The sequence below is a fragment of the Hyperolius riggenbachi genome, chromosome 3, assembly GCF_040937935.1.
Source record: "Hyperolius riggenbachi isolate aHypRig1 chromosome 3, aHypRig1.pri, whole genome shotgun sequence".
Taxonomy (NCBI): Eukaryota; Metazoa; Chordata; class Amphibia; order Anura; family Hyperoliidae; genus Hyperolius; species Hyperolius riggenbachi.
This window is the reverse complement of record NC_090648.1, coordinates 464,368,880-464,440,968: the sequence shown is the minus strand read 5'-3', so window position 1 is coordinate 464,440,968 and position 72,089 is coordinate 464,368,880.

Genomic DNA, 72,089 nt, shown 5'->3' with positions numbered 1-72,089 from the left:
GCTATACTGAAGCAACTATACCTGGCTAACCGATACTGGGGAACCTATACCTAGCTAACCTATACTGGGGGCACCTATACCTGGCTAACCTATACTGGGGCACCTATACCTAGCTAGCCTATACTGGGGGCACCTATACCTGGCTAACCTATACTGGGGCACCTATACCTGGATAACCGATACTGGGGAACCTATACCTAGCTAACCTATACTGGGGGCACCTATATACTGCGGCACCTGTACCTAGCTAACCTATACCTGGCAAGCATCGCCGCCTCTCCCCCGCCCCTCTCAGTGAAGGAAGACTGAGAGGGGCGGGGGAGAGGCGGAGATACGCGCTGACAGACGCGCGTGAGGCAGGGCTGTGGCCATTAGCCCTGCCTGAATGCGGAAGTGATCCCCCACTGCACGGAGGGGATTTAGGAGGTAAGGGACCCCCATTTAGCGGCGCGATAGCGGCGGTTTAGCAGGGCACACGTGCCCCTGCTGAATATAAGCGCTGAAGCGAGATTTATTCTCGCTTCAGTGTCTCTTTAAATGCAAGCCTCCAGTTGTGTACACTGTAATGGGCTCACATAGGGTTATACTGTACCATAAGTCCCCTCCACTGGACCCACACTCTCCCTCCACCTGGGTGCCGCAATTACTAGTGCAGATTATCACACCCATATGTTTCCACTCTCACCTGGGCTGCCCTCCACAGCAGTATCAAATCCACAGTGGCCCCATCCCCTCCATTTAATTAATCCCGGTATACTCCACCTCCATATTTAGAATTAATATTGAACCTCTAGGCAAGGACAGGGACTATGCTTCCATAGAGTTAAACTGGGCAATCCCAAGGCCCCAAGCTTTCTAGGGGCCCCACAAGTCAGGGACTGTAGAGATCAAAAATTTACAATCAGTACAGTATGAAAATATTATGGGTCCCACATTTCTTTTTGCTCAGTGCCCCATTTTACCTAAATCTGTATGTAGATAGAGATACAAGAGCATTGGCACTACCATGTGGGGATCCCAGTGTACTATTCCGCCATGTGTGAGGACTTACTGGTCTGTAGCATGTTCAGCACTCAAAATGCTAAACCGATACAAAGTGGAAAAATATGGAGAGTCCAGCATTGCTGTTCAGGCCTTAATCACATAAAACATGTGCGGCATACGACACGCTTGTCCCTTCTGGTACCTTAACATGGATGGTGGTGGGTGAAGGGCACTGACCTTGCTTGACGGCCGTTTTGTTCTGCTGGAGCTTCTTCCGAGGCATCCAGTGGTTCATTGCCTCGGAAGAAGCTTCGGTGAAGCGAAACGGCCATCAGGCAAGGTCAGTGCACTGCATCCACCGCCAACCATGTGAAGGTACCAGAAGGTACAAATGTGTCTTATGTCGCACCTGTTTTATGTGATTAAAGGGGCACTACAGCGAACAAACCTGTCGCTTCTGTCAGATTTCTACCACCTACTGTAAGTGACAGCAACATAGGAGAAAAGTAATTTATGGCTCATTTTACTCTGGAAAAAAACGTACTTCTTATTTGTATACGTTTGCACATATTTTAAATTTTACAGTTTTTCACTGTAGTACAGTAAGCCTGTACAGTAGTGCCAGACCCTCCTCTTTTTTCTACTTTTACCTAAAACTGTCCATGTGCAAGAGCAAACTTTCATAGAGTAATCTGTTTCTTATTAAAAAATATCTCCAAAGTATTGTACCTGCTAGACACCAGACTTGTCAGGCATATTGTAATGGATTGCGGAGACATCGCTGCGCAGTCTGACAGCGAGGCAGCTGGTTCCACGTTCAGATCGGCGGTTTCTCCGCAGCAGCATGCGTCTGGTTTGTCTGAGCCTAGTAGTGCACACAGATGGAGAGCTACGCGCGCACGCGCTAACAGGCAGGCCCTTTATGCCAATAGGAGAGGGATCAGCTGATCAGGACGATCAGCTGATCCCAGCGCAGCAGGTGATTGGCTGAATGGGACTGGGCGGCGCTGAGGAGCGCTCTACTATATATACTTCTTGCCTGCTAGTTGCTGGTTGTCTGCCGTTGCGAATGCTTATGTGTTCGCACTCAGACCATTGTCAGATCCCTCAGTGTGTTAGAACCAGGTGGACCTGGGAATTCACACTTAGCCAGATTACTGTGTTATTACTGTGTTATTACTGTGTTATACTTTAGACCAGTTCCTGGGTGTTGAGACCACGGACCTCACACCCAAGATTAGGGATACTGTGTCATGGCTGTTATTCTTTAGACCAGTTCCAGGGTGTTGAGACCACGGACCTCACACCCAAGATTAGGGATACTGTGTCATTGCTGTGTTATTCTTTAGACCAGTTCCTGAGTGTTGAGACCACGGACCTCACACTCTAGACTAGGCCTCTGCTTGATATCTGTTATGACCTATTGCTCTCTTGACCCTTCTCCTGCTCTCTGATTCGGTACCTTCACATATCTGATTACCTGTTGCCAACCCTGCCTGTCCCTGGTTACCGAATCAGCCTTCTGTCTCTGTACCTTATCTGCTTGTGTTGCCGACCCGGCCTGGCCGACCCTTCTACCTGTGACACCCCCCGGAGGGGTGTCCAGTAGCTTCAGGGACTCCCTGTCCCTCAGAGGGACCTCTCTGCAATCCAGTCAGGGACTCTATCTCATAGGAGTCCTTTGACTGCAGTAGAGTCTGACTTCCAGCAGTTCAGGAAATCACTGGTTCTCTGGTTATCTCCAACCCTGACTAGGAGATACTCGTTATACGGTCTTGGGCTACCTGCTCCTCAGGTGGTCCAGGCTCATATACTGTTGCACCAAACACTTACACTTTATCAGGTGTCCAGAGGTTAGTTATACTTGTATTATTGGTGATTCTGCAGATCATCAATAATTGGGTATATATCTGTATTGTTGGTGATACTGCAGATCACCAATAATCAGATTCTCTCTGTGTGCTGACACCGTTCGTTACACATATCACATGAACTTGAACTAATGTGCTCCCGGGAGTGCCTTTACTCGGAGACAATCAAAACACCCACCTCAGTGTCTGGCGCTGTGCAATAACAACTCACACCATGTGGGGGTGTGTTTAATTAAAAAAAATCACTTATGTCCTCCAAGTATCTTGAGCTTTGGAAAACCTTTATAAATGTAGTCTTAAAGTACACCTGACCAAAGGCAAAGTTACCTAACTTAATCACAGCGTAAAGGAGAACAGAGGCACCAAAAGAATAAAATCAATCTATTAAAAGGTTAAAAATTGCTTAGGAGGCAGTGGCTGACTTACCTCCTGCAAACAGACACAATAAGCTGCGTATTCAAACACAAAGAAGATTTATTGGTACACTCCAGGGGAAATTCGCAATGCGTTTCGTAGGCTTCAACCCGCTTCCTCAGGCAATAGTAAGGAGTACACAACAGCAGTCTGATCGGGTAGCACCTGGCGCCTCATTAACTTAATCACAGGGGTATGTTCTGGATGGATCCACATACCTCTGTGCATTGTCCATTCCCCTCCCAGTTCCCCCTGGTCCCCATTATCATTCATTGAAAAATTTGACTTGGCTAAAGTCACATTTTCAGACAGGAAGAGTGATACATTCTGTGATGTTCCCTCTTATCAGCCTCCCGTATCATCCTCTTCCCTGTCCTATCCACTCCTCTTCTGAGGAGGAAATGGGAGGGTGATAGGAGGGAACATCCCAGCAAGCCTGCCTCTTCCTTTATCCAAAAGTAAAATTGTTTAAGGAATGATTAAAGGGAACACACAGAAGTATGTGGATCCAGCATGACTATTTCTCTGTGCTTACCTTAGGGAGCTTTGTCTTCTGGCCATGTGTCCTTTAAGGGTAAATATTTAGAGATAATTTTTCACAAAGCAGTATGGAAGAGCACCTCAAAATGGGAGTCAATAGACCTCACCCCTGTGTCCCAAGGGGCATGCGCAATCCAAACACTGAAGATGGTCGGCAGACTCGGCACCATGCAGCTAAATGTATAAAGCTCTTTTATTACACAGAATAAAAATGCAGCAGTGACAGACCGCTGTTTCAGGCTACAGAGCCCTTTTTTCAAACAGTTTGAAAAAAGGCTCTATAGCCCGAAACAGCTGTCTGTCATTGCTGCCTTTTTATTCAGTGTTCAGATTATTTCTCACTCAAATATCCGGATGGTGTTATGCGTATTGATATCCGCATAACACCTAATTTTTTTTTATCAACATAATACTTTTAAAATAATAAATTTTGTAATCTTTTCATATGCACATTGTATCTTACAATTTGCTTTTTATGGAACTGTTTTCATCATCTTATTTCAATTTATCTGGTTTTGGACTTTTAGGATCCTTTACATGTCCTTTACATACAGTACTTTTATTAAAGCTTACTTGGGTTGAAAAATAAAGTTAGCCGTTGTAAAAATTGTAAGACGTACTGGGCAGACATAGTCTTGCAGCCTAACTTTAGCTTTCAGACCTGTTTCGTGATCTGCAGCTGCTGCTGAAATTCAATATTGAAATAAGTTCTAAAATCTTTTCATCCAGAGTAAATGTAGATGACACAATAACAGAAAAGTCAGTGGTGAAATAAACGATAGAACGCTAACAGGATAGAAGAGTGTGAAATCAATGCAGAGGGACAGAGAATGGCCGCTAATGCAGGCCTTTATTTAATACACATGGATTGTAGACCATTTGACTCTGGCCCCATTCAGATGGTCAGCTGGAGCCCTTTCTAAACCTGAATGGACATGTATTTGGAAAACAGAGGGCTGCAGAAAAAAACACACATACGGCAGGAGATAGCCAGAGAAGGGAAAACACATTAAATGACTGATTAGCACCACAACCAAACTCTGTGCTTGTTCCACTATGCCAAAATGTTGTGCTTTGATACTTATAGTTGGACAGCATTTTCATTTCGGTCTGTCTACATTACTTTTAAGGTTTTATTTAAATGAAAAGAATGGTAAATGTGAAAAGAATGGAAGGGCACAATCAGGATTTCTCTTGGGCCCTTGTTCACCAAAAATTCCAATCAGCATTGCAAACGTGCTATGATCACGATATGCTCTATTTACACTGAGCGCATTTCAAGCTGCCATTTCCAACAGATAATTAAAAAGTAATTACCGTATAGGCCAATCACAAATTTAATAAAAATGCAGCATGCAGTGCATTTGCGTTTGGTCAAAAGTTGAAGCATGCTGGTCGAAAAAGGGCACCGCAATCGGCAAATTGCATTAAATCTGAAAATCACAGCTAAGTTTTAAAAAGTCCTTAATTCGGGTTTGTTAGAATCCTAAAATAATAATAAAAAGTGTTGAAGTGAAGACTAGGAGATCAGTTACAATTGTGTAAAATGTAATATAATTTGGGGCTACAAGCCCCCAGCTGTCACATTATTTTGCTGGGTAGAAATCTCCTTCTCCTTTATCACAACTATGATGCAAAATGTTATATAATTAATATAATAACAAAAAAATTAGATTTTTAATAACCTTGGGCTTCTTCTATCCCTCCGTAGTCTTTTGTTACCCTCCGGGGCTGTAGTTACAAATATATGAACTGCACATTTATAGAATGCTCCTGGCCATGAGAGTGCAAATGAGGAAGCGTGAGGATGGGACCGCATATGCGCAGAGTTCCAATCACACTTTAGGAGGAGGCAACGGCACAATGGAGGGAACCTGGGGGACACAGAGAGACCTTAAAGCAATACTAAAGTAAAAAATAAATTAAAAAATGGATACTTACCTATGGGGAGGCAAGGCTCTGTGTCCTATAGAGCCTTCCCATTCCTCTCACGATCTGCTCGTTCCAACTCCATCACCTCATTAGCAGTAGCTGCCTATGTTTTGACGTTCAGTCCCTGAACACCTGTTGACCCCAGAGAGCAAAACTATTGGGTAGAAGATGGGCGGCACCTTTACCTCTACCCTACTTGAGTTTTTTTACACATCAAGCATGTTCTTAAATCAAACTCATTTTTGACGGGACTCCTATGTAAATGTTTTATACTTCTGAATCTGTGTTTGGAAGTTGGAACTTTTTAATTTGCATTTACCGATTCTTTTGAATAAAATGCAGTCTGAGCTTACAGCTGCTTTTGTCCTTTTTTCATTTATTCATCTATCCAGGGATGAAACCTATTGGATTGATGGATTACTACTGAGAACTTGAAGATCTGGGAATCTGAGCGTGAGGCTGATTGCGCTATACCAGGTGGAGCCTTAGGACCACATGTACTTCTAACTACCGTATTTACAACCTTATAGTTTGAGTGCGGAGCAGTTCTTTGAAATAATAGACTCACTTAATTTGCACTGATTTTATTGGGTGATTCGGGATGAAGGTTCAGAATGAACCGGTTAGTGCTGGGATTGTGGGTCACAAACCCATGTCCACAAATGCCAAACCACACTGCAAGAAGTTTGCCCATCACAATGCTGGGCCTCCCATTCCCTAGCCAGCACCTCTCTGACCCTTCTTATGCCCACTCATTTACTTTACAAGGGAGATGATCAGTTGAAGTCACTGCAGAGGAAACAGCGAGAGCTGATTGGGTAGATCAGAGGTGTATAGGAGAGCAGCTATGTGTTTGCCTGTGTGCTCAGTGAACTCAGCCAAACTACTCTTCTACACACCACCCATTCAAGCCACCAATATAACTCTCACTACAGTGCTGTGTCCCAAGTGATGATGTCAGCACATCCCCCGTGGATGCTGAGTGACCAGGCAGAGGAACAGGCAGGGGAACAGGCAGAGGGATGCTGACTGGGGAGCAGGAGGCTAAGCACCGGTGGGTGAACCTATTGTGGTACAGTTCAGTGGGTGAACAGCAAACCCATGATCACTTGCGAGTTTGCCATTTTGCCAGCGAAACGCACCACAAGAAATTCGGCAACTAATAATTTTGAATTATCTCACTTTACTTAAAGAGGAACTGTTAGGCATAAGGTCTCAGAGAAAATAAACACATATATCAGTAGCTAAATATTGGCTGTACTTACATTACATATGCATTTCACTGTCCACGTTTGGATTTCACAGAATTTTTATACAGTATTTGCAGAGAATGATGCTCCTGACAGCTCATGGCAGGTTCCATGTTTGTCTGTCTCCTATGAAGCCAAATGTGTCGTCATGTCCTCCCTGCTTCCTCTCACAAAAAAGATCGTAATGAATAACACTACTGTGCAGTGAATATTAATTAGCCATGTGGCTAGGAACAATAGCGGACTCCTGCAGTGTACTCTGCCCTGAGATTTATCAGTGCTGTGGCTGGACTATGTTACATGCTTTTGTAACTTGAGACTGTAACTTCTCACTAGCAGCCGAGGGGAGGGCCCCAGAATGCTTTGCTGTATGGTATGCGGCCTCTCGTCCTTTTTTAAGGGCTTGGAAATACAGAGCCTTGCTGTCAGCACACATCAAAGTAAGAGAGATTTTTAACTTCAGTATTGCCTTTTTGGCTTCCTTCTAAACTGTTTAACACAGGAGAATAGAGGTTTAAATTAGCTTTTGCAGCCTGACAGTTACTCTTTAAGGTGGCCATACATTGTCAAATGACCACTAAATTCACCCATGTGATAGATCCATAGGATAGTAAAAGTCCCTCAAAAGAGGACCCACGGCACAGTGTTGTGGAGTGTTAGATGGTGCTCTAAATTTTTGAGTGATTATACTCACAAAGGTGGGTGCAGCCCCTGGGTGGGATGCAGACTATAGAGGCGCACAAGTTCCATACGGCACAGGCACTTGTTGTTTTACTGACCTGAGGAAGAAGGCAGAGATCCGTGAAATGCATTGTCTTTTTATAATTATGCTTGAATAAATCTTTCTAAAAAAAACCCTTCGTGCTTTGGTTTTTTTTTACCAGGATAATTTAATATTATTATTTAAAAAACCAATTTTTAACCCAATTTTGAATTTTTGGGCACCCCCAAATCCCCCCCTGTATCTGATAGATCCCTCTCTAAACAAATCTATTATATATCTATTACCTGCCACACACTGCAATCAGATTTCCAATAGATTTCAGCATGAAATCTATTGGAAATCTGTACATCAGCTTCCTCCTGCTGGGCCACCAAGGTCATATGTAATATGTAACCCCCCCCCCCCCGGGCTATGCAGAGTATTACAGGCTCACCTCTCTGCCATGACTCTCTCAATTGCCACCTGTACCCCGTGACCGAGCCTCATGTACTGGCGCCACTTACATGCAGTGGGGTCACAGAGTGCCCCTGGTGGCAATGGAGAAAGATGCGGGACACAGTAGGAGGTGTGTTTGTGGATAGGTGAGCCTGTAACACTTACCGCAGGCCCAGGGGGTACATATTTTACATAGGGAGACGTCAGGGGTCCATCGGTCATCTGGAAATCAAAACTCGCTACCACTGCACACTGGATTAAAGAGAGTCTGAAGCGAGAACAAATCTCGCTTCAGCTCTTATATATAGCAGTGGCATGTGTGCCCCTGCTAAAACGCCGCTATCCTGCGGCTAAACGGGGGTCCCTTCACCCCCAAATCCCCCTCCGTGCAGCGCATCCCCTCTTCCGCATAGAGGCAGGGCTAGCCGCCGCAGCCCTGCCTCACGCGTGTCTGTCAGCGCGTATCTCCGCCTCTCCCCCACCCCTCTCAGTCTTCCTTCGCTGAGAGGGGCGGGGGAGAGGCGGCGATGCACCGCTGATTGACGGCGCTGTGAGGCAGGGCTGCAGCCGTTAGCCCTGCCTCCAGCAGCAGCAAAATCTACGACCAAGTTGGTCGTTGATTTTGCAGTGGGGGTTTGGGGGTGAAGGGACCCCCGTTTAGCCGCGGGATAGCGGCGTTTTAGCAGGGGCACACATGCCCCTGCTATATATAAGCACTGAAGCGAGATTTATTCTCACTTCAGTGTCTCTTTAAGCCCTTTAACTGAGACCTTTCCAGCATGCCGAAGCAATCAGTTTGATTGATTTCAGCTAGAAATGAGAATGTGGCAGCCATTTTATAGCATCGTTCTCTGCCGGATTGAATGAACAAATAACGAAAGCTTGTTTGTGTGATAAACAGATGAGCAGAGTTACATGAGCTAAGACAAGGATAAACAGGACTGGATTCCTGGAGAGGCCAACAAGGCCTAGGCCTTGGAAGGCTGCAGCCCAACGGGGCACCTGGACATCAAATAGGGGTTGCTACATATGAAGGAAAAGGCTGCAAATGGGGAGCAACACATGTAAAGGGAAGCTGATGTCCAAGAGAGCTGTGCATGAGAGAGAGGGTCTGCAGTACATGGATGATACACATGGAAGAGGGGGCGGCACATGGAATGGGAGGGGTGCTGCTGCACTTGGAAGGGGAAACCCAATATACTTGGCCTAGGGGCAAAAAAAAGTATAAAACTGGCCCTGAGGATAAAAAGAGATGAATTGCCAGTTGGTCAGATGAATTGTCAGTTGGCCAGGTGAGATCACTCAAGTTTTATGAATCCTCTGTGAGATGACAGAGATATTCTGATCTAAAAAAATAAAAAGTGTTGTGCAATGCATTATAAATGCAGATTTCATTATTATTTTTTTCACCATCATTAATGACTACAACATTTGGCTAATATATCTGCTAACCGTATATACACCGAACCAATTATTTTTCTGCTTTTGATTTTGGTGTTAAAATTGCAACTTTTAATCAACCTGATTACAGATCTCTTTAAACTGGGACTTTTTTTCTATTTTAACTCAGTGCCCAGTTGTGGCTGAGGACCTGAAAAGCAGCAATGCTTGGGTAGTCGCGTAAACGCTTGAGCTGCCTTGACAATGAGTGCACGGCTCAGATAGACCCCTCAATTGCTTTAATGCTCTGATAATCATTTTGTTCGTTTAAATGCTCCAGTACACACTTGAGTGGTCTAATAGCTGTTTCGATAGCTGCCCTGATAACTTCGAGCCGCGATAGTTCTATCTGGGCAGCCATCAGTCGTATCAAGTAGAAGCGTCGCATTATTCTACCGCTGAAACCGCTTCTGTAAAACAATGTCATTTGATGAAGGTTGTAATGGCTCTCCTTACCCCCAGCTTCATTACAACCCAGCTTGACCAGTGGCCACCCTTAGAGCTGAGCTGCCTATAGTCTTCTCAGTAGGAGACAATGGCTACTCAAATCCCCTTTTTATTTTTTTCTTTGTTGCTAGCGAGCCAAGGGTATCACATTAATTGTTGCCCTGTCATCTTGTTATTATAATAATAGCTTAATCTCATGCAGTCTCATTCCCCGACCATGTGCCTGCTTTATTAATTTCATTCAACAGGACAACAAAAAAGAAGAAAGGCTTACTGGAAGAAAAAAAAAGCTATTTTGGGATTTTTTAAATACTTTTTTTGTCACCTGATTAAGCTATAATGGCAATTAAATTGTATTTATTGCCTGCGAAAATATGGAAATATATGACGTGTTTCTAAAGCCTAAACCACTTGAAAATTAAATCATAGACAAAAAGTATAAACTGTGGGATGGTAGTTATTGGACCAGAAAAATACCAATATCATTGAATTGCCATCTGAAATAATTAAAAAAAAAAAAAAAATAGGCAAAAAGAGGGATGTTTTTTGTTAAAGTGGAAATGTAGTCAAAATAATATAATGAATATTTTTTTTAATCAATATTAATGTATGCATTATTTCGTCAGTGTTTTTTCATTGTAAAAATCTTTCCTCTCCTTGATTTACTTTCTGAAATATATCTTAGGAGGCAACATCTTTAGTCATGGCAGGTGATCTCTGCAGTAATTTTTCTGAGAATTCTAAAGCCAGTAGAAAAGGTCGGGGGGGGAGGGGGAATTTGGCATAACTAAGCAGCCTAGGCTAAACATCAATGGGAAGGCGGGGCTGCATACCAATATACAGAAAGATATAGCTGTTTGTTGAAATCAGGATATTTAACGTAAAAGTGGGTCTCCTGAATAATTTACTGCGTTCTACTATATGTTGTTATGGATACTCTTTAAAAGGGGGCCCTGGGTAAAAGTGAATTGTGGGAACCCTTATGTATTCATGCAGTAATAACAAAAAAACCTGTGGCCTTTACAGTCTCTGATTTGTGGGGCTCCTATGTAGCTTTGGGGCCATGAGCAATTGCCCAGTTTGACCCTATGGAAGTGCTGGTCCTGACTTATATATTGCGGGGTATCTACAATGTCACCATCTGGGATAAATGTAAGAATGTGAAGTGGAGTGAGGAAAGATTTTACAATGAGCATACACGGGGCGAAATCCCTGGGCCCCCCTGCAAAAAAAATCCGGGCCCCCCTCCCCCTAGGGCCCGCTCAGGGACTTTTGTGGGGCAGGAGGGGTCGCAGCATAAGAGGAGAGCGTGGCCGCAGATCGGTGGGGAGTGGGGACATTCCCCCCCTTCCTCACCTCGGACTCTCCTCTCAGCACTCCCCTCCTGCAATCATTGGTGGCAGCGGGCAGGCAGCGGCGGCGGCGGCAGGCTGAACACATTACCTCCTTCTCGCCTGAGGTCTTCCGATCTCTAAGAGCTTAATGCAACTTCCTGTGTAAACAGGAAGTTGCTCTTAGAGATCGGAAGACCTCCAGCGAGAAGGAGGTAATGTGTTCAACCTGCCGCCGCCGCTGCCTGCCCGCTGCCACCAATGAGTGCAGGAGTGGAGCGCTGAGAGGAGAGCCCGAGGTGAGGGAGGGGGGGGTATGCCCCCACCGATCTGCGGCCACGCTCTCCTCTTATGCTGCGACCCCTCCTCCCCACAAAAGTCCCTCGGCGTGCCCTAGGGGGGCCCCCCGCGGCGGCAGGGGTCGCATCCCCTATTGTTATGCCAGTGAGCATACATAGGCTAAATTATTTGTGGATATAGTAAAAAAATATATACATATTATTCATTATTATATTTAGTTAAATTCCTCTTAAGCTAATTGATGATAAAAATGCTATGTTTTGAACTGACTTTGGGCTTGAATCACTAAGACAAATAGCATGCCTTATCAGAGTGAATGCGCCTAATTTTGACTGTATACAATGTGATTGTCGGACCACACCTCGAATATAAAGTTCACCTGGGCACGTGTTTTAAAATGGACATTCTGGAACAGGAAAAGATTTAAAGAATAGCCACTAACTTAATAGGGGCAATGGAGGACCTTAGTTAGAAGGTATATGGAACTTGCCTGCCCTTGAAGTGATGGATTCCGCCCAGGTTTCGGCGGAATCCATCACTTCTGGGTCTCGACGCTTGTTCCCCACTGATGATGTCACTGCCGAGACACAAACCGCACATGTTGATAGGCGGAGGGCGCGTTCGCAATACGCCCTCTGCAAATGTTAGCAATAGACAGCTTGCTCCGGTCAGCTGACAGCATGGTGTCAGCTGACATTACAGCTGATACCTAGGTAGTCTGAGCGCTGTGTGATTGGTTGTGCGGAGTGTGGCCAGCCACTGATTGGTTGAAAGTTGCAATTAAACCTGCAGAGTGCTCCCAGTCATCACCCGTGATAAGCATAGCTTTGGCTAGCTGCTTGGGTGCGCACTCACTTATTGATATTTCTGGATCTTGACCTTTGGCTTGTATTGATGATTCCAGTCTGCTGTGTTCAACCCTTGCATTGCTACCTGGATAACCCTTGCCTGCTGCCTGGACTGACCTCTGCCTTTTTTCCTGGATAACCCTTGCTTGCAGCCTGGACTTACCTCTACCTTGTTTCATGGATAACCCTTGACTGCTGCCTGGACTGACCTCTGCTTGTTTCCTGGATATCCTTGTCTGCTGCCTGGACCAACCTCTGCTTTGTTTCTTGGATAACCCTTGCTTGCTGCCTGGACTGATCTTTGCTGAGTTACTGGACACTCTAAGTAGCCTGAACTAACCCTTGCATATTGAATACCTTTCATGTGATCGTTGCATGAACTCTCTCCTTGCCTGGAGTCTTTACTGCCTGTTGAATAACGTTGCATGTGGACTTGCGTGAACTCTCCTAAATCTGCCTGGATCCCTCACTGCCTGATCCTCATCCATCTGTCATAACTGGCAATCGACGCGGAGGGCCTCATCCTCCGGAATCCAGGTAATTGCCCTGTGTGATACTTATGAACTATCTGAACTGTATTACTAGCCTTAGTGGAGTCCTAGCAGGTTGTTGCTCTCGCTACATGAGTTTGTATGCCTTGCACGTTAAGACCTGGGTGGGGGTAACCGAAGTCAGGAGACATTTAGTGTCCTGTTCAAGCAGGGAATTGTCTGTAAGTGAAGACCGTGGGTCGAGCTCAGAGCTGTGGAACTAGATTGGGGCACAGAGACTGATTGGGAACATAACCTGTCAGGCCATACAGTATCACAGGCCAACATCCGCAAAATCCTCTGTGAACTAGTTGCTCAATTATATATTTTTGTGGAAGAAGCCCAGAAAAAATATACTCAGATTCAGCAACAGTTCAGTAATCCTGTTCCTGCTCTTGTTGATGCAAATAATATTCAACCTGAAGAGACTTTTCCAGTTCCTAATCATGTTCCCAGTGAACCTGTTCCTGAACCTAAACTTCCATTGCCAGGAAGATTCTCTGGAGATAGAGCTAAAATCAGATTGTTTCGAAATGCTTGTTACTTACACTTTTCCTTATTGTTTAGGACATTTTCTAATGAAAATATTCAAGTTGGAGCAATTATCTCTTTGTTACAAGGTGAACCTCAAGCTTGGGCTCTACGTTTATTATACAACACCATGCCCTTGTCAATAATACTACTTTCTTTGAGGCCTTGTCTGACTTCTATGAAGATAAGAGTCAAGGGGCTTATGCAGAAAATGCACTCCAAAATTTACGTCAAGGAAAAAGACCCGTTGAAGAGTGTGCTATTGAATTCAGACAATGGGCTGGAGATACCTTGTGGAATGCTGCTGCTTTAAAACATCAGTTTAAACTAGGTTTATCTGAACAGTTAAAATATGAATTAGCCAGAGTGGGAGTACCTAATACACTCAAAGAGTTAGCTGCCGGCTCCCGCTGTCCTCCCTGCCTGCCTCACCCATGGGTGCACCAGGCACCAAGTGCCAGGCTAGGTGAGGGTGACAGGTGAGAAGGTGAGAGGACAGCGGGAGGCAGCGGCTATCCATCCTAAAGGACGCATTCTCAACTATACTAATTAGTATAGCTGCGTGAGGGGCGTCGTGTGTGGCGTCGGGGTGGCAGAGATCTTCAATCAAGTTAACGAAGATCGAAAGATTAGAGGATATTGGCGTGGGACTTTTCCAGATAAACACAGACTCAGGAGCACCAATATTGGCTTCAAGGTAGAGTGTGCCTCGGTCGCACCCCAGTTCCAAGGGGCCACAGCAATGAATATCCTCAAAGGCCGGCACCACAAGAGAGTATTATAGCTCAGTTACTTTATTCTGTCAATGGGATATTGGTGTGGGACTTTTCCAAGAATATTGGGGTGGGAACTTTTTATTAAAGGTACAGGTAAGTATTTATGTTAATTAAGATTAATAGAGGCATTTTCTCATTGTGTTAGTATTTCACCTAACCCTTTATGGAAATGGGTAAGGAGTACTTTGTACCCCTATACTCATTTCTCCTGGGGAGGTGGGCATCTGGGGATCCCCTTCTTAAAGAGGACTCCCAGATGCCACCATGAACCACCCCCCAGGAAGTCATCGCTCCCCATGGATTGGACAAGGGCTCAGAGGGGAGAGGGGAAGGCTTGGCCGACTTCTCTCCCCTGGAGTCCCCCCATACCATGGACCATGCGGGCTGGTATATCTCAGGGTTGCGAAGCCCCACTTGGCCGGGGCTCTGCATTCTGGCTATCCCAGCCTGCATGAGGAAAAAGGGCTAAAGAGCCCTGGGAAGGGTGGACCCCACGTCATTGTTTGGGAGGAAATTTCCCACTATCGACACTATTTTTTTTAAATATTGTTTCCCACTATTTTTTTAACATATCCTGCAAATTTGGTGTTGCTAGGATGTAAGGGGCCTTTGCTATTAACTGATAAAGTCGGCGGGTTTTCACAGCTTTTTAATCACAAATTTTTTGTTTAAAATTTTAAAATCGTTGTAGCCACATCTCACCTTTATAACCCATGCAATTTTGGTTATTGTAGCATGTATGGGGGCTTAGCTATTAGCTAAAACGCTTTTCCCTGATCACGGCCGTGAATTTCCGTGATTCAAAAAAAATCCGGGTCAATTTGTGAGTCCCCTTCCAAATCCGGAAATGAATCACGCCATTTCTGGATTTTTTTTTCAACCACGGCGAAGTAGTCGAATCCTTAAATGGGAGGTATCCGAGCATACCTAGTGGAGTGCAGGAAAAATTAGGAAAAATATTTAGGCTTTCACGGAAATCAGGTAGAGATTAGACAAACCAAAAAGTAGACTACATCCTGTTTAGAAGAGTGTGCAGCATAGTGTGTGAGAGACATTGTGTGGCGGCAATGGGGGAGAGGCCAGGCAAAATCTCTGAGAGTGCAACTTCTGGAAATGGAATTTTTAAATACAAGCTAATTGTTTTTACAGAGTTACGCCATGATTGGGGTTTATCTTATCTGAGGTATCTTGGCATGGCTAACACAGTAGAGAGCCTGGGGACTTGAGGAAGAGAGGTTGCCTGGCATTGCCCAATATAGCAGTGGTCACACTGCAGCAGATGAGTTATTTCCCCCACAGGTGCCCTGGTAATGATCACTTTTATTGGATTGCAGTGAAAGTTCTGAATCAGGTCCTCTTATGGCTACAAGAGATCTGATTGGTTGATTGGTAATGTGGAGTTTGATTCTATTGGCTGAATTTGTACCATGGTACTATGAAGTTGTGTATACTGTGAATTAAATCAGACTGTGGCTTGACAGGCTTGAGAAAGGAGCTATGTTGTAGAGCTCCAAAACATCACCATTCACAAGTCACAACATTGTCAATGCCTAATCAATAAGAGCTCTAAAAGAAGAAAGATAGTGCCGGTCTCATCTATTTGACTGACATCACATTTACTTTGTCATATATTTTGTCTAGATCCTTCTGTATTACAGTGGGATGCGAAAGTTTGGGCAACCTTGTTAATCATCATGATTTTCCTGTATAAATCGTTGGTTGTTATGATAAAAAATGTCAGTTAAATATATGATATAGGAGACACACACAGTGATATTTGAGAAGTGAAATGAAGTTTATTGGATTTACAGAAAGTGTGCAATAATTGTTTAAACAAAATTAGGCAGGTGCATAAATTTGGGCACAACAAAAAAGAAATGAAATAAATATTTAGTAGATCCTCCTGCTGCAGAAATTACAGCCTCTAAACGCTTCCTGTAGGCTACAATGAGAGTCTGGATTCTGGTTGAAGGTATTTTGGACCATTCCTCTTTACAAAAAATCTCTAGTTCATTCAGATTTGATGGCTTCCGAGCATGGACAACTCTCTTTAACTCACACCACAGATTTTCAATTATATTCAGGTCTGGGGACTGAGATGTACATTCTAGAACGTTGTACTTGTTCCTCTGCATGAATGCCTTTGTGGATTTTGAGCAGTGTTTGGGGTCATTGTCTTGTTGCAAGATCCAGCCCTGGCTCAGCTTCAGCTTTGTCACTGATTCCTGGACATTGGTCTCCAGAATTTGCTGATACTGAGTGGAATCCATGTGTCCCTCAACTTTGACAAGATGCCCAGTCCGTGCATTGGCCACACAGCCCCAAAGCATGATGGAACCACCAACATATTTTACTGTAGGTAGCAGGTGTTTTTCTTGGAATGCTGTGTTGTTTTTCCTCCATGCATAGTGCCCCTGGTTATGCCCAAATAACTCAATTTTACTTTCATCAGTCCACAGCAACTTAATCCAAAATGAAGCTAAGCTGGCTTGTCCAGATGTGCGGCTGCTGGAGAAATGCGCAAACAGCGCACTTCTCTTATGCTAGACTGGGTCCGACTGACGGAAGTGCGGTTCTTGTAGCTGCGGGTAGCGGAGGATGGCAGTGTGGGAGATATGCAGGCGGATAGGGCTGGAGGAAGCCCCAGGTATGTATAAAATATTTTTCCTTATTCCTCTCTGGTTCACTTTAAGCCAACAGTTCTGTAGATTCAGTTCTGATTTGTTTTCTTTTTGTAAACAATGAGAATATATTAGCCGTACGTCAGTCATATGGAACGGAATAACTTTTACCATTAGAACAGTAAAGAAAAAGTATCTTCAGTCAGATGTCTTCTGAAAACGAATGGATTCTTTGGACAGATTTAAAAAGAAAAAAATGTTAGTTCCTTTTTTAAATGTAGACTCACTGTACTACACTCCAAAGCCCTTCCATTGCCGCACACAGGGTTTGTGCTTCTTTTCACGTTTTTTTGTTAGTACAAAAAAAGGACTCCTCCATTTACTAGTAGCCATGGTTATATAAGCTTTAGATCTTAGCTGAGTATAGCTGCAGGGGTCAGAGGTCAAAGCAGGGCATCACTTTCAAACAAAGTCCCTTCAGCTGTTAATGTAAGCTGTGGAAACAGAGGTCTGAGCGCACATCCACTTGAGACCATCCACAAGCCACTTACAGCTCTCCAAGGACTTAGAATGTTGACTCATGTGACATTGGATCCAGTTTCACTTTAAGCCCCGAAGGTATGAGGGCTTAAGAACATCCATTCAAACGGTAGAAATCCTATTGCTGCCATTCTCTCCATGAAGACAAATTTACTCTAAACAGAACAAGGAAAACTGCACTTCTGCCCTCCATTCACCTCCGAAAAATCATTCCATTTGTCTAAAAAGCATTGGAGGTTATTGTGCTTCTCGAAGAAGGGGCTCCATTGACAATGGATGCTTAAATAAACAAACATAGGAGTGCTGCTTCTTGGCTTCACTGTGAATGTAGGCTTATCAATACACAACTCAGATAGCACAGATATGAGCCTCGCTGTCAATAATATGATTTAAGCAGGGTTCACATGGTGATTTTACGAATAAACTCCATCAACGCACATTTAATGTATTTCAATGGCATTGCATTCTTTTTGCGTTCATATGCAAATTTGTGTTTGTGGAATTTCATTGCTTAAAATTTGGGCCGGAGCCCAATCTTAGTGTAGTATTAAAGTGGACCTGAAGGGGAGGAGAAGTGCCCCTAGGGGGTACTTAGCTCGGGAGGGGGAAGCCTCTGGATCCCGAAGAGGCTTCCTTTGTCTCCCTCTGCAGTCCCGTTCTAGCGGTGGGACCCCTGAAAGTCCACCTACAAGGGCTCGTCAGCGCCACGCACAGGCGCAGTAGTCAGCTTTCCACTTGGGCACCAGAGCAATACTAATACAGAGGCAAGGTGCATGCATGCACACTAGCGGCTTTCTGCTCAGCCTCCCACAGAAATAGCTGATCTCAATCATGTCCGCTCTACTGGCCATGCGCAAGCCATCTGTGCCTGCACAGTAGAATGGACCCGATTGGGCTCGGCCATTTCCACTGGAGCGGAAAGTTGTTAAAGCACATGCATGCAGCAAGCCTCTGTTATTGTTATTGTCATTGGTGGTTCAGGGGTAAAAACAGAGATTTTAAAACCAAAAATAAAATTCTAAACCCTCCACCAGGGGTGGAAACATGAGAAATACTACTAGCTGGAAGCACCCAAAAACTCTTTAAAGCATTAGTTCTGCCCCCCCCCCCCCCTTATGCTTGTAAAAGGAAATTGGAATAAATTACTGCATAATTATTTGTACGTTGTACATCTGTACCATTTCTGAGGGGATGGCAGTACAATTTTAATGGACAGCTTACATGCACCAACCACATGCATGAGCTGATCAGGGAGATTCCAAAGGGCAGAAGCTAGACTCTCCCTGTGAGTACAAGTCACCTGACCCATTTACTTCCTCCCTCTTTTGAGAGGTAGCACTTTGTGGCCAGCACTGCTCCTACAGTACAGTGGTCTCACAATGATAGCACTCTGCTGAGCTGTTATTGTGGGCTGGCCACAAAGACTTAATCTCGCAGCTTCAGAGGGATGAACTGTCGAGTGAGTGCTGTTCACTATCTAAGAAAACCTACGATACTGAACGCTACATATTTTCTGAATTGATCTCTGTATCACATGGCTGACTTCTCCAAAGGGGTTTTTCTTTGGGACAAATGCATCAAACTTACGGGTTTATTTTATGTAACTCCGATTCTTCCACCTTCCAAAGCAGAAAGAGGAAGCATTGGAGTCAAGTGAAACGCAAAATGACATACACGTCGGCGAGCGCCTCTGGACTCTGTCGGTTTGTTGCTGAACAGCTGTAATTGGGAGAATTAATTGATAATAAGAAAACGAGCTATTAATCATCAGTTGGGCTGATTGGTGTATATTGCAATGAATTAATTTCTTGAATTAATATTATTTTTCCCTTCAAATCCCAGCTGTTTAAATCACTTTGATAAGAAATGTATGTCAAACAATGTTGTCTAAATTACATAATATATATAATGAATATTATTAAGTACTGTATATACTCGCATATAAGTCAACCCGTGTATAAGCCGAGGTTTTCCCTCAGAAACCAGGAAAAAATTGACTCGCGTATAAGCCTATGTGTTATAGATATGAAACACAGCAATTGTCACACAGGAACAATACCCAACCATTGCACCGCTGACATGTTGCTTGCATGCTCTGCTCCACAAGCCAGGGGACACAGGTAGTCCTGAGCAGCACACTCTGCACGCCATGTTGCAGGGGATGGGGGGCACGGACACAGCAAGGAGCCGACTAGCAAGAGCAGGATCACTAGTGCATGATCTTTATGCTCCTCTGCCACTAACATAACCTGCTCCACCATCCGTTCTTTTCCACTGATTCGCATATAAGCAGAGGGGGTAACTTTTCAGCAATTTTTTTGTGTTGAAAAATTAGGCTTATACGCAAGTATATAAGGTAACATCTTATGTATAGTGCTCTGAGGAAGGGAGTTGTCCTCAGAAATGCATAAGTGTGGTGAGCAGTGGATGCACCACACATGGATGCACCATCCATCTTCCACCAGCTGCTGACCATGGACTGGATGGCACAGGAGACTCTTAAGAGCCTCCTGCACCCCTACGCACCTTTTATCTTGTGGCATTTCACTTGTTTGCAGGGTTTTATTAAAGTAAGACCTTAGGTGTTGCACTTCTGGTTTTGTTTGTTATGTTTAGGCTCAATTCAAACATAGATCTATTGAGTTGAGCTGCATTGCATCCCGTTGAAAAAGCTGCTACAACGCAACTAAATGCAACGCAATGAATCTAAGTGTGAATCCAGCATTAACGTAAACCTGAGACGGAATAAAGTAAAGATTTGATACTTACCCAGGGCTTCCTCCAGCCCCATAAGCACCACTGAGTCCCTCGCCCTCCTCCCGAGTGCCGCCATTTGGCTTCTATCAGCCCCGGTAACTGGCTCAGCTGCGACAATCATGTTCTTCTGCGCATGCGCAGAAGGGCCGGGCATGTGCAGAAGACCAAGATCGATGAGACCGAGCCAGATTATTGGGCTGATTGTGGCTGAACGGAGGCACTCGGGAGGACGGTGAGGGAATCAGCGGTGCTTATGGGGCTGGTGGAAGCCCTAGGTAAGTATCAAACTTTTACATTATCGCATCTTAGGTATACTTTGTGGTTATAGCTATTGGCTAACACTACTGAGATTTATAAGGGAAAAAAACTTTTGAATTTACAGTAGTTATATTTCTTTATGGTGCTTTCAGAAGCAACAACAAAATCACGCCTGGAAAGGTGGTTTAGGAGTAGGAATTCAAAAAAGGCCATCGGGTACAAAAATGAAAAAAGGTCATACAGGTCAACAGGCATGTAAGCTTGAGTTCTCCAATACCTTCTTATACCAATTAGCTGGTCTTGCCTCCCAGGCTGCCAAATGCCACCAATATATCCTACCATCTTTACAGAAATCTGCACTATAGGAAACTCAAGTCATGACTGAGCAAGAGACACTTCCGATATCAAACCTTCGTAAAGGGTGCTAGCAGCACATGATTAGCTTTATTCCCATGTTGACCAATAAAAAGGTAAAAGGTAAAAAGGTAAAATAATTTTAAAATGGCAAAAAATAGAAAATCACTCACTAGCCACAAAGATTTTATTATTAAAAACAGATGTGCACAATTTTAAGGAGCTTTCAGAGGTCAGAAGCATTGAACATAATAATGGCTCATATGCAATTAACTTTTTTGATACTACTTTTTCAACTACTTTTTCAATTGCAAAGTGCTGAAAAGTCATATTATATTATTATTTAAATGAACCGTATATACTCGGATACAAGTCGACCCAGTGTATAAGTCGACCCCCAAATTTGATCCCCAAAAGCTGGTATTTTTCAAAGTCTCAAGTATAAGTCAGCCTAGGAAAGTTGATGGCTGCAGGTGGGGACTAGGAGGGGTTACTGGTTTTTGCACTTGGGGTCCAGGAGAAGTAATGTCTGCACTTAGGGAACAGGAGAAGTTAATGGCTGTAGTGCATAAAACTCTGTAGCCATTAACTCCTCCTGGTCCCCAGGTGCTGCTTCAGCTTTTCACATATGCAGAGCGGATATATGCACATATCTAGGCATCAAGTACTATGGGCAGTTTTCCCTACAAACTCCCCCTCCCAGCAGCTGCGGTGCCTTCCGCTCTTTCCCCCGGGTGGCCCCCTCGCCCCTCCCCCCCCGTGTTCTGTGAAAATAGTGTAGCAGAGCTGTCATACGTTACCTATTCCTTTTTAACTGCAAACCTCCCCAGCCGCTATGGTGCCTTCTGCTCTCTCCCTCGGGTGGCCGCCTCTCTCCCCCGTGTTCAGTGACAACAGTGTAGAAGAGCTGACATACGTTACCTAATCCACCGCTGCGCGCTGTGTCCTTTGATCTCCTCCTTGTTCATGCCGGCGAGCATACTATAGCGTCTCTCCCGCTTCAGTACCATGTGACTCCCGATGTTAGGTTAGGTAACGTATGTCAGCTCTGCTACACTGTTGTAACTGAACACGGGGGAGAGAGGCGGTCACCCGGGGAGAGAGCGGAAGGCACCATAGCGGCTGGGAGGGGAGGTTTGTAGGTAAAACTAGCAACAGTTATGATTAGGTGGAGACAGGAGGGAGGGCGAGCTAGAGAGGGGGCAGTGCAGTGTAGCCTAATGAGGAGAAAGTGGCACCCCGACCCCGACTATAAGTTTGGAAATTTAGGTCTGACGCGACTATAAGTCGACCCCCCCCCACTTTTACATTGTGTGTCAGTCCTAAATTTCTCGACTTGTAGTCGAGTATATACGGTATTTCTATTTTTATATTTTTTTAAAGAAGTTTTCAGCACTTTGCAATTGAAAAAAATACCAAAAAGTAGTTGAAAGTATAGCATCAAAATTATTTTGAGTATTTTCTTGCTTGCTGGTGGTTTAGAAGGAATTTCATTGACAAGCTTGGGATATATTGCCTAGGATAAAACTCAGGATAAAAAATAATCTATAGCCTTTAAAAGTTGCAGTGAATCTCATGAAAATACTTGATAGGGTCAGAAAGGACAAAGTGAACAAGAAGATCTTCACTGTGTGTAAGGCAATGAATGAAATTGCAATGTTAGCTCATTGTGGAATCTTTCTTCACCCAGATTTACCTTCGTAAACTTGTCAGAGATGCCAGCATCTTTACTACTGGCAAGGTGAATAACTGTGGAAGGGTTCTTTTTCCTTGTTTGTGAAGCAGGAATGTATGTGTGTGTGTGTGTGATGATTTTTCTGATGCGGAAACCAGGACAATTAAGGTGGGCGCATGCTGAGCTCTCTGATGTCGGCACAGCTATAGCTGCAATGCTATAGTCCCGGGCTACCTGTAATTTGGTGCTGGCAATAGCTGGACCCTGAATTACATGCCTCCCCCTCCCTCCCGAGTTGCTATGACTCAGAAGGGGAGAAGTATTTAATGCCACAGGGGATTTCAGCAGCATCAGGGTGAGCCATTATTCGGTTCGTCCCTTCGCCCTACTGCCTAACGGCGACCAATCCATCTATTTCTGTAGGTCCTCTTCCCTCCTGAGATACAAAACTGATCAGTTGGTGCCAGAACTCCAGCAGGTTTACAACTCCTGCAACAAATGTTTGCAAAACTAGGTATTTTACTTTAAGTTGGAGCATCAAGGGTAACACACTACATATTTCAAGCTGAGTAACAACAGTTAAAGAGAACCCAAGGCAGCATGAAAATAAAAAAAAATAAAAAAACTACCTTCTCCAAGCTGCCTCCCGGATGCATCTGTGCCGCTCCACGCCACTCTCCGTGGCCCCGTTCATCCTAAACAGCCGGTGTAACGTCCTATCACCGGCAGAGAAAATCTAAGATGGCCACGACTCGGAAGTTCTTCCTGGGTCACGGTTTTGTTTGCTGATTGGAGGCTAGCAGAGTCAGAGAGGGAGGTGACGGAGGTGAGGGAGTGAGGTGGGGGAGCGAACTGACGGAGGAAGGGGTAGCAAAGTGATTGATGGCTGGAAGGGGTAAAAGGAGGCTATCGGCAATCAGATTGTCTCTAGATTGTTGCTAGCTTTCAGAAGGGACAGTAGAGCCCAAGGCCAGGGGGGACTGACAGCGGCACCAGAAGGACTCAGAGTACGTCATTGGGCAGAGAACATGCCTCTGTGTCTTATAATAAAACAATATATAAATCAATAAGCAATCTGCCTAGGGTACTCTCTAAAGTAGACAGCAGTGAGGGAAAACGTAAAACTTTTTGAAAGGGAATATTTTTTTATCCTTTTTGCATTCCCAGTCATCAGGCAGATGTCAATTGCTATACCTCTATGAACTTGTGGAGTGGATAAGACAAGATGAATGAGAAACATTAACCAATGATGCGCTACGAAATTATTTATTTTATTAGACATGGCAAATATCACAGTGAAAAATCACCATATACATCAATTAACAGGGAGTAACCGTATAACACAAAGAAACAAATGAACATAAACAAGAACTAGGTCATTGTTGCTAATGAGAGCTTTAGTTATGCTCCAGAGGATTGTAGCCTACTGTCTGGAGCATGTATTAAGGTGAACAGGGGTACCAGTCTGACTGGAGTAAGACTAGTATAGTATAGGACTGTGGTGGTCTGTCTGCTGGAGGTAAGCACAGCCCCTAGGGAAATGTTGGCTGCAGGGACGTAGCAATAGCCCTAGCAGCCATAGCAACTGCTATGGGGCCCTGGAAAAGAGGGGGCCTGGATGGTACTTGATGTGTTCACTCGCTATTAACTTTGCTTTGTTGCTCCACCTTCTGACTATGTCTCAATGCTCATGGACTATACACAGTGTGCATTGCATGAGAATGTAAACTGACCAGTCAGCTCATGTTCATAGGGTAGGGGCAGGTAGCATTGCTCAAGATTGTCTAGATATGATGGCCCCATGAACATTTTGCTATGGGGCCCCATAATGTCTAGCTATGCCACTGGTTGGCTGAGTCTGTTGATGGAGCAAAGGGGTGAGTGGGGGAGAAGGAAAGGGAGAAGTAGGGAGAGCAAGAGAGAGCAGGGAAGTGCATCTCTCACAGCCTTGCCGCCAGAGCATTTTTTTACATGCTGCAATAACATCTTATTCACAATACTATACAAACGGTGGAGGAACAGATTGGGAATGTTCATGTTAAAGGATACCCAAAGTGACATGTGACATGATGAGATAGACATGAGTATGTACAGTGCCTAGCACACAAATAACTAGGCTGTGTCTCCGTTTTTTCTTTCTCTGCCTGAAAGAGTTAAATATCAGGTATATAAGTAGATGACTCAGTCCTGACTCAGACAGGAAGTGACTACAGTGTCACCCTCACTGATAAGAAATTCCCCTTTTTATCTCTATACTGCTCTTAGAAGCCATTTTCTGCTAGGAAAGTGTTTTCTAGTTGGAATTTATTATCAGTGAGGATCACACTGTAGTCACTGCCTGTCAGGCCTGAGTCAGCCACTTACATACCTGATATTTAACTCTTTCAGACAGAGAAAGAAAAAAGTGTCACATGTCACTTCGGGTATTCTTTAAATACTTGTGTAAAAGCTGCACATGCATACCTGCACCAATAATTGGTGTTGTAATGATTAGTGATGGTATTTGAATTTGGCACTATGATTTAGACCCTGGACACAGGCATTCAGCACCATCCCAGTATGTAACAGCAGGGCAGGGTGCGTCTCATTTGCATACATGGCAGAGGGTGAGTTGAATGACGACTCACCCTGCTCTAGGTGAAATTTTGGGCAGCGTTAATTACTATTCCCTCACTGAGTCATAGGAACTTGGAGGGAGAAGTAATATGGGGTCCGGCAATCGTCTGAACCCCGAATTATGGCTGTGCTGGCCGCGCACTATATCATAGTGGCTATAGCGGTGCCCAATTCAGGCACTACATGGCATATGCCGTGCGCCAAGAAGTCCAGCCTCAATTCACTTACCTCCAATACTTCCTACTTCCAAGCTGAAAATAGGAAGTATTGTAGCTTAAAAAATGCACCCAGTCCTGCTATTCGGTTCTAAAATGTTGCTAAATGCTTGTGTTCGGGTTCTAAACAACAAAATGCCTGATTTCAACACCAACACTCACAGTGTTCATCTTCTCTAATAATTAGATAATAGTGACCAGTCTGAGAGAGAGAGAGAACTGTAACCCAGGGCCTCCTTAGTATACTGAATTTCTGTTTTTTGCCTGTAGGTAGAAAAAAACAAAGTCTTGTAAAAGTAATACCTTTTAATGGCTAACTGATAAAATAATGCAAGCTCTCTGGGATCTAGTCCCCTTCTTCAGGCATATTTCCAGATGTAAGCTGAAGTAAAACACTGATGCAGGTAAATAGTAAACACAACGATGGCAGTTGTGCTGGTTACTGTTTAGCAGTTAGATGTCAGGTGATCAGCAGACTGGAGCCAGTGAGCTCATGCAAACAAACATGAAATCTAGCAGGTTTCTGAAGATCATGAAGCCAAGTATATCATGTTGCATAAGGAGTCATGAATCCCATTCCACAATTTAAACCCTCTGTTAATGTTTTTTGTCTGCAACAACTGGTATTTTTGTTTAATTTGAAAATCACTGTAAAATAAACAGTTGAAAGCACGACAAATATTTTAGGAGGATGGTGAATGCCTCATTAGCATCTAGAAACTACCCCTTTCCATAAGAAAGTACCCTATAGGGGCATTTTTTTCCTTACAGGTTTACTTTAAAAAAACATTTTTCCTTTGAATTTTTTAAATCAATTTTTTCCAAAAACTGCAAAGTCTTTTTGACTTGTTTCCACTATTCCCCTTCACATACAAAATTCTTGCTCATCACTAAGCAGGACACCAAAATCAAGTATTTATTTTGTCCTGGTCATTGTTGCTGCACCTCTACAATCAGTGCAGGGGCAGGGATTGCTTTGTAGTTACCACCCTCATGACTACCATGGAGTCTGCAGAGCGGTTGATCATCTTCACACGTATGATGAGTATGAGCTGCCTCCAGGGAGATCCCCGGTAGCGAGGACTATGGACATTTTTGTAGGGATCAGAGGCGTGTGGAGGTCAAACGGTTAAGCACACTTTGCTGCATAAACGCACTTATCCTTTCAAGAGAAGGGCTCTGATCCAACAGTTACAACAGGATCGGTATCCAGATTAATAAAGACTGCTGCCCAAAAAATACTTAGCACCATCTTTATAGGCACCCTTGATAGCCTAATTTATTTATTTTTTTGTAGTAGTCTATAGGTACATTGATAGAATAATTGCTTCCAATTAAGACTTGCTCTAGGGTACGCAAGTATCAATAGAACTGTGAAAAGGACATTACAGTATAAGCTCCTTTGAGGATATCTACTTTTGTGACTGGTTAGATGCTCACTGGAAAACACTGCATAAGGTATAAGCACCATGTACAGGTGACACTTGAAAAATCTGAATATCGTGCGAAAGTCCATTTATTTCAGTAATTCAACTTAAAAGGTGAAAGTAATATATGAAATAGGAACCCTTTGCAGGTACTTTAGATTAATTATCTGATTACAGTCTGGCACTGCAAGCCTAGAATATTGATATATTGATATACCTGGGGCTTCCTCCAGCCCCCCATAGTACGCGAGGTCCCCCGGCGTCCTCCTGGCTCCTTTCCCGGTCCCGCTGGTGGCTCCATTAATCGCCAACTTCTGCCTGAAGTCTCCAGTGCACATTCCTGCCGCTCACACTATGGGCTTGATTCACTAAAGGGTGCTAACATAATTAGCACGCCTAAAAGCTTTGGAAGTGCAAACTAGGGTGCTAAGTAGCACATGCAAACTTAGCACCGTAGTTAGCACATACAAACTACTTAGCACCGTAGTTAACACATACATACTACTACTTAGCACCGTGCTAACTAGGGTGCTAAGTAGTTTGCTTGTCCAAAGCTGTTACTGATCGCCCGTTAAGTTGGTGCACCTGAAATGTTGCACCGGTGGGCACAAACTTAACGTGCAGCGCTAAACCTTGCATGCGCTAAGGGGCTTTTCACTGGCGTGCTAACACTTAGCACCCTTTTGTAAATCAAGCCCAATGTGTCATCTCGCCAGCCGGCGTGAGAGTCATGCGCATGGGCGGTTCTCTTAGACTGAACTGCACATGTGCAGGGCTCTCACGCCGGTGTGATGGCGTATAGCGTGCGCAGTGGGGATGCGCATGGGTGACTTTGGGCCAAAGTTACCGATAACGGAGCTGCCAGTGGGACGAGCCAAGAGGACGCCAGGGGACCTCGCGGGCTACAGTGGGCTGGAGGAAGCCCCAGGTAAGTCCATATTGTGATTTTATGGAGCACTCAGGGTCCCTTTAAAGCTGACCTGAACTCATAACTTCCTCTCTGCTCTAAAAGATACACAACAGCATAATAACCTTTAAAGAAAAACATTTATTTGTTACTGCTGATACAAATCCTAAAATACATCTGCACTTTTTCCACTTACTGCTTTCATGGAAGCAGACATATTGTTAACATCCTGTGCTTTCAAATGAGCTTATTTGTCTTATTTTCCATGGCAGTCAGGTGACACGGGGAGAGATCGAATTACAACTTGTGATTAGTCACAAATGAGGGGGGGATTAGACAGGCTAAATGCTCTAAATACATACAGGGTGCATTTCTATATGTTTTACTTCTGTCCTGTGCAAGAGTTCAGGTCCACTTTAAAGAGAATCTGTACTCTAAAATTCTTACAATAAAAAGCATGCCATTCTATTCATTATGTTCTCCTGGGCCTCTCTATGCTGTTTCTGCCACTCCCAGCTGCAATCCTGGCTTGTAATTGCCAGTTTTAGGCAGTGTTTACAAACAAAAGACATGGCTGCTAACCAGCATGTGATAGGCTGAGAGAAGCTCAGTCTGTGACTCATACAGAGCCTGGAGGGGGGCTTGGAGAGGGTGTGTATAGCTTCTATCCTTTCACAGCAGAGCCTCAGCCGACAAAGCCAGCAAAGGAAAGAGGATTAGATTAGATAACAGAGATAATACAGCCACTGTGCAACTAGGAAAGGTTGCAGTAAGACAGACCACATTAGAACAGGTATAGGAACTTATAGGATAGAAGAAATAAGGCTGAAAATTTTGTTACAGAGTCTCTTTAACAATATTCTAATGGTCTGAGATTTTGGGGTTTTCATAAGCTGTAAGCCATAATAATAAGAATTATAACAAACAAAGGCTTGAAATATCTTGCTTTGCATGTAATGAGTCTATTTAATTCATTAGTTTCACCTTTTCAGTTGAATTACCAAAATAATTTTGCACGCGTTTCACCTGTACGTTAATACAATACAGAATCATGTAAACTGTTTATTTTCCCTACGAGTTTGAGCGGCAAGCATAGATAAATGTACATTTTCCTTATATGGTAAAACTAAAGTAGAGATTGTTGTAGAGATTGTTAAAAGAACTGGATTCATTCTTTAAAAAAACAATCACCTTTAGCAATTAGTTCAAAAGACCAGATCATACACTCGTCTTAAAGAGGCTTTGGATTTGTGTTCGCAGCTTGAAAAAGAAAAAGGCAAACAGGGGATTTTCTCATTTGAAGATCAGTTTGAATCCCAGAAAAATCCTATTATTTTTTCCATTTAGATAAAGGGGCTTGGAAAGCTTAAACACTTTCCACCCCAAGGCAACAACTTGCTGCGCATCTTATTTCACTGTAGGATTGGAATCACATCATCTAGCAGAAGGTAAGTATTGAAATCAGTCATTTACCTTTGACCTGGTTTATCAATAACAATTTAGCTCTAATGTGTATCTACAAACATCAAAAGTAAAAAAAAAATCTATTATATATATAAAGTATATACTGTATATATATATATATATATATAGAGAGAGAGAGAGAGGGAGAGAGAGAGAGAGAGAGGGAGAGAGAGAGAGAGAGAGAGAGAGAGAGAGAGAGAGAGAGAGAGAGTATTGCACATTCTGGTTTTGGGCGGAGTTTCCAGAAACTGATCACATGATTAGCCAGTTTCCCTTTAAAGGACCTCTGTCGTGAAAATCTTAAAATTTAAAATATATGTAAACATATACAATTAAGAACTACATATCTTCCAGAGTAAAATGAGCCATAAATTACTTTTTTCCTATGTAGCTGTCACTTACAGTAAGTACCGTAGTAGAAATCTGACAGAACCAACAGATTTTGAACTAGCCCATCTCCTCATGGGGGGTTCACAGGGATTTCTTTATTTTCAAAATGCACTTAGTGAGTGGCAGTTGCTCCGTCTAAAAAATGTACAGTGACTAGGGAGGCTGGCCAGCATCTTTGTATACATCTTTTTCAGAGAATGTCTTTATAAAGAATAAAGGCCATGCTGAGAATCCCCTATGGAGTAATGGACTAGGCCAAAACCTGTCGGTAATGTCAGATTTCTACTACTTACTGTAAGTGACAGCAACATGGGAGAAAGGTAATTTATGGCTTATTTTACTCAGGAAGAAACATACTTCTTATTTGTGTGTATTTCACATTTAAAGATTTGCACGACAGTTCCTCTTTAAAGCAACCATAGGCATAACTTGGTGGAACAGCCCCCTGGGACTGCAGGGGGGCCAGAAGTGTGTGGGGCCCAACTATTAACCTTCCGTTTCTCAACACATTTTGTGGGTGTGAAGATCCTGATGGCCACACTGTTTTACGACCCTTGTGTGATGGACCCCCATGTTGTGAGGGTCACCAAGGGAAGGCAAGGGAAGTGTTGTGAACAATAAAAGGGCCTCATCAAAGTTTTGCTAGGAGGGCCCTGAGCAACCCGAGCACCTGGACTTGAAAACTATAAAATTAACCTCCCCATAAGGGAGGTTTGTGATACTTTGTGCCACTGTGGTTAGAGGGTTGGGTTGGGGTGAGCATCATTATTTACCTATGGGAGGCTCACCATCCCTATGGAATTCCTTAAGAGCAAACATGGTGACCACAGTTTGCAGCTCCCATGGTGTGTTGTCACAAACTCCCGGCAGCCGCAATGCATGCTAGGAAATGTAGTCTGTCCATGTGAGCGCATCTCCTGGCTGGGAGATGTAATCAAATCGATTAACTACATCTCCCAGCATGCATTGCTGCTGCCAGGAGTGAGCAACCAAGCCTGGGGAATGTGTCCAACTTCATATGGACGGTAGGCTTTGTGGAGACGTCCACCTCCATAGGTATGTAATGATGCTCACCCCAACCTCCATCCTCCCCCAACGACATACTGTGTTACAAACCTCCCCCATGGTGAGAAAGGTAATTTCATCATGCACTCACAGCCATGTCGTGCCTGATCTGGCGGCTGCCACAGATGTAATGTTATTACAACTATATGGCGCAGTATATGTGGGCGCTTGTGTGACGTCATATACGTGCCGACATTACTTCAGCAACCACGTGGGGTGTGTACATATGGATGGAGCGCGGAGCCACGTCAGGTAGAGTTTACTGCACCAGGCATGGGGGGGGCACATTTTACATTAAGGAGGTCAGCACCGGTGGTACCGTTGCATTTGTCCATCGTCCCGATATCCCACGCCGTTACCACCGAGCACCCGATAAAGCATGTCAGCCCTACATTTTGCAGCATGATGTGACCAATTTTGGCCTTAAATTGGTCACATTGCTGATTGTGCATGCTCTTGGCGGCACCAATTTTCATATTAAAAAAATCAAATCGGATGGTAGGCCGCCAAGTCTCTGTTCTGTAGTTGATGTTGTTTGTAGCCTTGTTTACTTATTCAAACAATGGCCTGAGATAAGACCATTATTATAATGGCACGATAACGAAAGCCATCTTGCCATGTGCAAATCTCACCGAGTGTAAAAGGAACCTCAATGAGTTTTTAGCTCAAAACCCGAGCTTGTTGCAAGATACACAAGCAATGCCACTCGGTCTGTTCTTAGGTCTGCATGACTCATTAGCTGGATCAGCTCACCACAACCATACAGTGCTTGGTTAGCCTAATACATGAACTCTGAATGATTGTGCTGCCTTGTTTTTCCCTTATATGTTTTAATAAAAACAAGATAAGGCAAGCTTAGCAGTGGCATTCGTATTGACTGTGTTTCAAATGCCTTTTTTTTGTACAATGGGCATATATTTACTAGCATTTCCATCCATTCCCCTCAACCTCCTTTCACTTGACAGCCACTAAAATGGAATGCTAATCTGGATATTGTCATGTTAATGAGTATATGGAGTACCCACTTGCCGTCGTAAATTCTTGTATACCCTGCCAATGTTTTAAGAAAGGGGCTTTTCAAATTCTAACTGAACAGAAAATTAGCTAAGTCACATCTCCCCGAGTGCAGACAAGGATCTGGGCATATTAAAGGTTCATTTTGCAGAAAAGGCATGTGCATATTGAGTGTTCAGTCACACCATCTACATGGGAAACAATCCAAGCATCTTATTAAGTGGTTGTCGCCAAGACGAGACTACATACGGGTCTGACCGAGTGATTTTTTTTCTTCTTTCTCTAGCCTAATGGTTTAATGGGCCAATTACCGCAGTAACTTTGTCATTTAAAATAGTGTATTAAAAACCATTTTATCTGTGTTTAATTATCTATTCTTGCCAAGTTTAGCAGTGACTGATTCAAATGTTAAACACATACTGTATATTTAAACAATTTATTTAAATATATATATATATATATATATATATATATATATATATATATATATATATATATATATATATATATATATATATATATATATATATGTGGCACAATGCATAACAGTTCGTTTTTAGGGGTGAATAGAGTATGATAAAATACTATATTGGTTAATCCCTGCCCCCTCCATTTTGAACCGTTATTATTAGTATTTTTAGTAGTATTATTTTCAGTAAGACAATTCCATAACAGTCACATACTAACACCTAAAGCAAACCTGAATTGAAAATTAAAGGCAAAATAAACATACACAGGTCATACTTACCTCCCGTGTAGTCTACTCCCCGATCTCTTTCTCCTCTCCTGCGTACTGTTTGTCCACTGTAATCGATGGAATTCTCTGTCCTCTATTTTAACCACTTCAGCCTACAGTGTTGTTTCCCCTTATGCATCCGAGCAACTTTCACCTCCCATTCATTCGCCTATAACTTTATCACTACTTATCACACTGAAATGATCTATATCTTGTTTTTTTCTGCCACCATTTAGGCTTTCTTTGGGTGGTACATTTTGCTAAGAATTATTTTATTCTAAATCCATTTTAACAGGAAGATTAAGAAAAAAATGGAAGAAATGTCATTATTTCTCAGTTTTATTATTATACATTATAGTTTGAAATTAATATATGCTACCATAGTTAAAACCCATGTATTTTATTTGCCCATTTGTCCAGGTTATTACACCGTTTAAATTATGTCCCTATCACAATGTATGGCGCCAATATTTTATTTGGAAATAAAGGTGCTTTTTTCAGTTTTGTGTCCATCACTTATTACAAGCCCATAATTTAAAAAATAACAATAATACACCTTACTACATACATATTAGAAAAGTTTAGTCCCTAAGGTAACTATGTATTTTTTTTATTGTATTTTTTATTTTATTTTTTTTTACAAAATTTTTTTGTGTAGCTATTGGGGAGTGTGAGAGGTAAGGGACTAATTTAAACAGTAAAAAAATGTAATCATCTGGACATTTTTATTTCCAGATGTAATTTTACTATTGGGCTACAAGATGCCCTCGGAGCTTACTTCTGCACGCATAGTATTACTACGCAAGCGGAAGTAAAGCGTGGATGGGGCAGAAGGGGATTTATGAAAGACGGAGCCGTCTCGCTGATGGTGTTGGTCTTTCATACGGGGACACTGTGGGCCTTACAGCCGTTTCACGCAGATTTGCGCTTCTACGGAGGCCCACAGTGCCCAGCACCCACCGCCACCCACTATGCTCCACTGACCAGTATGTCACATGTCTCACATTGAATATGTGTATTTTGTATGCATCTGTCACAATATGGAATAAATAGCTGATTGCAATGCCGGTCTCCTCTCCTCTCTCTCCTTCTCCTGCACAGCAATACTATACCTTCCACCAGAGCACGCAAGCGCTACCATATTGTTTGAAGCACAGTGGGCCCTGCCAGCTCCCTGCTTTAGCTTTCAATCATCTGTTGCAGTGCCAACCTCCATACCTCTTCACACCACAATTCCTAACTGCATTAATTTTTGCCTTTACACATTTCTGAAAATTCACAGGCAAATTTGGGGGCAGAATTGCATTGAAGTATACCGCCAAACGTATTGTGCTTTGAGTCCGACTGGAGGAGGGCGCTATATAAATACTGGAGCTATCATTTATTTATATAGCACCAACATCTTACACAGGGCTGAGCAAAACAAATATTAGGGATGGAACATATATACATGAAATGAGAAGTTCAAGACACTGTACAATCATGACATCGAGCAATACATACATAGTTAATGGGTGGATTGAAATATCACTAAATTTGTTACTTATTCTTTTGGTAAATTACAGCAAAATAAGAAACATTGGGAGGTGGTCCTTGCCCTTAGGAGCTTACAAACTAGAGGGTAGTGGTGTGGAGACAATAGGGAAGCAGACAATAGGGAAGGAGACATGGGTTATTGAATGAGGCAGTGAACCTGCAATGCTACCTATAGCAACTTATAGGTTTCCATGAATTGGTATGTGTTTAAGAGTACATTTGAAGATTTTGTGGGCTCGGAGCATGATGGACAGGTTGTGGGAGGGAGTGCCAAAGGAGAGGGACTGTTCATGAGAAATCCTGGATGTCACGAGTAAGAACTTTAGCTGTTTATAGCAAAGCTCCTATACATGCTAGAATCACCAAGTTTGGTCAGACTCAGAGGCAACAAGGGAAAAAATCTAACAAAATACCTTGTAGTTTTTGAAAGGGATAAGCAGAAACTACTCCAGTGCGAATTTACACATCGTAGTTCGCATCTACGCATCATAGATCGTAGGTGAATTTTCAAACTGTCCTCCTCTCTAGCATGTATGGGGACTTTTAATGGCTAAAGTGGGTGCCAACGTTTTCATGAAAAGTTGTGGAACGACCATAAATTCAACATTTTTTGTGGGTTTTTTTTGTGATTCAGAGGTATTTTTGCTAATATCTAATGGTCTGTGTGGCACTGCACCCCCATTAGCAATGAGCATGTCCCACTGGCTCCACCCTTGCTATTTCAAGCAGTAAGGAGACCCCAGAAACAATCAGTCTGCTTTTCTCTGTTGAGACCTTTCTCATTCTCCTGCACTGAAACACAGACTATCTGACCACCATAAAGTGTCAGTCTGCTGTGCATTGTCCACATCCTGACAGGCCCTGCCCCCTCTGTCCAAGAGGCAGAATGATGAAGAAGCCAGGTAGGCAGCAACATTAGCATATCAAGAAGACAAAACAGCAAAGCAACAGAGTAACCAAGCAGTTCGGGGTGACCCAAACCACTAGGAATGTATAGGGGTCCAAAAGAGACCGAAAAGCCCTCCTACTAAAAAAGCAATGCTTGGTGTGATTTGCCTTCTTAAAACAGAAGGAAACTTTCAATAATTCAGCTATAAGAGAACATTTGTGGTTACCCAAACGGCAAAGGACACTGCACAGCTAGCTTATTGCAGTGCCCTTTTGCGCAGTACCCAGTTACCTTCATTGATGTTTCAGTTAGCAGACAGTCATGGTGGTAGTCATACACCCTGGCTGGCAGTCCTCGCACCCTCATCATTCTATGCAAAGATAAGGCATACACTGTAAAGCCCACCATATACTATGAGGTGGGCTTTAGCAAAGGTAAACACTAGATTTTACTGATGCTATATTGCTACTAAGATGGTATTCTGCATTCATCATATGGAATCATCTTTGTCATGTGTTGTCATCTCTCACATTCAATAAAGCTGATTGATAGCAAAAAAAAAAGGAAAACAATCAATTTCTGACAAATACTAATCTACCACTGCACATCACTCAATAGTAGACATCTGATAAAATATAGATGTGACTACTCAGTACACAGATATCAGTAATCTCGCTCAAGCTCCCCCGCTTGCTTCTCTCTGTACATTGGCTACCTACTTTTCTTTTAGTATCAACAGTATTATTACTTAAACTGCAGTATAGTAAAACAACCACAAGATGTCACTGTGTGTAAAAAGTAATGATGATCTTTATGGAATTGTTATTTCCTGATCAAGAATTTTCATAATATTAGTCAAATATACTCTAGTTTTAATGTTTTTGTTACGTTCAAAATATATATTTTTTTATCTAAAGCTTAATTTACTTAAAAACATCTGGCAGCTTATGGTCATTACATCCTTTTAATAGATTAGACATCAGATTCGGTAAAAAATAAAATCTAACAAACCCAAAATATTGACTTTATATTGATCCAACATTTCTATGAAATATGCCAGTGGGAGTACGGGAGTGTTGTGGGGACACTATACTGCTGCAGTGTCCTCTACACTCTGTTTACTTGACAATTGACTGACCAATCATAGCTGTTCTTTGCCTCTAGTTGACTTTTTTTATTTTTCAAATATAGAATAAGAGCAGCTTCAAGGAATGGAACTTACTGTGCTGTGGATGCACTAAGTGACTCTGGAAGGATGAGATGGAAAATGGAAATAAGAAACTGTGCGGTCTAGGCACAAAAAAGTCTGCTCCCTGCGCATGAACATTTTAGAGTTAATTACATGACCCACATTACCTAGGTAACACAAGTGTTGCTAGAGTAACACACAATATGCAAATAGCATAGCACGTAATCAAGGCAATGCAACATTACCATGGCAATGTGGGTTGTGCTAATTGCGCAATGCTACCTTGTCAGCATAATTAATGGTAAAATTGGCCTGCGCTCCCTGCGCATGGCAACTTTACTAAACTTTTGCGCACACACCCCTGTATTATGCCTACATACCTCCTCTGCTGCTTTGCAGTACATGATTTAATTTGAAAGTTGACTTGCCATACTCTCTGCTCTGAAGGTGGCCATTAAGGTTCCAACCCAAGGATGATCAATTATTTCCTGTCATCATTATGCTCAATTGGAAACAGTAGGTCATACCCACTAAAGGACAAAAACCTCCTAACCAGTTCGATCGTATTAATAGAATCATTATTTTTTGGCACAAAGAGTTTTTGTCCATTAGTGGGTCATTTCCTATCCATTATAACGGTGATCAGAACCAATTGAGTATCAACAGTATTATATCGTCAATGACCACCTTTAGTGAGATACGTGTGTTTACTCCAAATGTTGTAGGTATAAATCAAACATTCCCCTACATATGAAGGATCTCTCCTACCTATGGCATATGGCTTGATTCACTAAGACAAATAGCATGCCTTATCAGAGTTAATACACCTTATCAGAGTTAACATGCCTTATCAGAGTAGCAGTGCGAGCGCTATTAACTTATGGCTGCTAATTGGCAATGACGACAGCTTCACTCAACCTGCCCTGAGCCCCTGCGGGTCCAATCACTTTAAAGGACATCCCCGCACTTTGATTGGCCCAATAGGCAGCATGTCAAGTTTCCTGTCAAGTGACAGGCAGCCTATTGGGCCAAATTATTATCTTGATCTTTACACACTTTAGAGTGTACCTGGAGAGACAAATAGCATGATGTGATGAACATGAATATGTGTATACTATATTTACATACACAGACACATTGGTGTTATCAGTGGACCAATGGGAAACCACAGTGCCAAATTTAAAGGGACCTTGAGCTGTACTTAAAAATTGACTTTTTGGACTTACTTGGGGCTCCCTCCCGCTCCCCATAGCAGGCGAGGTTCTTACTGCATCTTCCTGACCTCTTCCGTGGTCTCGCTGTCTGATCCGGTAATCTGGCGACTTCCAAGCAAGTTGCCAGTGCGCGCTCCCGAAGCGCGCCCGATCCATCAACACGCAACCGCATGTCATCACAGGAGACGCTGTAACCAACATTGCAATGGACACCTGGGAGGAAGAAGATTGAGGAAGCGTGTAGCACTATGCCTGCTCTCCCCCACCACTGTGTCTATTCCCCGCTACCTATACTGGGTGCATCTAGGACTAGCTACCTATACTGGAAGCATCTATGCCTAGCTACCTATACTGGAAGCACCTATGCCTAGCTACCTATACTGGGATCACCTATGCCTAGCTACCTATACTGGGAGCACCTATGCCTAGCTACCTATACTGGAAACATCTATGCCTAGCTACCTATACTGGGTGCATCTACGCCTAGCTACCTATACTGGGAGCACCTATGCCTAGCTACCTATACTGGAAGCCCCTATGCCTAGCTACAGATACTGGAAGCATCTATGCTTAGCTACCTATACTGGAAGCATCTATGCCTAGCTACCTATTATGGGAACCCCTAAGCCTCGCTACCTATACTGTGAGCACCTATGCCTAGCTACCTATAATGGGAGTACCTATGCCTAACTACCTATACTGGGTGGACCTATTCCTGGCTACCTATACTGGGTTCACCTATACTGTGTGCACCTATACCTAGCTAACCTATACTGGGAGCACCTATACCTGGCTCCACACGGTAGAAGGGGGGTGGTGATTTATACAACCAATTTAGCCTAGAAACTGCTGCCCTGCCTCTGTGCTTACCTTAGTTTGCTTAGCCTTACGACAGGTATTCCTTAAGAAATACATTTTACAATCATATATCCATGGTAACATTAAACAATGCAATACCTGGGAGTTTTTTTTTTTTCAAAGTAATTAAAAACAAAAAAAGGAGTAAAAATAGCACAATTAAATTTTAGTACTTCCAAGTAGGCAGGTCTCTTGGTTCAGTGCTAGGCCAACCTAAAGACAAAGCACAACAGTGCAAATTCCTCAACCCATTCCACTGGGCCTTTTGTGTAGCTTTACAAGCCCCCTACAGTAAACTAGACATTGCTTTATCAGTGAAACTTTTCACCTGGCTATTAGGTCTTTGCATGACAGTGGTATTTCCATGACAATGACAACAACAATTCGCCTTCTTCTGTGGAAGGAATTTGTCCATTTAGGAATGTTAAACTGTTTGACATACGGAATTAGCTATTGAAAAATACTGTATAAAAAGGGGAAGAACTTGTTTTATTAATACATTTGCTTCAATGATATACTTATGAATTATAAAACATAGTAACATTGTTTTAAAGGACCATAGTCATGGGCAGCATGGTGGCGTGGTGGTTAGCGCTCTCGCCTTGCAATACTGGGTCCCTGGTTTGAATCCCAGGGCACTATCTGCAAGGAGTTTGTATGTTCACCGTCTGAGCCCCCCTGAGGGACAGTAAAGCGACAAGACAATATACTCTGTGCAGAGCAGCAGAAGATGTAAATAAAAGTAATAATCATTTAAAATATATGAAAAGTACACTTCTCCCAGAGTAACATGCTCCATACATTACTTTTCCCCTATTTTGTTGTCCCTTATAGAAGGCAGTACAAATATGACGTATCTGACAGGTTTTGAACTAGTCCATCTCCTCATAGGGGATGCTTGGTATTTCCCTGATTCTTGGATGCCATCCAGCCTACCCACTCATTTGTACGCTATTCAGGCAGTTGGACTGATCAACTGCCATTCAGTAAGTGCTTTTGAAATTAAAAAATAAAAACCTGAGAACCCCATGAGGAGATGGACTAGACCAAAGTCTGTCAGGTTTTTACTGCCTACTGTAAGTGACAGCAACATAGGTAATTTCTAGAGCACTTTACTCTGGGACAAAGGAACATTTCATACAGGTGCATAAACATGCATTTTACAATTTTTCACAATAGTGCCAGAATAGTGCTCCTTTAACCTCCTAATTCTATCTCGACAACTATAGTCGTCCAGATAGAATCCACACTAGTCTATCTGGACACATATCTTTCCACAGCCCGCTCCCGCCCCTAATTCCCAATGGCACTTGTTTTGGTGAAGGAGAAGGTGTTACCGGAGCCAACCAAAGCCCCTGTGAATGAATCAGCATGCCTCAAATAACGAGGCATGTTGAGTCGTAAAACTAAAAGTACACACTTTAAAAAAAAAATAAAAATAAAAAAGATCGAGCACTTCCTGATAACTACCAGGTCATTGTACAGTGCCGCCTAGTGGCCAAAAAGTAAAAATAAAGTAAAAAGCAAACATTAAAGTAAATACATTTGTTTTGTAATAAAACCTTATTAAACCCCAACCTTCCCATAGCTACCAAAAATAAACACATGTAAAAAAAAAAAATTACAGTTTAAAAAAAAATACATAAGTAGTTACCTTAGGGTTTGATCTTTTTTAATATGTACGTAATGAGGGTATATTGCTGCTATTTAAGCAAATAAGGGTCATGTAATTATTGATAGGTTACAAACAGAAAAAAATGCACCTTTATTTCCAAATAATATATTGTCGCCAAACATTGTACTAGGAACATAATTTAAATGTTGTGATAGTTGGGGCAACTGGGCAAATAAAATGTGTGGGTTTTATCTATATTAGCATTGATTCTTTTAAAGTTATAGGGGATGAATTGGAGAAATTGTGTATTTTTTCATTTGTTTCTTCATTTCCCTATAAAATGCATACAAAATGAAGAAATTACTGAAAGCAAGTATCATCCTCAAAAAGCATACACCATGGCAAAAAACAAGATGTAGATCTTTTAGGTGTGATAAATAGTGATAAAGTTATTTGCAAATGAATGGAAGGAGCTCTACGGGGTAAAAATTGCTTCTGTCCTTAAAGGACATCCGAGGTGACATGTGTCATGATGAGATAGACATGTGTACAGTGCCAAGCACACAAATGACTATGCTGTGTTCCTTTTTTTCTTGCTCTGCCTTAAAGAGTTAAACATCAGGTATGCAAGTAACAGTTTCTGTCCGGGTTGGACTGGATCAGACTATAGCATAACCCTCAAGGATAAGTAATTACAGCCATAAAACACTTTCCTGTCAGTAAATGGCTTCTGAAAGCAGAAAAGAGATAAAAAAGGGTCGATAATTCATAGATTTGAGCTTTAGCATACTTCAATGAAGGTGTCATTCAACAGAGAGAATGGAACAGTAAAAACTTAAAAAATAGATTTAAATATGAAATAAAACTGTGAGATATCTGAAAAAAAGTCATTTTTAGGAGAAGGAGGATAGAATCAATTGTTTATCTTATCACTTTATTTTCACCTCAGATGCGCTTTAAGGTGAAAACAACCCGCACGCTCAAGTGGTTTAGATGAACAATAAAATGGTGTGTTCCACATGTGTTTATTTAAATTTAAAGAGGACCTTCAGTGAAAATAATGTAATAAAGAAAAGTGCTTCATTTTTACAATAATTATGTATAAATGATTTAGTCAGTGTTTGCCCATTGCAAAATCTTTCCTCTCCCTGATTTACATTCTGACATTTATCACATGGTGACATTTTTACTGCTGGCAGGTGATGTCACTGGAAGTAGCTGCTGTTTGCTTTTTTGGCAGTTAGAAACAACTATTTCCCACAATGCAACGAGGTTCACAGACAGGAAGCTACCAGGACCATGGTCCTTACAGTTTCCTGTTGGGGGGGGGGGGGTTCACCACAATATCAGCAAAACAGAGCCCCCTGATAATCCGTTTGTGAAAAGGAATAGATTTCTAATGGGAAAGGGGGTATAAGCTACTGATTGGGATTAAGTTCAAGTCTTGGCCACGGTTTTTCTTTAAGGAGATATGCCTACAGTATGCACTGTCTGTGATTTGTCTTTTTATACATAGCAAATATATTATCATTTATTGGTAAAGATGGTCACTGAGAAGCTAATCATTATAACTGGACAACAGCATGCAAATTTAATTCAAAATGTATGCAGCTTGGAATTGTCCAGTCAATTCAAAGTCCTGTTCATCCTGATTGGCCTACTTCCAAGCTGCTTCCAATTTCCATTATATTTGCATGCAAGCTGGAATTATTTACAACTCATTGACTATCTCTACCACAGTGATAACACATGTATTGTACTGTCCACGTTTTGATTTCAGTGAATTTTATAATACTGATGTTGTTTCTTCCCTTAACTTTTTTACTTTTCTCCTCCAATCGCTGAGTCACCTCAGCCTTGCTTGTAAACACAAGTGAGCAGAGGATCATGTTTCAGATAGGCAGGGAAATAAAGGGAAGAGGAGGAATATATTATAGATAAAAAGAACCCCCAGCATGCAACTGTTTGGCAATGGCTATTAAAGGCCACTGCTCCTATGGTATGTGATAACTCCAAACCATATTAGCAGAAAAAGGTTTGCAAGTTTTGAATGCAGGATTAGCATCTTTATCACTTCATACACTCAGACCAGTTGCTGTTGAAATTTGATTATTATGGTGACGATTCTGCTTTAATTGGCTTCCCCCTAAAAATGATCCAAAACTACAATAGACATATGTCTATGGTAGAAATTAATTTGTAAGCTCCGGAAGCTATATAAATGATAAGAAGATGTTGGTGCTATATTAAAATGCAAGTTATGAATAATAATAATAATAATAATAATAACCACATGACACCTTATGGGGAGTTTCAGTTATGGCCAGGATGGAAAGTGGCATTGTGACTGGATTTGTTGAGGAAAGGGAATGGCAGCAGCATTTGTTATACAGAAAGGGAGACAGTTGCTACACATCCTGTGGAGGAGGAAGGGAAGTTATGGGGGCTGCACTTCTATTATTCTGGTGGATAAATTACTTGTCTGTGGGTGTCGCAATGGGCAGAAATGGATTAAGATGTAATGCAGCCCTGGGCAAGGTAGTAGATTTGGAGCCCCCTTGTGGTGCTTTTTGGTAAGCTGAAGTGGAGAGAGGTCAGAGAAGGCAGCTGGTGGGCCCCTTGATACTCATTAGGCCCCAGGCACCTGCCTAGTTTGCCTGGTGGATTTTATTTATTTATTTATTGTATTTATAAAGCGCCAACATATTACGCAGCGCTGGACATTAGTTTAGGGTACAGACAATATTTAGGGGCGACATACAGCAATATGACAATACAGGAATACAAGAAAACCAGATCATGCAGCACAGTACGAGTAAAAGGTAATGCTTAGTCAGTCACTGGAGGGGAGCATGGAGATTAGGCAAGTTGAGTTCACTCAGATGCACAGTATGGGTGCACAGTAATGGAGGTACATGATCAGGTAGGACACAAAAGGAGGACGACCCTGCCTGAAGGCTTACAATCTAGAGGGGGAGGTAAGGACACGAGAGGTAGGGGACCAGAGTTCAGCTGTGGGTTTAGAGCACTTGTGAGGGGTAGTAGGCCAGAGTGAAAAGGTGAGTTTTGAGGGCATTCTTGAAGATGTTGAAGAAGGGGCTGCCCTAATGGGTGGAGGTAGGGAGTTCCATAGTGTTGGAGCAGCTCTTGAGAAGTCCTGGAGGCGTGCATGGGATTGGGTGATGCGGGGGGCAGTCAGGCGAAGTTCATTGGAGGAGCGGAGTGAGCGGCTGGGTGTGTATCTCTGAGTAAGATTGGAAATGTAGGTTGGACAGGTTTTGTGGACAGATTGAGAAGATATAATAATAAGCAACATCAAAGTTTTCAGCAGAAATCGGTAAATAGAAAGACACTTATCAGAAACCAGAAATCCATCGGAAACCGACATTTCCGCCCATCCCTAATCCTGAGTGCTGAGTATCCCCCTAAATTTACTTATTTATTATTCATTAGATATCAATGGGCCATCATTACTGCAGAAAATTATGGGTGTGCGATTATTCTCGAAACACCCTTTATTATATCATATGAGGAAGCACAACACACCATTATGAGCTCAGTGAAGTGATTTCCTCTGCAGTATTCCCAAAAGGCCCTTGTTTATAGATAGATTGTCTTCCCTCCGGCGTCGGCCCATTCATCAGCTGGTGACATCTGCACAACTAGACTTGGACCAGAAGAGACCTGAATGACCGGCTGAAGCAAGTTACCTGATGAGCGTTCAGGGAAATGATGTACAAGTGGCTGAAGGCTCTCACAATGATACACAATTGTTAAGTTCCATGCTAATGTAAGCTAGCTGGGCAAACACTGTTTTGTTGTGCATTGAATACCTAACAAATTGAACTGAAGAGTACAGTCACAATAGATGTCTTGCCAGATGCAGTGTGACATGCACTGCGAAGCATGAAATCTCTGGCATGTTCGGTAAATAGAGAAGCACAAAGTTGCAGTAAGGAGGATTTCACTATTCTTATTGCACTGTATATGCCGTGCACTGTACAATAGACAACATGTGGCATATACAGTTGTATAAACAATTATAGGCTACAGATAATGCAGTACTAAAGAGGCCAGCATTTAACTCATGGTTACCCAAATGTTTTGGGTCGAGGGCTGAGTCAACATACTTCAGATTGCTGGGGGGCCGGAGTATACATAAAATGATGTAGAAGTCTGTGGGCCAGACAGTGAAGCATATCCAGGTGACAACCTGCATTCCAATTGGACAGCAGTGTCACCTGATGTGGAATGTGATTGGAAACCAGCGAATTACTGCTTTCTGGCTTCCATGTGGATGGGTGGTGCCAGCACTGCTATTCTATATGCGGACCACAGAGGTGCCTGGCTCTTCTACTGACCACATATGCTATTGCTCCGTTGTTATTGCCTGATGAAGCGGGATCAAACCTGCGAAACGCGTTGCATATTTGGAGTTCATAAATAAAATATTGCACAGTGGGAGATATGGCAGCGCTTTCAAACAGACCTCATACCTGAATGGTTTAACTGCAATGGTGAGCAGAGCTCCAGAAACTGGACTATATTACACACCCAGCATACACTGCAGGCAAAGAGAGGGAGGGGGGATTAGTGATTAAGCTGCATCAGTGGGCAGAGCTCCAGAACCTGGACTATATTACACACCCTGCATCACTATAGACCAAGGGGGGGTGTTAGCTTCAGTGATAATTAGTGCACAAATTATGACCTAATAGACTTCCCCACGGCGGTGACGTACCCCCTTGGGGAAGACCTACCTCTAACCTAGCGATAAAAACATAATTCCTCGTGCTGCTATTCATAAATGGTATACACATTTCATAAGACAAGCAAAACAGACAAATGATAAGCGCTCAAGGATGCACCTGAATTGTAAGCAATCAGCGGCAATGCAGAGCCCCCTAGGGCTGAATACATGCCTCTAATGCAAAACAGATGCAAAATTATGTGCTAAACTCTAATCTAAAAATTTGAGAGTGAATTTAAAACAGTGAAGGCAGCTAGCCACTAGTATACTTACAATTTGTGCACTAATTATCACTGAAGCTAACACCCCCCCCCTTGGTCTATAGTGATGCAGGGTGTGTAATATAGTCCAGGTTCTGGAGCTCTGCCCACTGATGCAGCTTAATCACTAATCCCCCCTCCCTCTCTTTGCCTGCAGTGTATGCTGGGTGTGTAATATAGTCCAGTTTCTGGAGCTCTGCTCACCATTGCAGTTAAACCATTCAGGTATGAGGTCTGTTTGAAAGCGCTGCCATATCTCCCACTGTGCAAAATTAAATGTAAGTATACTAGTGGCTAGCTGCCTTCACTGTTTTAAATTCACTCTCAAATTTTTAGATTAGAGTTTAGCACATAATTTTGCATCTGTTTTGCATTAGAGGCATGTATTCAGCCCTAGGGGGCTCTGCATTGCCGCTGATGGCTTACAATTCAGGTGCATCCTTGAGCGCTTATCATTTGTCTGTTTTGCTCATAAATAAAATATATTGACTGTCTTTACTACAGTCGTTGTGTATCTACTTGGAGGAGGTAAGTCCACCACTACTTCCTCTATTTACCAAGAAGTTGTTTTTTTAAGCTCATTGAAGCTTCCTTTTATCCTTTTGGCGCCTCTGTTCTCCTGCATCAATATTTAAAGATGTAGCTGACCGCATCCATAAGTAATACATTTTGTGTGTGGGAAGCCGGTAAAAAAGCCTCAGAGGGCCACATTCAGCCCGCGGGCCTTAGTTTGAGGACCACTGATTGAACTCATGTACAGAGGTGGAAGATATAGACACACATATTGTAAAGCATTAAAGCCAACCGGAGTGAAAACAAGTATGATATAACAAATTGTACGTGTAGTATGGATAATGAATAGAACATTAGTAGCAAAGAAAAGAGTCTCATATTTTTATTTTCAGTTATATAGCTATTCTTATAACATTGCATCATTCTGTCACAGTTACATGTTTAGAATCCATGCTCTCTGTCTTTTAAGCTATAAAACAAAGCAGAAACAATGACCCTTTGAACCTTCCTGCATTAAAACCTTATCTCAAGCTTATCTCCCACTGTTAAAGTAAACCTGAAAGGAGGGGGGGGAAAAAGTTTTATACATACCTGGGACTTTCTGTAGCCCCCTTCATGCTGATCTGTCCCTTGCTGCCGTCCTCTGCCTGTAACTTCAGGAGTCGGGGCTTACTGTGCATGTGCAGCCTCTGGCTGTGCATTCCCCTTCATGCTCCCGTCGCCAGGAGAGTTCTGTGCCTGCACAGTACTACTGCACAGGCGCAGAATGCTCCTGGCTGTGGGTGCGCGACGGGGGAATGGGCGCAACTATACTGCACCTGTGCCGACCGGCTCCTGACTGGCCAAATTACTTGGCCAGATTGCGGAGGAACGAGGAGGACGGGTTGCCACCTCATCCCTTTAAATACCGGCGCATCTAAGTTATACAGGTTTTGGGGCTACTCGCACATAACAATTTCCTAAACTGCCTCTAACTAGCCTTAAGGCTCGTATAATTCATATGTATTAAAGGGATAAGCTGGCAACCCTGGGAGAGGGACAGATCAGCGTGAAGGGGGCTAGAGGAAGCTCCAGGTATGTATAAAACTTTAATTATCCTTCATCTTAGGTACACTTTAAGTGCTTCAGAAAGCAGGACAGTATTTGACCCAGTGGGTCGAATAGCTCAGAGAAGCTCTTTTGCATGAATAACAACTGAAGTTCCTAAAGCCTCCTGTACTGGAAAACAATATGAGATTCTTTCCTTTGCTACAAAATGTTCTTTTTCTTAGCTGTACTACACACAGGGCCGGCGCTGCCATAGAGGAAAAGGGGCGGGGCCTCGCGCCACTGAGCCTGCCAAATGCTGCTCCCCGGGTCCCTACAAGTGTGCTTCAGTAATTACCTGTCTGACCAGCAGGCAGCGTCTGCACATTCCGTGCAGTCTGAGGCTGGCACGCTGTCTCCCTCTCACTCTATGACCCGGCGCATAATGTGGAAAACCCGTGCCGGGTCATAGATAAGAAAGGAGACAGCGTGCCAGCCTCAGAGCGCATGGAATGTGCAGCTGCTGCCATCCGCCCACTGGTCAGATAAGTAATTGCTGAAGCACACTTGCAGGGACCCGGGGCGCAGTTGGGTGATAGTGGGGAAGGGGGGGGGGAGGAGAGGATTGGCATCTCAGGAAGGGAGGGCCCCCATGCTTAGGTTTGCCCCAGGGCCTGGGGCTCCTTAAAGAGAATCTGTACTCTAAAATTCTTACAGCAAAAAGCATACCATTCTATTCATTATGTTCTCCGGGGTCCCTCTGTGCTGTTTCTGCCACTCCCTGCTGCAATCCTGGCTTGTAATTGCCATTTTTATGCAGTGTTTACAAACAAAAGAGTAGCTCAGTGTGTGAGTCATACAGAGCCTGCAGGGGGCCTGGAGAGGGTGTATATAGCTTCTATCCAATCACAAGCAGCACAGTACATTCCAGCCTGACTGCCTGAACCCGACAAAGCCGACAGAGGAGAGAAGATTAGATCATATAACAAAGATAATACAGCCACTGTGCAACTAGGAAAGGCTGCAGTAAGCCAGACCACATTTAAACAGCTATAGGAACTTAAAGGATAGAAGAAATAAGGATGAAAATGTTGTTACAGAGTCTCTTTAAACCGGCCCTGACTACACATATAATGCATTATTTCATAGGTTTATTTTTGCTTAATTTTTGCTTTAAAGAGAATCTGAAGTGAAAATAAACTTATGGTATAATTAATTGTATGTGTAGTACGGCTAAAAAATAGAGCATTAGTAGGAAATACATGATTTGCCTATTGTTTCCAGAACAAGAAGAGCTAAACAACTTCAGTTTGTGAGGAAACGCGGAAAAGCCGCCGCAAGTGCTCAGAGTGAGGCGGCTGTTTCCGCGTCCAACATGGCGGCACAACGCGAAGAAACCGCAGCATGCCGCATGGGCAGAGCGGTGGAGTCCGCATTGGATGCGGCAGATTGCACGCATAGCAATACTACTGACATTGTGGTTGGACGCGGGGAAGCCGCCGCTGGCTTGGAAGCCGCCGCTGGCAACCCCCGCGGCCGAATCAGCGGATACATTGCAAAACATGTCTGGTGTGGCTGGGACTGCTAGTCCACACAGGTTCAGAAGGACGCGCGCACGCTGAGAGGCAGAGCTTATATGACAGCCAGAGAAGAGTCAGCTGACCAAGCTGCTCAGCTGACATTTTCACCACCTTCCATTGGTCCAGCACTTAGGGGTGGCGCTGGAGAGCGCTATAGTATATATACTGGGTGCTGGTCATTTCTCTGGTGTCTGGCGTTGCGATCACTACATGGTAGCACTCAGACCTTGTCTGTATCTGTGTTCTAGCATAGTTTCCAAAGGTGTTGATGATCAAGGACCTCACACCTTAGCATTAGGAATATTGATCTGTATTCTTTGTTATGACCTTCTGCCTGCCTGACTATTCCTCTGAACTCTGATTCTGTACCTTGCTATTTCTGATATCCTGTTGCCAAACTCTGCTCGTTCCTGGACTCTGTATTGGCCTCCTGATTCTGTACCTCGCAATTCTGATACTCCGTTGCCAAACCCTGCCTGTTCATTGGATTCCGTATCTGTCTCCTGAATTTGTACCTTATCTGTCTGTGTGTTAACGACCTGGCTTGCCCCACCTCGAGAACTGGCCTTACTGTTAGAGCCAGTTCCCATACCTGTTAGTGACACCCTCTCACTGGTGTCACTCACGCTCTGTCCTTCCTACTCTCAGCCTAGCTCCTCCCCCGGAGAGTCTAGGCCAACGGAAGGAATATACTTCTGTGCAGTACTCCTTACTGCTTCTGTACCTTCTCGTGAGGTGCAGTACTCAAAGTATTACTGTTGCACCAAACACTCACTTGTTACTCAGGTGTCCAGAGGTTAGAGTTATATCTGATTATCGGTGATACTGTAGATCATCAATAATCGGGTATATATCTGCATTCTCGGTGATACTGCAGATCACCGGTAATCAGATCCTCTCTGTGTTACACCGATCGTTACACAGTTGTTATCTACTGTATGCAAGAAGAGCTTCTCTGAGCTCCCTGACCAAGTTGGCTGGCTATAGTGCTATATTCTGAAGCACTTCGAAGAAACAGTGAAAAAAAGCTGCAGATAAGATTTTACTGCAGGGAAGTTCAAAGGGTCATTAGTTCTGCTCTATTTCATAGTTTAAAATACTCATAGTGTGGTTTGTAAATTGCAAATATGAAAGAATTAGGCAATGTTATAAACAAAAAACTATACATCTGAAAATAAAAATATGAGACTCTGTTATATGCTACTAATGTTCTTTGAATTATCCATTCTACACATACAATTCATTATATCGTACTTTTTTTTTTTGCTTCAGTGTCACTTTAAGGAAACATACTGAGAGGTTGATTCACAAAACATATCTCATGAAGGAGCACATGCACAAAAGTACAGTAAACTTGCCATGCAAAAGGATTTTCTGTCACCCAAAGTGACATGTGACATGATGAGATAGACATGGGTATGTACAGTGCCAAGCACACTAATAACTATGCTGTGTTCCTTTTTTTCTTTCTCTGTCTGAAAGAGTTAAATATCAGGTATGTAAGTGGCTGACTCAGTCCTGACTCAGACAGGAAGTGACTACAGTGTGACCCTCACTGATAAGAAATTCCAACTATAAAACACTTTCCTAGCAGAACATGGCTTCTGAGAGCAGGACAGAGATAAAAAGGGTCAATAGTTCATAGATTTTAGCTCTGGCATACTTTAATGAATGTGCGATTCAGCAAAAACAATAAAACAGTTAAAACTTAAAAAGAAGATTTAAACATAAAATAAAACTGTGAAATATTTTAAACAGTCATTTTTAGGAGAAGGAGGATAGATACAATCGTTTATTTCATTAGTTTATTTTCGCTTCAGGTGTCCTTTAACCATTTCTGCCGCCCGGAAGTGAAGCTCACGTCTGGGCAGCTGCTCTGCTGCGATGCCGCGCTTCGGCGCACTCCCGTGCTTTCCCCCAGTAGCCCTGGGATCAGTGAATGGGAATGTGGTTCCCGATCACCGATCCGTGTCCCCAGCAGAAAAACCGAGGCGCTCTTACAAGAGGCTTCAGTCTTTCTGCATGTAAAATTTTCTGTGTCCCCCTTGTGCTTCCGCTTAGCGAGAAGCACAAGGAGAGGAAAAAAAACTGAAGGTGGCAATCTTGTGGCCAAATAGTAAATCTACATCTACCCATTTTTTAAATTACAATTTACACATATAATAACATTAAAAATTAACTGTTTATTTCCCACACCAAAATATTACCCAAATAAAATGTTTAATGGAAACAAAAAAAAAATTATAATTTAAAAAAAATAAAAAGACATAAATAGTTACCTAAGGGTCTGATCTTTTTAAATATGCATTTGAAGGGGGTATACAACAAACTTTTTTTTAATTCTAAGCTTGTAAATAGTGATGGACGCAAAACGGAAAAAATGCACCTTTATTTCCAAATAAAATATTGGCGCCATACATTGTGATAGGGACAAAATTTAACTGGTGTCATAACCGAGACAAACGGGCAAATAAAATACATAGGTTTTAATTATGGTAGCATGGATTATTTTAAAGCTATAATGGGCGAAAACTCAAAAATAATGATTTTTTTCCATTTTTTTTCTTATTAATCCTGTTAAAATGCATTTATAAAAAAATAATTCTTAGCTAAATGTACCACCCAAAGAAAGCCTAATTAGTGGCGGAAAAAAACAAGATGTAGATCAATAAATTGAGTTAAGTAGTGATAAAGTATTAGCGAATGAATGGGAGGTGAAAATTGCTCTGATGCATAAGGTGAAAAATCCCCGTGGGCTGAAATGGTTAATAATGACAAGGTAGTGTGCATTGTGCAATCAGCAATTAGCACAATCCCCGTTACCTAGGCAATGCAGCATTATTAAAGTAGTGTGCGCTACACAGGTATCATAACACACACTACCCAAGTTTATTCAGATACCCAACGTTACGTTAATTATCCTCAATTCAGCATCAGAAACACTACCTACATCTATATATTGCTGTGTCTTGGTATGTAACCCCGCCCTCCCAATTATGTTTTGTTTAGCCTAGGCTATTTAGTTATGCAACCTTCTGCCTCAGAGCATTCTGGAAAACCAGGGCCCATATGCAATTCACTTTTTCTCCTAAGTTTTTTCTAAGGAAATATTTTTTACACCTTATCAATAAAAAGCCTCATATAAGCCACCAGCAAGCAGGAAAATACTCAAAATAATTGTAATAGACCCTTTCACCTACTTTTTGGTATTTTTTCAATTGTAAAATGCTAAAAAGATATTTTAAAGAGAAATTGGAAAATTATCTTCTAGGAGAAAAAAGTAATAAATGTAAGAATGTAAATCAGGGAGAGGAAATATTTTATATGCATGAATGTAATAAGAATGTAATACTGTACATTACTCAGGATACCCCAATTTACATGACTTATCCGGGATTCAGCATCAGAAACACTTCATACAGTATATCTATATATTGAAGTATATTGGTATGTAGCCTTGGCCTCCCAGCGATGCTTAGCATAGGGTATGATGTCACACAGCCTTCTATCTCAATGCACTTTGGGAGACCAGATGTTGTTTCTGCTCACTTTGAAACACAAAACAAACATTCTGCAGTAATATTCCATGCCAGCAATAACGATGTCACCATCTGTGATACATTTAAGAATGTAAAGTGGAGTGAGGAAAGATTTTACAATGGGAAAACAATGACTTAATGATTTATAAATTAATATTGTAAAGACTAAGCAATTTTATCCATTAAGTTACACTTAAAGGGATACTGTAGGGGGGTCGGGGGAAAATGAGTTGAAGTTACCCGGGGCTTCTAATGGTCCCCCGCAGGCATCCTGTGCCCATGCAGCCACTCACCGATGCTCCGGCCCCGCCTTCGGTTCACCTCTGGAATTTCAGACTTTAAAGTCTGAAAACCACTGCGCCTGCGTTGCCGTGTCCTCCCTTCCCCTGATGTCACCAGGAGCGCACGGCGCAGGCACAGACCATACTGGGCCTGCGCAGTAAGCACCTGGTGCCATCAGGGGAAGCAAGGACACGGCAACGCAGGCGCAGTGGTTTTCAGACTTTTCAGACCGCGTTTTAAAGCTAGCAGTAGGGATGCTCATTCGGATTCCGCGGAAATGCAATTTCCAAAATTCCGATCGGAAATTGCATTTCCGCATCGGAATGCGAAAATCGGTAATGCAAGTGCCGTAGGCGGATTTCCGTCGGAAATCGCGGAAATTTCCACCGGAAGTCGCGGAAATTCCACCCGACTTTAACATCGATTTTCTCAAAAACTATAAGGTCTTTTTGATAACTTTTTTTGCATCTTTTTCACAAGATTCAGTTTAATAATCCCTGAAAATTTGGCGTTTCCAGGTCTTAAGGGGGCTTTGCTATTAACCGCTAAAGTCGCCGGATTTTTACTGTAATGTAAAATGCAGAAAATCTGCATCTCCCTATTTTCTGCATTTTACATTACAGTAAAAATCCGCCGACTTTAGCGGTTAATAGCAAAGCCCCGATAAGTCCTAGAAACACCACATTTTCAGGGTTTATTAAACAGAATCTTCTGAACAAGATGCAAAAAAAGTTTTCAAAAAGACCTTATAGTTTTTGAGAAAATCGATGTTAAAGTCCGGCGGAAATTCCGCATTGGAATGCGGAAATTGGTAGCGAAAAGCAGAATCGGTAATTGGTACATGACAGAATGCGGATTTACCGCAGAATCGGAAATTGGCATTCCGACCATCCCTAGCTACCAGCAACAAGAAAATACTCAGAATAATTTTGGCAGTACTTTTTCACCTACTGTACTTTTTCAATTGCAGAATGTTGAAAAGTGATTTTAAACAGATAAGGAAAAATTATCTTCTGGGTAAGCAGGTAAGCAGTTCAAACACTTTACAGGTAGCGTGGTCAGATCAAGCCAATGTCGGTCCAGGCTGAGCGCAGGGGTCGATCCAGACGGCAATCAGGCAAATCCAGGTACAAGTAGAGTCGGCAACAGGTAATCCATTAAGAAGACGTGGTCAGGAACAAGCGGAGGTCGGCAACAGGGATCAATCTAGAGCAGGGGTCTCAAACTCGCGGCCCGCGGGCCATTTGCGGCCCTCGATACAATATTTTGTGGCCCCAGGGCCCCAGAGCTTGTAGGGGCCCCCAGTGGCTACAAGAGGAAAAAAATTTTTTTCAAATCGGCCTTATAGTTTTTGAGAAAATCGATTTTAAAGTTGCAAAGGAAAAAAATACACATTTAAAAACCCGCCGACTTTAATGGATAATAGCAAATCCACCTTAAATGCTAGAAACCCTAAATTTGCAGGATATGTTAAGGAGATCATTAGGAATAAGAGGAAAAAACAATTTTTCAAAAAGACCTTATAGTTTTTGAGAAAATCGATTTTAAAGTTTCAAAGGAAAATAGTATACTTTTAAATGCGGTAAATGTCACTTTTAGTAGCAAGCCTAGCGGTAGTGTAATTTTACATGTATCAAAAGAAAGAGCAATACATTTCCTGACAGGGTTTCCAGGGGGTCCATACGCAGCCGCAGCGCTTTGGCCAGGGATCGCTATACAGCCGCAATATGGCTGTATGAAGATTCCTGGCATTTTTTCCTATTTTCCCCAAATTTTTTTTTATGTTTAGAGTGTGGGAATTTTTTTTTTGAATTATGTGGGGTCAGCTGAAGCTGAAAGCTCTGCCCCTTCCAGGAAATGCCGGCGGATTGCCCCCCGGGGCGATTTGGGGGCTCTGCAGCCCTCGTTTTGCGGCGGGGACACGTGAAATCCCTTATGCGGCCCAGCCTCATCCTGACTTTGCCTCCTGCGGCCCCCGGGTAAATTGAGTTTGAGACCCCTGATCTAGAGTAAAGCTTGGTCAGGATACAGGCAAAGTCAGCAACAAGATCAATCAGGAGTGTGAGTGCAATCTCAGCAACAAGCCACAGCATAAGCTATCACAGGCGATGACAGAGGGCGCGCACTTAAAGGGGAACTGAAGTAAGAGGTATACGGAGGCTGCCATATTTATTTCCTTTTAATCAATACCAGTTGCCTGGCAGCCCTGCTGGTCTATTTCTCTGCAGTAGTAACTGAATAACACCAGAAACAAGCATGCAGCTAGTCTTGTCAGATCTGACTTTAAAGTCTGAAACACTTGATCTGCTGCATGCTTGTTCAGGGGCTATGGCTAATAGTATTAGAGGCAGAGGATCAGCAGGGCTGCCAGGCAACTGGTATTGCTTAAAAGGTAATAAACATGGCAGTCTCCATATACCTCTCTCTTCAGTTCCCCTTAAAGCTTTATACAATGACTAACCAATTAGAAAACAAAGGAATCCAAAGTAACCAATCAAAAGGCAGCGTGTCAGCAGGAAGGCTGACACGCAATGTGCACACGTGAGCACTGTTTACAGCGGCGGAGCGCGTACTGAGAACGTGTCCGCTGCTTATCCAATGGGAGTCGAGCACCATGCGCTCCAGTGACGTCAGATGTTTGCCGAGACCCAGAGGCTTGCGTCTCAGCGTGGGTCTCTGCGTTCCACCGCCATGAGAGTTATGCTACAAGCGCCACGCCTGGTATTCGACTACCTTGACATGCTACTAACTGTAACGTTTGCTAGTAACACATGTTACAATAGCAACAGTCATGCTAGATTAGTCAAATACTGTGGATCGCGCTAATAGCATAACTTGTAAGTAGTGTTGGGCAAACACCTAGATGTTCGGGTTCGCGAACGTTCGCCAAACATGGCCGCGATGTTCGGGTGTTCGCGCCGAACTCCGAACATAATGGAGGTCAATGGGGACCCGAACTTTCGTGCTTTGTAAAGCTTCCTTACATGCTACATACCCCAAATTTGCAGGGTATGTGCACCTTGGGAGTGGGTACAAGAGGGAAAAAATATTTGAAAAAGAGCATATAGTTTTTGAGAAAATTGATTGTAAAGTTTCAAAGGAAAAACTGTCTTTTAAATGCGGAAAATGTCATGTTTCTTTGCACAGGTAACATGCTTTTTGTCGCCATGCAGTCATAAATGTAATACAGAGAAGAGGTTCCAGGAAAAGGGACCGGTAACGCTAACCCAGCACCAGCAGCAGCACACGTGATGGAACAGGAGGAGGGCGGCGCAGGACGAGAAGGCCACGCTTTGAGACACAACCCAGGCCTTGCATGAGGACAAGAAGCGTGCAGATAGCATGCTTTTTACCGCCATGCAGTCATAAATGTAATAAAGATAAGAGGTTCCATAAACATGGACCGGAAACGCTAACCCAGCAGCAGCAGCACACGTGATGGAACAGGAGGAGGCGCAGGAGGAGAAGGCCACGCTTTTTGAGACACAACAACCCAGGCCTTGCATGAGGACAAGAAGCGTGCGTATAGCATGCTTTTTACCGCCATGCAGTCATAAATGTAATAAAGATAAGAGGTTCCATAAACAGGGACCGGAAACGCTAACCCAGCAGCAGCAGCACACGTGATGGAACAGGAGCAGGCGCAGGAGGAGAAGGCCACGCTTTGAGACACAACAACCCAGGCCTTGCATGAGGACAAGAAGCGTGCGGATAGCATGCATTTTGCGCCATGCAGTCATAAATGTAATAAAGATAAGAGGTTCCATAAACAGGGACCGGCAACGCTAACCCAGCAGCAGCAGCACACGTGATGGAACAGGAGCAGGCGCAGGAGGAGAAGGCCACGCTTTTTGAGACACAACAACCCAGGCCTTGCATGAGGACAAAAAGCGTGTGGATATAGCAATGCTTTTTGCCGCCATGCAGTCATAAATGTAATACAGATGAGAGGTTCCGTAACAAGGGACCGGCAACGCTAACCCATCACAGATGTTCATTGTTCATGTTACTTGGTTGGGGTCCTGGAGTGTTGCGTAGTCGTTTCCAATCCAGGATTGATTCATTTTAATTTGAGTCAGACGGTCTGCATTTTCTGTGGAGAGGCGGATACGCCGATCTGTGACGATGCCTCCGGCAGCACTGAAACAGCGTTCCGACATAACGCTGGCTGCCGGGCAAGCCAGCACCTCTATTGCGTACATTGCCAGTTCGTGCCAGGTGTCTAGCTTCGATACCCAATAGTTGAAGGGTGCAGATGGATTGTTCAACACAGCTATGCCATCTGACATGTAGTCCTTGACCATCTTCTCCAGGCGATCGGTGTTGGAGGTGGATGTGCACGCTTGCTGTTCTGTGGGCTGCTGCATGGGTGTCAGAAAATTTTCCCACTCCAAGGACACTGCCGATACCATTCCCTTTTGTGCACTAGCTGCGGCTTGTGTTGTTTGCTGCCCTCCTGGTCGTCCTGGGTTTGCGGAAGTCAGTCTGTTGGCGTACAACTGGCTAGAGGAGGGGGAGGATGTCAATCTCCTCTCTAAAGTCTCCACAAGGGCCTGCTGGTATTCTTCCATTTTTACCTGTCTGACTCTTTCTTCAAGCAGTTTTGGAACATTGTGTTTGTACCGTGGATCCAGAAGGGTATAAACCCAGTAATTGGTGTTGTCCTGAATGCGCACAATGCGTGGGTCACGTTCAATGCAGTCTAGCATGAATTGAGCCATGTGTGCCAGAGTCCTGCCAGAACCATCATCATCCTCTTGTGGGCGTTGTGATTGTTGTGATGCATCATAGTCTTCACCTTCTTCCTGGTCTGCTTCTGCTGACCATTCGCGCTGAATTGTGGAAGTCCAACGTGCACCGCTCTGGCCCTCGTCAGTGGTGGCATGAAATTCCTGCTCCAACTCCAGCTGTTCCTCCTCCTCTTTTTGGTCATAGCTGCTGGGGCCAGCGTTTCCTGAGGCAGATGGCCTGATGTTGGTACCATCACGCTGATCGTTTTCTCCTTCTGATTCCCCCTGTTGCATCATGACAGCTGTTTCCTTGATTTTCAACATTGACCTCTTCAGTAAACACAGCAGTGGTATGGTAACGCTGACTGAAGAGTTGTCACTGCTCACAAGCAACGTGGATTGCTCAAAATTTTGGAGGACTTGGCAGAGGTCCAACATGTTGCCCCATTTGGATCCACAGAAGCTTGGCAGCTGTCCGGATGCGCCTCGGTACTGCGCCGTCATGTACTGGACCACTGCACTCATCTGCTCGCAAAAGCGGGCTAGCATGTGCAGCGTAGAATTCCAGCGCGTAGGGACATCACACAGCAAGCGATGGTGGGGGAGATTGAAGCGCTCCTGCATCTTGGCGAGTGCCCCCGAAGCAGTACTGGAATTTCCACAATGCTTGGCCACTCGTCGCACCTTCAACAGAAGATCGGCCACGCCTGGGTATGTCCTCAGGAACCGCTGAACTACTAGGTTCATCACGTGCGCCAGGCAAGGGATGTGTGTCAGCTTAGCCAACCTTAAAGCACAAATGAGATTACTCCCATTATCACACACAACCATGCCCGCGTACAGGTCCAGCGGTGCCAGCCACAAATCCGTCTGTTCCTTTATTCCCCTCCAAATTTCCTCCCCTGTGTGCTGCTTATCCCCAAGGCAGATCAGCTTCAGCAACGCTTGCTGACGCATGCCAACAGCTGTGCTGCACTGCTTCCACGATCCTGCTGCTGGTGCTGGGTTAGCGTTTCCAAGTGAGGTACAGCTTTGCGATGCGTTGGAGGAGAAGGAGTCAGAGAGGTAGGTGCTGCTGTTGTTATCCAGTGGCAGGGACGGCGGTGCAGCTGTTTGCAGCGTGGGCAACACCCGCGCCGTAGCAGGTGAGGAATCGCTGCCAGGCTCCACAAGGTTCACCCAGTGCGCGGTAAGGGAGATGTATCGACCCTGGCCGAACGCACTCGTCCAGGTGTCAGTGGTGAGGTGAACCTTGCAGGCAACGGCATTCTTCAAGCTTCGGGTTATTTTTCTGACCACGTGCTCATGCAACTCAGGCACTGCAGAGCGCGTAAAGTGGTAGCGGCTGGGAACCACGTAACGTGGGATGGCCACTGACATCATGCCCTTGAAGCTGTTTGTCTCCACCACTCGATATGGCAGCATTTCGCAGGCCAGAAGCTTGGCTATGCTGGCTGTTAGTGCCACGGCCCGGGGGTCATTTGCTGGCAATTTCCTCTTGCGCTCAAACATCTCTGAGGCAGACAACTGAACCATAGGGCTGCACACTGAAGGGCTGTTAGTTGTTGTGTTTGATGAACACTGGGAGACCTCAAGAGCACTACTCCGGAAAGTGACAGTGTCAGCGTCGTCTGATGTTTGTGAATGTTGTGAACCACGCAATGGCTGGGCTACTGCTGCTGCTGAGGCGGGTCTGGTGGTGAGTCTGGTGACCCCCAAGGGAGGCAGTGTTGCTGGTACCCTGTCCTGCCGCATTTGCCCACAGAGTGGGATGTTTGGATAGCATGTGGCGGCTCATGCTGGTGGTGGAGAGGTTGTTAATACTTTTCCCCCTGCTCAGGCGGGTCTTGCACACCTTGCAAATCGCCATGGTACAATCCTCAGTGCAGTCTTCAAAGAAAGCCCAGACTTTGGAGCACCTGCCTTGCTGGCGATTTCTGTTTGCGATTGCGATTGCGATTTCTGTTTGCGCCTCTTTTGCGTCTCAAAGGAACTTCCACGCTTGTGGTGCCTGAAATTTCGCGCCGCCTACCTTGTAGCACAAGGCGAACTCGTGCAGCAGTGGGTTCTTCAACAGACTCATCTGTGCTGCTACGACGGCGATGTTGTCGTTCACATACAAAATCTGGGTCTATGTCCACATTGTCCATACCCTCCTCTTCCATCTCCTCAAACTCGTCATATGTCATTGTGGGGGGCCGCCGCCGTGGAGTAGAGCTCCCCAGAACAACCTCTGCGCAGCTCACTCCAACGTCGTCTTCCAGATCTTCTCGGCCGACCTCCTGCAATTGCAACCCCTCCTGCCCAACTTGCTCTGGGATTTGGGTTTCAAAGTCCTCGGACTCGCCTTGTATTTCAGTGCGCGGTGCATTTCCCACAGTTAATGGTTGTGAATCCGGGCACAACATTTCTGGCTGTTCCTCCATTGACCTTTCAAAGGTGGAAGTTTGTTGGGCTGGGAATAGCTCCTGCGAATACCCCATTGTGTCCTGAGGTAATTCTTCGGCCTGGTTATCTGGCAGTTGTGTGCGTGGTGTCGCTGCCGGTTGTGTCAGCTTTGTGCCCACTGGCTCCTTGTAACTGGCTGAGGACTCGGACCTCGTGCGTGATGTGCTGGTGCTGCTTAACCCACTGCTGGACGCTTGAGAGGTCATCCAAGTAATTATCTGGTCCTGTTCTTTTGGATTTGTGAGGGTTGTTGTCCTGGACAACATGGGCGGTATTGAGTGGGTTTTCTTGGGTGCTCCCCTGTGGCCTGTACGTGAACCGTCAGGGGAAACACCTCTTCCCTTGCCCCTCCCTCTTTCACCGGATTTCTTCCTCATTTCACTTATCCTTAAAGTACACGCTGACTGGCAGCAGTACAGTGGCAGTACAGAAATGCTATACAGTGGTGGGTGAGCGGTGTACCACTATTGCCAGCAGCGACACAGAGCACAATGCTATACAGTGGCGGGTGAGCGGTGTACCACTATTGCCAGCAGCGACACAGACCACAATGCTATACAGTGGCGGGTGAGCGGTGTACTACTGTTCCCAGCAGACACAGAGTGGCAGTAAACACAATGCTATATAGTGTGGCTGAGCGAGCGGTGTACTACTGTTCCCAGCAGACACAGAGTGGCAGTAAACACAATGCTATATAGTGTGGCTGAACGAGCGGTGTACTACTGTTCCCAGCAGACACAGAGTGGCAGTAAACACAATGCTATATATAGTGCTGGGTGAGCGGTGTACACAGAGTGGCAGTAAACACAATGCTATATAGTGTGGGTGAGTGGTGTACTACTATTCCCCGCAGCGACACAGAGCACAATGCTATACAGGGTGAGCGGTGTACTACTGTTCCCAGCAGACACAGAGTGGCAGTAAACACAATGCTATATAGTGTGGCTGAGCGAGCGGTGTACTACTGTTCCCAGCAGCGACACAGAGCACAATGCTATACAGTGCTGGGTGAGCGGTGTACCACTATTGTCAGCAGCGACACAGAGCACAATGCTATGCAGTGGCGGGTGAGCGGTGTACTACTGTTCCCAGCAGACACAGAGTGGCAGTAAACACAATGCTATATAGTGCTGGGTGAGCGTTGTACACAGAGTGGCAGTAAACACAATGCTATATAGTGTGGCTGAGCGAGCGGTGTACTACTGTTCCCAGCAGACACAGAGTGGCAGTAAACACATTGCTATATAGTGTGGCTGAGCGAGCGGTGTACTACTGTTCCCAGCAGACACAGAGTGGCAGTAAACACAATGCTATATAGTGTGGCTGAGCGAGCGGTGTACTACTGTTCCCAGCAGACACAGAGTGGCAGTATACACAATGCTATATAGTGTGGCTGAGCGAGCGGTGTACTACTGTTCCCAGCAGCGACACAGAGCACAATGCTATACAGTGGTTTTGAGCGGTGTACACAGAGTGGCAGTAAACACAATGCTATATAGTGTGGCTGAGCGGTGTACTACTGTTCCCAGCAGCGACACAATGACTGGGGGGGACCCTGGCTAGTCCGGCTGGAGAGAGAACTACCCTGCCTGCCTACCCAAAGCTAAACCTACAGACAAATGGCGGAGAAATGACGTGGTTTGGGTATTTATTTACCCGAACCACGTGACACGTTCGGCCAATCAGAGCGCGTTCGGGTCCGAACCGCGTGACCCGTTCGGCCAATCAGAGCGCGTTCGGGTCCGAACCACGTGACCCGTTCAGCCAATCACAGCGCTAGCCGAACGTTCGGGGAACGTTCGGCCATGCGCTCTTAGTTCGGCCATGTGACCGAACGGTTTGGCCGAACACCATCAGGTGTTCGGCCGAACTCGAACATCACCCGAACAAGGTGATGTTCTGCAGAACCCGAACAGTGGCGAACACTGTTCGCCCAACACTACTTGTAAGTACATAGTGCCTGTAGTAAGGGCGATATTGCCATGCGATCTCTGTGCACAGCAATATTACCGCACTTTTCTGCATCAGGCCCCAAAGCTCTTTAGAGAACAAGGGACACCCATGCTAACCTAGAAATAAAAAACACATATACAAGTAGATAAATACTAGTTCTACTTGCATAACAGATGTATTGTGCTATCCACGTAATGATTCCTGTGAATTTTATAAAGGAAAAGCAGAAAATCCTATTGCAGGCAGCGGCCATTTTGCCAAGGTAATGCTGACATCAGATCCTTCCTGACTCTTGTTTTCCCCCCCTCCCTTCTCTTGCTCATTGTGTATGCATTAGCTGCCCTCCTCCCAGAGTCTTTAGACACTCCCACTGAGGTGTATACTAGGAACTGCACTGTCTTTTTTTTTCTTTTCTCCTCCAATTGCTGAGTCACCTCAGCCTTGCTTGTAAACACAAGTGAGCAGAGGTGTTTCAGATAAGAAGCGAAGCAGGGAAATTAACGGAAGAGGAGGAATATATTATAGATAAAAAAGAACCCCCAGCATTCAACTGTTTGGCACTGACTACTAAAGGGCCAATACTCCTAAAGTATGTGATAACGCCAAACCATAACAGCAGAAAAAGTTTTGCAAGTTTTGAATGCAGGATTAGCATCTTTATCACTTAATACATTCAGACAAGTTGCTGTTGAAATTTGAATTTTTATGGTGACAATACAGCTTTAAGGGGAACCTAAATCAAATGAAAAAAAATCAAGTTTAACTTACCTGGGGTCTCTTTCAGCCCCCTGCAGCCTCCCTGAGCCCACTCTGACCCTGAGGAATCCTCCAGTCTCCCGCAGTGCCCCTCTTTTGGCCGGACGACTTGGCAAGTCAATGGCCACTGTGAATGCACGGCCACATGTGTCCTTGATAACGCTCCCATTGCCAGCAGCGTTCTGTGTATGCGCTGTAGAGATTACCCCCTTACTGCACATGCTCAGAGAGCTCTCATCCGAGGGAGTGCGATTAGGAGGCGCGCGGGCCAGGGCCATGCATCCAGAAAAAAGAGGGGCGCTGCGGGGGACTGGAAGATCTCTCTGTAATGCCACAGGGCATCTGCAGAGGGCTGGTAGAAGCCCCAGGTAAGTTAAAGTGGACCTGAACTCTTGCACAGGGCACAAGGAAAACATAACGGAAATGCACCCTGTATGTTTTGAAAGCGTTTAGCCTGTGTAATTCCCCCTCATTTGTGTCAAATCACAAGTTGTAATGTGATCTCCCCCCTGTGTCACATGATTGTCAATGGCAGAGATGGCAGGTAAGCCAATTTGAAAGCACAGGATGGTAACAATATGTCTGCTTCCATGAATCAGGAAGTAGAAACTGTGCAGATTTATTTTGGGATCTGTATCAGATGTTACAAATAAATGTTTTTTTCTTTGAGGGCCCGTTTCCACTGGAGCGGTTTCCGCTCTGAATCCGCAGAGTTTCCCCGCACACAAATCGCACGGGGTAACTCTGCCATAGGAAACTAAGGTGCCGCCGGCTGAATCGCTTGCGCTAGCGATTCGGCCGAAACTGCCCACAGTTTTCGCGCGGGAGGCTGCGAATCCCATAGCAGTGCATGGCTTGGCTTGTGGGATTCGCCTGCACCCAGAAGTGCCGCCGCGCGTCTCACGGATGCTTGCGGCACAAGTGGAAATGGGCCCTAAAGGTCATTATGCTTTTGTGCATCTTTAGAGCAGAGATGAGTTCAGAGTTTAGGTTCACTTTAAACTCGTTTCATTTTTCCTTTCGCTTTAGGTTCACTTTAAGGTTTTTTCAGATTGTGCCACGTTATTGTATGTGCATTCACACTTTATGGAGGGCATGTAGCATGAAGAAGGTCTAATAGTTATATTGATACGTCATTGGCATTTTTTTAACCTTTGCTGTTTCAATCAGGCAATCAGTTTATATTTATATATGGCATTATTTTGATTTTTTTTGTAATGCTAAATATTTGTGTATTTATGGCCAAACTTAAGTTGTTTTTTTATTGTTTGTTTGTTTGTTTTATAGCCTTTGCTGACCTGTAAGGACAGTAAAGTGAAGATTTGAAGAGTCTACGAGGGTCCTCTATGTGGGAGGGCGAGCTGCCATCCAAGATTAAATCACTGACAACAACCTTCTTTACAGTGAACCACATGTCAGTTACCTCCTATTGCTTGTGGATTTGCTGCTGCATAACAATAGCTGGAGATCCAGAACGTAAAATAACTTTCGCCACCAGCTGACAGTATTGAAGACTAATCCACAGTTACTATATCGGTGTTATTTAAAAGGACACGAGTCTAGGAAGTTCATCCCTTTCTAGATCTCCTTTATGTTAATACAAACAAAGGCAGGACAAGAAATCCACAGGAGATATTTGCAATTAGGATAGATAGTGTGCTGTGGGGATAGCTGAAGAGAACCTGTCACAACCGTAATGAAGCAACTGTTACCTCCATGAGCACAGTGGGGCTAGGACAAAATCGGGTTGGCTTTTTAAGATAGGCTCAGTGAATACTGACACAGAAATGGAGCAAATACAATATATAAATAAATATAAACTCTTCAGAGGGGGTTTGAATGACCAAGTGATGAATACAGTAAATACATAATAATAAAGAAAAAATACTAATTTGTTTGCTGTATTAATCAAAATATTTGTTCAGATCTATTGATCACAGCACATTAATAAAGGTGACTATACATTTTTCGACTTGGCGGCCAATCGACCATCCAATTCAATATTTATTATCAAACGGCATTAAAATCGGTGCCACAATGACCATGCCCAAATTACGTTGCGACCAAAAATTGATTGCATGTATCGATCGGACATGCTGCAAAATGTCGCGCCGTCGTGGTCAATCAGGTGCGTGACGGTATCACAGAACCCTTTGGTGCTGTCCATCCAATGTAAAATGTTGTCCCCTGGTGTGGTATACTTCACTTGTCTCTTTCCACCACTGGGGGCTACCGACCGCAAATCTGTTGTATATTTTTAAGCTAGCACTTCGCTAGCTAACCATGTGCCCAAAGTCCCTCCGGTCCCCGCCGATTGTCCCCGATCATGGCCGTAATATGTACCCCCCACGGATCCTGCGATGACGCAGCCTCCCAATCAGCACCCGGCTTCGCTATGGGGAGGATCGGAACTGCGCATGACGTCATGACGCCGATGACGTCATGTCCGATCATTGCCATAGCGACGGGTGAAGCTAATCAGGGCCGGATTTCTGGAAAGGCCTCAAAGGCCACAGCCTAGGGCGATAAAATCAGATAAGATAAGAAGGGCGGCATGACTTGGAGAGAGAAGAGGTCATATGTCAAAGTTAATCACCTCTTCTTGTCCCGCAGAGCAGCCAGCGCCCTGCTCTGCACTAATAGCTGAATTCCAGAGTTCCCCAATTCCAGCAAGTCTCTCTCTCACAATTCCTGGTGTGTTATAACAGTCAACATCTACTGTCACCTCACCTGATGAACCATTCCTCTGTATCATGATCATACAAGTTGATGTGAGAAATACCAGGGATTTACATTACAAAGCAGATAGATAGAACTAAGTTCCGCTGAGTTTTAGTGCAGGCATTCACAGACATCAGTGAGCTCTGCTAATTTCTTCACTTTCTCCTTTACAGCTGTGACACTGACCCCAGCAGCTCTAAATTACACTTTCTTATCTCTAGTCTATGTAAATTTATGGCTTTAGGGTTTTTTTTCTTCCTAGCCAGCAGTGGTCTCAGTTAACTCTTTCCTGACTCATTTTCTGTCCTTCAGTTCCTACCATCTATGAGAGGAATAAAAATGCTGTTTGCTTTACTTTCATTGCTAAACTGTCACTGTCACCTGAGCTGTTACTACCTCTATGCTAGCGTGTATGGTTTGGCATCCTTCTCCTTTCCTGTAGCAGTAGAGCATTGTACCCTCTTAGCCATCAGCGAAAGCAGAGAGTTTTGAATCAGGATGATACCATTTATTGGCTTAAAAGAAAAAAAGTAATCTTTCTGTGAATAAGCCTTCTTAAGACTTTGTTCCTGTATACTGTCAATATGTTAGAGCACACCGCCATATGTACATTCAGCATTCAAAAGAGATACATAGATTTTTTCAAATATAAATAAATGTCATTCAGATGCTTTAAAGTGGAGCTGAACTCTTGCACAGGACAGAGGGAAAACATAGAGAAATGCATCCTGTATGTATTTAGAGAGCCTGTGTAATTCCCCCTCATCTGTGTCTAATCTGAAGTTGTAATTTGATCTCTCCCCTGTGTTACCTGACTGCCACAACATCTAAGCTCATTTGAAAGCACAGAATGTTAACAATATGTCTGCTTCCATGAAAGCAGGAAGTAGACACTGCCGATTTATCGCGCAAAAGGTGGATCAGCGCAACAATAGGCCGCCTCCGAATGGCCTCCATCAGAGATGCGCTGAGCAGGGCCGGTTTAAGCAACAATGGGGCCCCAGGGCAAAATAAACCAGGGGGCCCCCCCAACATATACCCCGGAACAAAAATCGGCATTAGGGGACCTTTTTTGCAGCTGGTATAACAGGGTGTGAATTCTTAATCGGTCGGAGCTCCACATTCTGGCTATCCCAGCCTGCATGGGGGACAAGGGGTTAAAAAGTTTCAGGAGGGGGGACCCCACATAATTTTTTTTAAAAAAAATTCCCACACTCTAAACATAAAAAAAAAAATTGGGAAAATAGGAAAAAATGCCAGGGATCTTCATACAGCCATATTGCGGCTGTATAGCGATCCCTGTCCAAAGCGCTGCGGCTGCGTATAGACCCCCTGGAAACTCCGTCAGGAAATTTATTGCGCTTTCGTTTGATGCATGTAAAATTACACTACCGTTAGGTTTACTACTAAAAGTGACATTTACCGCATTTAAAAGTATACTTTTTCCCTTCGAAATTTTAAAATCGATTTTCTCAAAAACTATAAGGTCTTTTTGAAAAATTGTTTTTTCCTCTTATTCCTAATGATCTCCTTAACATATCCTGCAAATTTAGGGTTTCTAGCATTTAAGGTGGATTTGCTATTAACCATTAAAGTCGGCAGGTTTTTAAATGTGTATTTTTTTTCCTTTGAAACTTTAAAATCGATTTTCTCAAAAACTATAAGGCCGATTTGAAAAAAATTTTTTTCCTCTTGTAGCCCCTGGGGGCCCCTACAAGCTCTGGGGCCCTGGGGCAGCTGCCTACTTTGCCTTAATGGTAGCGCCGGCCCTGGCGCTGAGCCCCCCCAGGAACTACAAACGCACCTTAAACCCAAACAGAAGCTCTGAATATACACCAATAGCATGGCTGTTAAGTGGGAGCAGCTGACCAAAAACAAATTAAATTAGTACATAGCAAGGAAATGAACAGCGCTACTTAAAAACAGGCAAGTGCCTACCTGCAAAAGAGTGCAAGCCCCACTTGTGGGATATAATACACACCGAGCATACACATGTTCATTTCCTTGCTATGTACTAATTTAATTCGTTTTTGGTCAGCTGCTCCCACTTAACAGCTCAGCGCATCTCTGATGGAGGCCATTCGGAGGCGGCCTGGTGTTGCGCTGATCCACCTTTTGCGCAATTTTCGATTTTACTTGATTAGCCGCACCCAGGCTATGCATATACATAGGTTAGGATTTAGTTAGTGTTAGGCCCCTCCCATGGAGGATTGACTTCTTCGCAGTGGGAGGGGCGAGTACTTAATAGGTTGCATGCAAGCTGTTACAGGAAACCAACATCCTCCAGTGGTAGACAGGTCATGTGTATGCTCGGTGTGTATTATATCCCACAAGTGGGGCTTGCACTCTTTTGCAGGTAGGCACTTGCCTGTTTTTAAGTAGCGCTGTTCATTTCCTTGCTATGTACTGCCAATTTATTGCAGGATTTGTATCAGCTGTAACAAAGAAATATTTTTTCTTTAGAGGTCATTATGCTGTTGTGTATCTTTTAGAGCAGAGAGGAAGTTCTGAGTTCAGGTCCGCTCTAATTACAACAGAACATCCAAAGTGGGTATTGACAGGATGTTTGCTACTTACCTGTTCTCTGTTTTGAATGGGCTTCTCTCCATTGAGCTGCCCTGCCACCTGTTTGTGGCTCCGAATGCAGCCAGTCGCACAGAGGATAAAGAAGCAGCGCATGCTCTGGCCACATGCGACTTGCACAAGTTTTCTGCTCCTGCCCAGATGTGCACAGCAACCAACACCAGTACAGTGTTATGCATTCCTGACAAGTACATACATCAGCGTCATTTCTCAAGTATGCATATCCAGAACACTATTGGCTGCTGTGCACATTCGGGCAGGAGCGCAAATTGCAGGAATTATTGAGCAGACAGAGCATCCTCTGATTCTTGGCTGAATGGGGGGCAGAACAGCACAACTGAAATGAGCCCATTCAAACCAATGATCAATAGTCAGAGTGTTGGACAGAATGTTTTTTGTTGGTGGTGGTGGTGGTGGGGGGGGGGCGTTAGATGACAGCAGGCCTAGGGCACTGGAAAGTACAAATCCGGCCCTGAAGCTAATTGGCGAAGCTGCGGCTCTTGCGGGATCACAGACGGGTAAATATTGCCGGCGGCGATCGGGGGATCAGAGAGGTGGCAGGGGACTTGGGGCACATAGTTAGCTAGCCTAGTGCTAGCTAACAAATAAAAAACATTTTTTATTAAAAAAAAAATCCCTCCCACGGATGCAGCCACTGCAACTACGTACCGCCAGGGAGGTTAAAGAGAGAGGCAGCAGTACATTGATGGTACACATGGAAGGGGTGGTTGCACATGGAATGGGAAGGGCACTGCTGCACATGGAAGGGAGTCCTAATATACTTGGCTTCGGGGCGGAAAAATTATAAATCCAGCCTTGCTTATCTGACTGTTCAGAAAGACATTATCTCTATGTATTTACCAATGTTTCCCTCCCTCCCAGCATGGACAGCACAGTGCAGCCAGAGCCTTGGAAGTTACATGCTGCAGAGAAAGAAGTGTAACATCACAAGCAGCCAGTCAGGAGTGGCGTATACAGTCCCTGACTGCTAGTTATATTACAGCAATACTACAGCACATCTAGCTACCTGTTACCTACTCTGATCAGCTGGTTTACCTCAGACTTTCCTGTATGCTGCGAGGAGAACACAGAGTAGTATATTTGTTAGCTGTCTGAGGAGTGAAGGATGATTTTAAAGCAGAGAGTAGTGATGTAGTGAACATCAAATTTTCGGATCACAAACAGGTACGCAAATTTACTGCAAATGTTTGTGAACCAGCCGCAAGCTCCTTAGACTTAAATGGCAGGCGAATGTCCGCCAACTTTATCAGTAAAGCTCCCTATACGTGCTAGAAATACAACATTTGCAGGGTATGTTGAGGAGAGTGAGAAAAAAACAAAAAGACCTTATAATTTTTGAGAAAATCGATTTTAAAGTTCTTGTTCTGAGTGTGGGAAATGTTTCAACAGCGGCCGATTTTAGCGGTTAATAGCAAAGCCCCCAAACTTGCTAGAAACACCAAACTTGTAGGGTATGTTAAAGAGACTCCGTAACAAAAATTGCGTCCTGTTTTTTATCATCCTACAAGTTCCAAAAGCTATTCTAATGTGTTCTGGCTTACTGCAGCACGTTCTACTATCACCATCTCTGTAATAAATCAACTTATCTCTCTCTTGTCAGACTTGTCAGCCTGTGTCTGGAAGGCTGCCAAGTTCTTCAGTGTTGTGGTTCTGTGATGCATCTCCCCCCTCCAGGCCCCTCTCTGCACACTGCCTGTGTTTTATTTAGATTAGTGCAGCTTCTCTCTGCTCTATTATCTTTTACAAGCTGGATAAATCCTCCTCTGAGCTGGCTGGGCTTTCACATACTGAGGAATTATACAGGCACAGCTGTCTGCACTCTGCATGAAGAAACAGCCTGACACTTCAGTGGAAGATAGCTGCAGGGGGAAAGAAACACACAAATGATCTCTTGAGATTCAAAAGGAAGGGTGTATACAGCCTGATTGTGTATGGATGCATTTTCTATGTGTGGACATACTGTGCATCAACCTACTTCCTGTTTTGGTGGCCATTTTGTTTGTTTATAAACAAACTTTTAAAAACTGTTTTTAACCACTTTTAATGCGGCGAGGAGCGGCGAAATTGTGACAGAGGGTAATAGGAGATGTCCCCTAACGCACTGGTATGTTTACTTTTGTGCGATTTTAACAATACAGATTCTCTTTAAGGAAGACATTGGGGATAAAAGGAAAAAAAGTTTTCAAAAAGACCTTATAGTTTTTGAGAAAATCAATGTTAAAGTTAGAGAAAAATAGTTGCAAAGTTACTGCGGTAAATTGACAGATAATGTATTAACATGTATATAAATGTTTTATTTTTTAATTTTTTTGTATGTGCGGGAATAATAAAAAAAATGATGTGGGGTCCCCCCTCCTGAGCTTCTTTAACCCCTTGCCCTTCATGCAGGCTGGGATAGCCAGAATGTGAAGCCCCGGAGCATGGGGCTTCGCACCCTGAGCTATACCAGCCCGCATGGTCCATGGTATGGGGGGGCTCCAGAGGAGAGGGGCAGCCAAGCCTTGGAAATGCCCATTACTGATTCCACTGAAATACCAATTTTAGCCAATGCCAGTTTCCTTTTTTTCTGATTTTCCCATGAGTATTTTGTTAAAAAAAAATGTAAAAGAGAAAATTGGATGATTGGAAATCGGAAAAAATGGAAAATCAGTGTTGTGATTGGTCTAAAATTACTATGTGGATCTGGTTTTTGCAAAAAAAATGTCTTCATTGTTTGATTGGTCCAGTGCTTCTGAGTTCTGCAATTGGGCTAAAATTTCCGAGCTGCGGTAAATCGGAATTCTATGAAATTCTGATTATCGTTTTCCAATCTCCGATCCGAAATGCTGATTTCTGATCAGAAATGCGGAAATTTCGATTCCATAGAATCTGAATAAGCTTCCCTAATCTTAAAGGACATCCACGGTGAAAATGAACTGATGAGACAAACAATTGTATCTATCCTCCTTCTCCTAAAAATGACTTTTTAAGATATCCCACAGTTTTATTTTATACTTAAAACAAGTTTTTAAGTTTTTACTGTTTCATAGTCTCTGCTCAATGACACCTTCGCTGAAGTATGCTAGAGCTCAAATCTATGAATTATTGACCCTTTTTATCTCTTTTCTGCTCCAGGAAGCCATTTACTGACAGGCAGGAAAGTATTTTATGGTTGTAATTACTTATCAGTGAGGGTTATGTTATAGTCTGACCAAGTCCGAACCGGTCCTGACCCAGACAGAAACTGTCAATTTCATACCTGATGCTTAACTCTTTCAGGCAGAGAAAGGAATACAGCATAGTTATTAGTGTGCTTGGCACTATACATACAAATGTCTATCTTGTCTCGGTTGTCCTTTAAAGGCTCATTCCCACTAGGCACACTTTGAGACTGTTTTGTGATTACATGTATTTTCGTGATTGCAAAGACACTCATGTAACAACGTAAACCGCGGTAAATCGTTTCGACTGCAAATTTGATTGTCACTGATACAATTGCCGAAACACACAGCATATTGCACTGCATAGTGATTTTTGTTTCAAACTACTGTAATTCAGTGCAACTCAAAGGGAGTTTTTGCAATTTTGTGAAGCCCTATAAATGCTTCAGTCCAACACGAGTTTGTCCTTCTCCCACCAAACTGCGCTGCATGACTTTCACATTACTCCACCCAGCACCTCTCTGCCCCTCCCCCTGGCAGTTGTGCCCATTCACACTGCATGGGCAGTGATATGAGAGCCGATCTAGCTTGCTATGCTCTCTCTATGGTGTGCATTGGTGATCAAAGAATGGGCAGGTTGGGCAGGGGAAGGAACAAAGAGGTGATGGGCAGACAGTGAACATTAGGTGGCAGAGGAAGCAGGAATAGGCACACTTGTGGGGGTGTAACTACAAATCACAAGCCTCCCACCAAACTTTGACGGGGTCCCCAATAGCCACACCCCCAATATTCACACCCGGGGGCCCATCTTGCAAGTGTCATATGTCATAATTATCACACTCGGCCGTAACAAGTATAGCCGCAAAAACACCCAATCTGAAGAATGGACTCTCAGGGGTGGCGCTACCATATGGGCAAAGGGGGAAACTCTACCAGGCCCCAGAAACCATAGGGGCCCCCAAGTGTCCACATCACCCCCATAAATGATGTGGCCGCATTTGAGCTCTAGTTCTTGATGAGAGAAGCAGGAAGTGCAGGAGGCCAACACAACAGAGGAGACAGACAGGACTTTCAGAGCCTGGAATTCAGAAAAGGTGAGCATGTGCCTGTCCTTATTGCCTTTATAATGCTGGGGAGGGGGGGGTGGCTGCTATTATACTAGGGAGTAGAGCTGGGACAAGGTCCTACAGCACCCAAGGCTGAGACACCAAAGTGCGCCCCTCCATCCCTCCTACGACAGCCGTCACACACTGATTGCTTTTAGAGTAAGAGGAGTCCAGGACCCCCAACACCTTAATCTCTAGTTATCTGGCTTGCAGTCACTGCCATGTATCCTCTTTTCTTATTTCTCTCTGCTTCAAGCACAATAGGGGAATGATAGCTGAGTGAGTTGTGCGCCCCCTCCTACACTGCGCCCTGAGGCTGGAGCCTCTCTCGCCTCGGCCCAGCCCTGCTAGGGAGGAGAAGGGGTCATTAGGGGAACTTTTGGCTACTTTATAATACTGGAGCTGTGGAGCACATTTATTACCTATACTTGGGTGGGCATGGAGGGGCAAACTTTTTAATCTCCACTTCTAGTGCAATTACGTGTGGGACAGGGCACTGGGTTGCAGATAAACATTGCCTACTACGGCCGCCTGGTCCACCTTCCTGGATCCTTCAACTTAGCGACCTATTGTCAAGGGGTCCCCAGGTGACTTTTGCCCCGTGGCCCCATTGTAACTAGAACTGGCCCTGTGGACTTTATCAGAGGGAATTAAGTAGTAGTTGGAGCCACCTTAAAGCTCTGGGCCCCCAAGCAGTCGCAAGGGCTGTTGCCCTGTTGTTATGCCCTGCATACTTGCAGTTGAGTTCAGCAGATGAACCTGCACTCATGTCAATATTAGCTGGCGGATTCACCGGTCAGATGGCCAACTGCAATGCAATATGTTTACCTAGTGAGCAGCACGGCTAAATGGGACTCCAAAGTGCACAGAAAAACACATAGCAAAATGCACTGAACAAACACGTTTTGTGTTTTGTATGCGATTTAATGGAACCCACCATAGAGCAATACGACATATATATTTTTTCCCTTTTTTTCAAGATCTCTTA